Source organism: Dipodomys spectabilis, unplaced genomic scaffold (assembly GCF_019054845.1).
Source record: "Dipodomys spectabilis isolate Male_0828 unplaced genomic scaffold, ASM1905484v1 ptg000002l, whole genome shotgun sequence".
Lineage (NCBI taxonomy): Eukaryota > Metazoa > Chordata > Mammalia > Rodentia > Heteromyidae > Dipodomys > Dipodomys spectabilis.
The window spans coordinates 37,917,844-37,989,932 of record NW_024870679.1 but is presented as its reverse complement, the minus strand read 5'-3'; the positions used below and the strand labels follow the sequence as shown (position 1 = coordinate 37,989,932).

General features: G+C 41.9%; 1 long non-coding RNA gene across 1 annotated transcript; it reads right to left on the bottom strand.

Moving 5' to 3' along the window:
- Positions 1-42,238: 42,238 nt before the first annotated feature.
- Positions 42,239-50,351, bottom strand: LOC122112138. The gene is made up of 3 exons (XR_006148109.1): positions 50,045-50,351; positions 43,443-43,547; positions 42,239-42,483 (listed from the first exon to the last, which is right to left on the bottom strand). It is a non-coding gene; the product is annotated as an uncharacterized LOC122112138 (long non-coding RNA).
- Positions 50,352-72,089: the final 21,738 nt, after the last annotated feature.

Below are 72,089 nucleotides of genomic sequence, written 5' to 3'. Positions count from 1 at the left end.
AGAATCATGACAGCCTATGTGATTATATTTTTTGTCTATTTGAGGAGGAAGGCAATCCTTTAAGGATGACTAGATGCTAGAAGAGGATAATCTATAAGAATATATCAGCCAAAATACCTCCCTTTGGGATTTATTGTCATAGAAAAATTGATTGCATTTGGTGAGCTTTTATATGTTAGAAAATCTCTCACATTGCCATTATTTTATCAGAAATGAATAAACCAAAAGAGAAGTGGCATCAGGCTTATATTTTTTCCTGACAAAATGATCACTGAAAAGACTTTCCAGTCATGAAGTTTGGTGTCTAGTTAGGATTTTCTTAATTGCATAGGCAGAAAGTATTGTTTCTCCCTTACTTTTAATCCACATGCACTTAGATCATCTCCTGATTCTTTCAAATAGTTGATATCTAACTTTTTTTCTAATGCCATCATACCCACCCAGCTAAGGCTCCATTAATGCAGATTGGATGGAAGCAATGAATTCGTAGCTGTTCTTCAGATCTCTTGATACTGTGTACATTCTACATGTAGAGATGGGAAAGCCTGGAGGGAAGGGACTATGATCTGTCACAAGTGGTGACTATATTTCCCGAATCAAAAAGCTAGACTCAAGACCTAACAATTGTATTTATAGAGAATATAGAGAAAAAGAATCAGAAACTTAAAATGGGGATGTTTACTCCATTTGTCTGATTATTGTATCCAACAGATGTGTTCTAACAGAACGAATTCTGCAGGGTATAAATACTGTATTCACACATTGGATGTTGATTGTTTAGCTCATCTAGAACAACAGATTATAAACTGATAGGTTGAAGGCCAAATATGGCCTGTAATTTTTTACTTTAAAAACATGTATTTTGTCAGGTGCCAGTGGCTCACACCTGTAACCCTAGCTACTCAGGAGGCTGTTTTGAGCATCACAGTTCAAAGCCACCCCAGGGAAGAAAAGGCCATGAGACTCTTATCTCTAGTTAACCACCAGAAAACCAGAAGTGGTGCTGTGGCTCAAAGTGGTAGAGCACTAGCCTTGAACAGCAAAAGACCAGAGACAGCACTCAGGCCCCTGGATTTCAAGCTCTAGGACTGCTCTGTTTCTCTCTGTCTCTCTCTGTCTCTGTCTCTCTCTTCACACACACACATACATACATACATACATACACACACACACACACACATACATACACACACACACACACACACACACACACACACACACACACACAATAACTTTGAGCCAAGCTACAGTGGTTCATAATTGTTACACCAGCTACTCAGGAGGAAACTAGAAGGATTAAAGTTCAAGGCTAGCCCAGCAAAATCCCACCTCAACAAATAAACTGGCTGCAGTGGTGTATATTTATAACCCTACCTATGGGGAGAATTGCATCCTGAGGCCAGCCTTTGCAAAGACTACAAGACAATATATATATATATAAAAAGAAAGAAAGAAAGAAAGAAAAAGAAAGGAAGGGAGGGAGAGAAAGAAGGAAGAAAAAAGGAAGGAAGGAAGAAAAGAAAGAAGGAAGGGAGGGAGGGAAGGAAGGAGGGAGGGAGGGAGGGAGGGAGGGAAAGAACGTAGGTTGGTTGAATGGGTATGGTGATGTACGCCTGTAATCCCAGCATTTGGAAGGGAGGCAGGAGAATATAAGTTTAAGGCCAGCTTAGGCTATCAATCAATTAGAATTGTTCCCTGATATTTACAAATCACTGATTTCACATAAATATTGATAAACAAAATTTATCAATCTCGAAATTTTTTAGAAATTAGATCAAGCTAAAGCCCAGAAGAGCTGGAAATGTAAAGATAAATGAGAATACCTTACTGAACAGAAAGGGATAAGAAAATTGGCCTGTCTATACCTTGGTATTTGATCATTTAGTAGTTTATCTAATATTCAGAGTTGATACTCTGATATACAAGTTTTCAGGTCAAGTCACTTACATAGTTTTTAAAAAAAGAAACAAGCAGATATACTACTTTGATCCTGGATAAAAGATTACCCTAGACAACTAATCAAGTAAATACAAGGAGCCAGAGGTTGGCTCACAAGGTAGAGTGCCTGTCGACCAAGCACCAAGGTCCTGCATCCAGTCCCTAGTATCCAAAAGAAAAAGAAAGAAAGACGAAAGATCTTTTCATGCATGAATGCAACTTCATTTTATGTCTCAAAGACTTTCCACAGAAAAAATCCAAGGCATATGAACCCAAGCTCCAAAATCTATAAGCACTCAAATAAACAAGACAAAATTACTTATAAAAGCCATCCACAAGAAGGGCATGGTGGCACAACCTGTAATCCCAGAATTTGGGAGTCTCCAGAGTATGGTGGAGCCTGAGCAACATAGTAAGCCCTCGTCCTCAAAACAATCGATGACAAACATCATAACTGCCATCTTCAAATATGAAATCACAATATATCACAGAATACAAAGAATATTTAGTATTGACTCAATGAATATAACCTTTTATTTGTTAGGTACTGTTCTAAGTTCTGAGAAAAAGAAACCTACAACATAAACACCCTGGCTCTTGAACTATTACATTTTAGGAGAGGGGAGAAAAATAAAATATGTAGCAGCTTCTTTAGGAAGGAAATGTTTTTAAAGTAGAAAAAGAGGAAATGCTTTCCATGACCAAATTTTCTTTCTTTTTTTTTTTTTTTGGTCCGGTCGTGGGGCCTGAACTCTGGGCCTGGGCACTGTCCCTCAGCTCTTCAGCTCAAGGCTAGCACTCTACCACTTGAGTCACAGCACTACTTCCGGCTTTTATTTTCTGCTTATGTGGTGCTGAGGAATCGAACCCAGGGCCTCATGCATGCAAGGCAAGCACTCTATCACTGAGCCACCTTCTAAACCCAAATATTCTAATGTGAACCATACCACACATTCTAAACCTGATGACATCATAGTCATTACCAATGAATCTTGTTTGTTCTCAGCTCTGTTTTCTTTTTTCTGTTTCCTTTTTTTCCGTGTTTCCTTTTTCCCATGTTTTATCTTCGCAGGAATGAAAGGGAGTCCACTGAAGACAATGCTCTTCAGCAGATTAAGTGCTGGGATCTAATTTCATCATGACTTTAAAGGTTCCACAAATCATCTTTTTCCAGTTGCTACATGAATAAAGTTCAAATTGGGGGGGGGGGACTGGTGTGTGTGTGTGTGTGTGTGTGTGTGTGTCAGAGAGAGAGAGAGAGAGAGAGAGAGAGAGAGAGATTGAACCCAGGGGCTTGTGAATGTTAATTTAAAAATGTGCTCTCCCATTGAGCTCTACAAACTTTTTTTTTTCCCAGTTGCGGGTGGGGCTCGAACTCTGGGCATGGGCACTGTCTCTCAGCTCTTCAGCTCAAGGCTAGCACTCTACCACTTGTACCACAGTGCCACTTTCGGTTTTCTGGGTGGTTTATTGGAGATAAGAGTCTCATGGACTTTCCTGCTTGGGCTGTCTTTGAACTGTGATCCTCAGATCTCAGCCTACTGAGTAGCTAGAATTACAGGTGCCCAGCTCACAAAACATTTTATTTATTTTTTTTCCAAATTCTTTATTGTGATCAACTGATTACATAATTTTCCAAATTTCACAGTATTGTGGATAGTGATGCTTAGTTAAAGTCACGAACACATTCTAACTTTCATGGGGCAAATTCACAAACCACTTTAGCAAGACATAATGAGCTATTTCTTTGCCTGCTGCCACTGCCCTCCATCCCAGTAGAGCAACTCACATATTTCCCAAATAAATGAATACAGGCTCTCAGAGAACCATGTTTCTGTACAGGAAATTCCCCTGTGCCTTCCTATCTTCCTAGCCTCTGCTCACCTAAAATCTGAAAGTCTACTGCTGCTTCAGGACCTTCAGTTCTGCACCTGGTTGTCCAAAGTCGTCACTGACATCGATGGAACCTTGAACTACAATGCATTCATTGATTTTTGTGCTGTGGTGCATTCTGAGTCTTGGCAAGTCTGCCATGTGATGGGTATTCAATATATTCTTAGTAAACAAATGGTCAGAAAGTCTGGGAAAATACTGGGGGGAAATCACTATCTTAAAAGGTCAATATAAGGCAATTCTTGTCAACCTATAACCCAGTAATGCAACTTCTAGGAAATTTAGGAAACTTATCTATATAAACAACTGAGAATGTGCTCAAAGGTTTAGCTACAAGGCTGCTCTCTCTCAAGAACTGTTTAAATGGCACAATTGAAGTACACAATTTTACATCCTTTATAGGATACTGGTTAGATGAATGTGCAATAAATAGCCATTTAAAACATGTATATGAGATACTTAGTGACATACCATAGTGTGTATGTACATTTGTGCAAATCCCAAGGCTTGAACTCAGAACCTAGGTGCTGTCCCTGAGTTTCTTTTGCTCAAATCAAGCATTGTAGCACTTGAGCTACTTGACCTTCCTGCTAACACTGGCCTCAAATCATGGATCTCAGATCTCAGCCTCCAGAGAAACTCAGATTACAGGCGTTAGCCACCCGTGTCAAGGAACATGCTATATTTTATGTGAGGAGGGGGGAAAAAAGGCTATACAGCATTCTATTTAGTACAAATACCCAGAATGCTATGCATCAAGTTAACAGAATTTCTGGGTAGCAGTATTTCAGTGGGTTTTTTTCATTGTTTTTTAAAAAAAACAATAACAAAAACAAATATTGCCTTTTCAACAGAGAGTACTAATGATTTTGTGATGAAAAAAAAAAAAACACGATATTTTTGTTCCTATAAGCCCGTTTCCTCTTGGGTTTCCAGGTGCAGTAGAGGATGTCTACGTTCCCAACATTACCCCGAGGGAAAGGCCTGTCCAGATAGTTCAGCCTCCACTCACAAATGAAGTCTTGGGAGTGTGTGTGTGGGGGGGGGGGGGTACAGGCGGGGAACGACAGATGTGCTAGGAAGCAGTGATTATTAAAATCCCAAACCAGTTGAGAAGACAAATTTCCAAGATTTCCTGCTGTTTTAAAACGTCCAAAATCAGCCCATTTTTATTTTCTAAACTCCCCTCCATATTCTGTGCTGATGCTGAACAAATGGCCAATTGAAGGGCTGTGCCTCTCACCCAGGAGAGAATCCCAAGTGCATAGAACCCTCACTTTGCGTTTACCGCCTCCCCCGCCCATACACACGCGGATCGTGTGTGGCTACGGCTATTCCTGGAGTTGCCAAAAGGAGCCGAAGCCCCAGCCCCAGCGGGCCCGGCCGGGAGGCCCCTGCGGCCTGGCTGGCCGCCACCCTGCGACGCGTCCCCCAGCTGCCTGCGAGCAAGCCAGCGAGCTTTGGCCAGCAGCTAGCGCCGCCTCGACTTCCTCCGCTGGCCTTCTCGGAGGTGCCCGCCCACGCCACCGCCATCAGGTCTCCGAGAAAGTCCTGTTCCAGCCACAGCTGGTCACAAGGGCCCGGAAAAGGGAGGGAAGGAGGTGGGGGGTGGCGGCGTTTGGCAAGATCCCCTTCACAGGACCAGGAGAACTCTGTGTCTGTCGCTGATTAGACAGTGATAGCGCTAAGGGATTTTCCTGTTGACTGAATTGAATCTTCCGCCTACCTTCGAGAGTGAGGATCTATCTAGAACGACCATGCTAGTCTCGTGTGTGTGTGTGTGTGTGTGTGTGTGTGTGTGTGTGTGTGTGTGAATAGGAGGTGCCAATATGGCCCTTATTGGTTGAGATAGATAGATAGATAGATAGATAGATAGATAGATAGATAGATAGATAGATCGATCGATCGATCCTGGAGGTGCTAGCACACAGACTGCAAAAGCTTTCTTATCTTCCAACAACTCTTAGTAGGTGTTCCCAATCCCAAATTCGATTTGCAAACTCAGGATGTGAGGAACGCTTCCCAACCCTCTTCTCATGAGATAATGTGTGTATACACACCTACACACATGCATATATACACGCATATACATGCATTTATTTAGACCCCATTGGGCCGAATGAATGAGCTCGAGCTATGCCGAGGCCCCCGTCGCTCACCTGTTACCAGTGGTCCCTTGACTGGATTGCAAGCAGGGGATCGGGAGCGGGATCTACAGTGCTGCTGGGATCCCAACTCGGATTTGCTTGGCAGTTCTGCCTCCAGCCTGACTTCAGGCAAGCCACCTTCCCTGTGAAGCCTGCTCCCTAACTTCGACGTGACGCGAGTAACAGCATGTACCTCACAAGGCTAGGGGCCCCAGGAACGAATCTCCCCAGCCGCCTGCCCCGGGGAGCGCGCGCACACGTGGCGTGCCGGGTCTGCGCCCTTTCCTCCACCCCTGGGGCCCAAGCGCCGGGCGCCCTGCTCACGCCCCGCAGCTGCAGCGCTGGGACCAGGGCTGCGGGGGCGGCGATCCCCCGGGCTCGGGGTTTCCGCGCCGACTCCCGCGTACCCCGCCGGCTGCGTCACTACCCGAGAGGGCGAGCGGGCCGGGCGGGGGCGGAGGCGCGGTGCCGGGGCTCTTCCCGACAGCGCGAACCCACGTTCCCAGCCACGATCGACGTGGCCAGTCCGCGTCTCCCGCGCCGCCTTGGGCCTAGCGCCACCCCCGGGAGTCCCGGGAAGCACCCTGCTGACTGGTGGCCGCTGAGGAGGACGCACCCTCCCCGCCCCCTCCTCTCCGCAGTCCCCCGCTTCTCCATCCCGCGTCCCCTCCGGGAAGCTGCGCTTCCCTGCCTGGGGCTCGGGGACTCCCCCGTGTCCCGCCGTCGGGCTGCGCCACTTTGGGGAGGGGTGGGGAGGCCATCGGTGGGGAACCAGCGAAGCCCCTCCAGCTGTGGTTCGCCCTCCGCGCGCCGGAGAGCCGCGTTGCACAATCCCTGCCGTGGAATTGCCGCGTGACTCGAATGGGGCCCAGAGAAACTTTCCCAGGTTTCCCCAGCCTAGGAAAAGAACTGCCGCGTCCACGCCCTGACCTCAGACGCCCTCTCTGGCGTTTTTCTTTCGGTGACGGCTTGCTGGCCTTTAAAACGCAGAGTTCCCTTCACAAAGAAGGGTGGCCTGCCAACTCTTTGCTTGGTGACTGCGGTTGACAAGCCTCCTTTCTTGGGGTTCATTTTTGGGGCAAAGTGTTTCGATCTGTTTTCGGGGAGAAGGCAGGCGAGCACTGATTTTTTTTATTTTTGTGTATTTATTTTTACGGGGGGGGGGGCTTTTCAAGAAGCAGTGTGAATACGGTGCAGAGAAGGTGCAGAAGAGTGATTGAATGAATCCTTGGAGGAGGGTTTAATGGCTACTTGCATCCCCGGGCTTTCATTGTACAGATAAAGAACAATGAGTTTGGAAAGCAGGAAGCAACCTGTTCAATGTACTTTCAGCTTGGAATGGGTTATAACATTGGGGATATTTCTCCTTCTTGATGAAAATTAAATACCTCCCTCGACAACCTGCAGACCCAGCCTCCACTCCCTCTTCCTAGCCATCCAAAGCCAGCATACAAAACAAAACATTAACTTTCCAAGTAGGCTGGCTTTGGCATTACCATTGGAAGATAGTATCTAAGCAGGTCCATAAATGACCACACAAATCTAAACAAAAAGAGCGGAGTGTTGTACTCAACTATATAATCCCAGAGGCCAAGGCAAGAGGATCAGGAATTCCAGGCCAGCCTAGGCCACATTATGAGACTTTTTCTGAGATGGAGGAGGGAGAGGAGGGGAAGTAGAGGAAACGGGAGGAAGAGAGAGGAGGAAAGTGGGGAGAGAAGAGGGGAGGAGAGGGAGAGGAGGAGGAGGAAAAGAAAGAGGAGAAGGGAAGAGGAAGGAAAGGGGGACCAAAGGGACACAAACCCTGCTTCTCTGAGGTTTTAAAATGGAAGTTATCCGGTAATCTACGGAAGTGCTGCTCTGTTCACAAGCCATTCTCATGTTTGCTCTAAGACTGGTCAGTTCTTTCATTCAGGCTTGAAATAGATTTTTGATCGTTTTTTGGGCATCTGTGAACATATAGGAGAATTTCAGTAATAACTTTGCACATGACTGAACAAATTGTTCTCTTGCGAGTTTTAAAGTTGACCAACTAATAAAATGTCTAATTTAAGGACAGGAATTTCCAGAAAGGAAAAGGCGAATATCAAAAGGAATCTTTTTAAAAAGCATTTAATGAAAAATTGATTTTCGAAGTCAGATTAAAAGAAATAAAAAATTAAGCTGGGCACTGGTGGCTCACGCCTGTAATACTAGCTACTCAGGAGGCTGGAATTGGTGTTGTGGCTCAAATGGTAGAGTGTTATCCTTGAGCTGAAGGGCTGAGGGACAGTTCAAGACCCACAATCGACATAAACAAATAAAAACTTATTTGGATATTATATTTTCTAGAATGTTAGATATTGAACATCATTGCATAATTCATGTCGAAACTTTCTTTTGCAAAGAAAGTATCAGGACAATTTCAGTTTAATTGCTAACAACACTAACATAATTATATGATAATATTTATCAGTATCATCACTAATGTTCCTGGACTGGAGGCAACATTTTTGGGGGGGTAGGTCACCAGGCTTGATTGAGTGCTGTCCCTTAGCTCTTTTTGCAAAAAGCTAGCACTCTACCACTTTTAGCCACAGCACCACTTCTGGTTTTCTTGTGGTTAATTGGAGATGAGAGTTTCACAGACTTTTTCCCGCTCAGGCTGGCTTTGAACCATGATTCTTAAATCTCAGCCTCCTGAGTAGCTAGGATTATAGGCCTGAGCCACAAGTGTCCAGCTCTGGAGGCAATATTTAAAGATATTAATTTCTCCACATTGACCCATTGGTTCAGTTACAATTTCAGTCAAAAGTCCCAACAGCCTTTTCTGGTGGAATTGACAACTTGATTCCTTCCAAAATTCATATAGAAGTTGCATATGGTAGCACGTGCCTATATTTGCAGCCCTGAAGAGGCTGATTAATGATTAATGTTAGAATAGGCTACAAAGTGAGAACTTGTTTCAAAAATAAATAAAATATTTATATAGGGCAAAGGGCCAAAAATAAACAAGATGCTTTTGAAGCAGAATGTTAGGAGACATCCCTTCCTAGATATTAAATTGTATAAAATCATAAGTAAGATAGCGCTTGAATTTCAGTGCATGAATAGAAAAAAAGAAATCAATAACTGAATTTGAATAGCAAGACCAGACTTCGATCCCCACATATGTAAACAGGAACACTGAATAATGAAAAAGAAAGGCAGGACCTTTCCATAAATTATGTTAAGGTGAGAAAAGTTTTTAACAAGACATAAAATAGAAATTGGTAACTGGGTTATACTAAAACTAGAACATTTATTCATGAAAAAACTTCATAAAATACCTGTCATCTGTTGGGAAGAATAGAGATGGATAGATAGATATGGATTAAGATAGATATATACCTTAAGATATATTTTATTTAAGATCTATCTGTCTGTCTGTCTATCTGAATGACACTTCAACAACAAGCACAGGCTAGGACAAATAAGCCAAAGATCAAAATAGGGACTTTCCAAAAGAGGAAACACAAATCATCAAACATATAAAATCTGAAAGGCAAAGTAGAACCACATTGAAAGATTTTTTCCATACCCAACTATTCACTATGGTGCATGCTAGGCAAGAACTCTACCACTGTGCTACATCCTTACCCCAAAAGTTTCCATCTTTAAAGAGCACCATAACCCACTTTCATGGAGGCAGATAAGAAAAAATCAGTTTAAGGAGGCCCAGTATCTGGTAGAATCCAATGCAGGAATGTATCTGGGTGTCAAGTGCTACACCTGGGTAAACACCTAGACTGCCTGGTCTCTTTGTAGGGCTGTCTTATTCCCAAATCTCTGACAGGGGAAAGATGTTGATTGTGATTGGCCTAGCTTGGGTTTGGTGACACCCTTGGAAAAAACAATTGTGATTAGAGGGTGGGTAGCTGAAGAGTCACCATTGTGAGATGAGTAGTCCACCCACAAATGGTCACTATTACAGAAGGGTACGATAGAAAACCCACAACAGGAAAGGTTTCCTTAGCCTGGAAATGGAAATATATATGGGATGTTCTAGGAATATTGTGCAAGATCACTGAATGAGATTTGACTTCAGGCAAAAGAGGCTAACTTGAAGAAAAAAGGTTGCATAGAAATTCCTGAAAAACTGTCAAGCTGCCGGGCGCTGGTGGCTCATGCCTGTAATCCTAGCTACTCAGGAGGCTGAGATCTGAGGATCTCGGTTCAAAGCCAGCCCGGGCAGGAAAGACCGTGAGACTCCTATCTCCAATAAACCACCAGAAAACCGGAAGTGGTGCTGTAGCTCAATTGGTAGAGCGCTCGCCTTGAGCTGAAGAGCTGAGGAACAGCACCCAGGCCCAGAGTTGAAGCCCCACGACCAACCAAAAAAAAAAAAACTGTCAAGCTAAAGGGTTTAAATATTATACAGACTTTCCATTGGATGTGTAGGTTCAATGAGTGGAGCAAGCCAACAAAGACATTTTACTCATAAAACCTTTGGCTGTTAGAAAGTTCATTTAACTGCTTACGTTTCTCACATAATTATTTATAACAAAATTTGGGGAAAAAACATGAATGTCCATCGATAGAATGGTCAAAGCATCTGTGGTACAGGTAGCCTACAGAAGCCAATGTAGTCATTAAGAAGGATTAAGATTATAACCACAACCATTTAAAAAAAAATCTGTCAGCAGGGCACTGGTGGCTTTTGACTGTAATCTTAGCTACTCTGGAGGCTGAGATCTGAGGATCACAATCAAAGCTAACCTAGGCTGAAAAGTCTTTGAGACTCTTATCTACAATTAACCACCCCAAACTGGAAGTAGAGCTGTGGCTCAAAATGACAGAGTGATAGCCTTCAGCATAAAAACTCAGGGACAGGGGCTGGGAAGGTGGCTCAGTGGTAGAGTGCTTGCCTTGCATGCATGAGGCCCTGGGTTCGATTCCTTAGCACCACATAAGCAAAAAGAAAAAAGCCGGAAGTGGCGCTGTGTCTCAAGTGGTAGAGTGCTAGCCTTGAGCTGAAGAGCTGAGGGACAGTGTCCAGGCCCAGAGTTCAGGCCCCACAACTGGATCCAAAATAATAATAATAATAATAATGTGCCATCTTGATGTACCTTAAGTTTACAGTATAACTGAGCCCTAGCTGTGTTCATGTGTTAACTCATATAATCCTCACATGGATAAAATTCACTAAATCCTCACAAGGGTCCTTAAAGAGATAGATACTGCTAATCTCCCACCATCCTGAACTGGAAAAGAATGACCTAGAACCAAAAATAAAATGCAAAACCAAACCAAAATAAGAAGCTAGAAATGAAAATTATGCCATTGGCCAAAGGCTCATGCCTATAATCCTAGCTCCTAGGGAAGCTGAAATCTGAGAATCAAAGCTAGCAAGATCAGGAAAGTCTGTTTGACTCTTACCTGCAATTAGTAAAAAGCAGAAAGTAGAGCTGTGGCTCGAGTGGTAAATGCCAGCCTTGACTCAAAAAACTAAGGAACAGCTACCAGACCCTGAGTTCCAGTCCCAGTACTGGCACAGAAAAGAAGGGAAAAGGAAAAGGAAAACAATTATTGAAAATGAAGAATGGACAAATATGGGTTGAACAAATTGGACAAAAGGAAAATAAAACCCAAGAACCAAAGATAGGCCATAGAATTGATAGGATACAGCGTAAAAATTCAGAGATTTCAGAATGAATGACAGATATTCATGAGAGAGTAAGAAGTCTAATGTGCATGTAATTAGAGTTCTAGAAGTTCAAATCATATTGCAGGCAATTTTTTATTTTTAAAGAAAGAATGATGTCAACTTATATATTTAAGAAATCAAACAAATCCCAGTAGGAAAGAATGCATACTTACATTCATAATAAAATCACTGTTCTACAAAGATGAAGATATTGAGGGTGTGGTGTGGTAGCAACATCCTTGTCAGAAGAATAGCAGCTTGACTGACAGCTTACTTCTCAATAACAGTAATAGGACTGGAGGCACGCTCAGTGGCAGAACACTTGCCTAGCCTGTGAAATCCTGAGTTCAATCCTCAGAACCAGGGAGGAAAATCAATAAGACCAATGGAAATCAAATGACAGTATAATAATATCCTCCTGGTAACCTATTCTCTTCCTGTTGAAAATACCTTTGAAGAGCCATGATAGCCATTTAAAAAACTAATAGAAACAAAGTTTGCTATTATCCAGACCCTTGTGAAAGGGAATTCAGATGGATGCCACTCTGGACCTAAGAACATGATCCCAGACAGAAGTCCAGAGATTCAAGAAAGGAAAGAACATACAAATAATCAGGAATACAAGGGGACTATTATTCCAGATGTTTCATATTTGAAAGATATTAAGAGTATAATAATGAATGTCTTAATGCCTATACATTTGACAATGTGGTCTATGATGGAAAATGACTTAAACTGAAAGCATTCACCTTTCCCCCCTGACAGCTGTATCATCTCCCCTCCCCTTACCCTTGAACAAATATACCCTGTGGTTTTGTAGAAGAGAACCTCAGACCCAGGCCAGGTCTGCAGCTGACACCCCTGGTGAACACAGATGCCATGGAGGCCCTAAAACTCCTTAGTCAAAATAGCATCCGCTCGCCTACTCCAGCTTCCATCTGCCCTTGCCTGACTTCAGTCTTTTTGCCCAATATTTAAAAAGACCCTACTTGTAAGGGGGGGAGGAGGGGCTTGCCATTTCCCCTTCAGCCAGGCTGTAGGGGACTTTGTTGTCCTTCCCAGGACTTCCTCCCAAATAAAGTTTGTTGCTCTGCCAAGTTTTATCCTTTCTGCTCTTTTTTCTTTTCTTACAGTCTATACATCTAATTTCCAGAGTATAAAATAAGAAAATTCTACAATGGTATAAAAATCCTGAAGAATCCTATAATCATTACATAAGTGGAATCACTCAGAAGAAACTATCAAGATCCAAAAGGCTTTAATTTCATTCTATCAATCTTTTAGAGAACAAAATATTCTAAAAGCACATAGCAGCATGAAAAATGAGTAAGTCCAAAGCTCATCATAAAACACTAAAACTTACCGTTATGGACAGTAAGACAAAATATAATTGCAGATGAATTTGAGAAAGTCTGAAACACAATGCTAGCAAACTGAACCCAGACATATAAAAGAATATTATATATCACCAAGTTACACTAGCCTAAAAATACAGAATTAGTTTAATAATTTTAATAGAGTAATTTGTCATATTAATAGTCTAAAGGAAAACCATATGACCACTTCAATATATTTAGAGAAGATAAATGCCCCAAAAGTCAATAAGCATTCTTAATTCTAAAAGTCAGCAAATGACATAAAAGGGAATAGTAATGTACTGGAAATTTTCCAATATTTTTACAGAAGGAAAAATTAAAAGATGTCTACTATGACTGCTTCTACTCAAGAATACAGTAACACCTTTTGAAAGTGTAATGTGGAATCTGAAACCACATCAGTAAAATTTTAATTAAATGCATTAAAATCCATCAATCTCTCTTTGAATAATACTTTACCTGTGTATGATTTTGTAACATTATACATCAGTCATTTGGAAAACACTAGCTCATTATATTATGGAGATTTTTCCAATGTGCATTTATATTTTATACAATATTTACATAATAGTAAAAACTCATTATTAATTTCATTAGAAAAAAAAGAAGTGTACTCACTGACTGGGATTCAATTGTGTTAATTTTGACTGCTCCATTAAAAGTCTTCTTAGGAAGAACTGTTTTATTCACCAATGTTTTTGCTCCATCAACACAGATGTTAATACCAGTGAAAAAGACAAATAACATACATCATTATAAAACTAGTTTCAGGGGCTGGGAAGGTGGCTCAGTGGTAGAGCGCTTGCCTTGCATGCTCGAGGCCCTGGGTTCGATTCCTCAGCACCACATAAGCAAAAAGAAAAAAGCCGGAAGTGGCACTGTGGCTCAAGTGGTAGAGCGCTAGCCTTGAGCTGAAGAGCTGAGGGACAGCGCCCAGGCCCAGAGTTCAGGCCCCACGACCGGACCCAAAAAAAAAAAAAAAAAAAAAAAACTAGTTTCAGTTGGGTTTGGTGATTACATGTATGTAATCCCAGTACTCAGGAGGGCAGAAGGATTCAAAGTTCAAAGATTCAAAGTTCAACCCAAGCCTAGGCTACATAGTGACATGTCACAAATAAACAAAACAAAACAAAAAGACTTTTATCCTCACAGACCCTTAGAAAGATCAGAATATTTTGGGATATAAGGCTTGGAGTGAAATTGTTGTGGCAGTGTCAGAGGTAATATGTGTAGGTTGGTCTTAGTTCCACACTGTTTTGTTAAGTGATGTTTTAATTTATATTCTTGTCAACAGTGATGTGGAATTCTCATCATTCTACATTATTACCAACAGCTGGCCTACATTGGCATTTATTGTGTTTTTCTGTTGAATTTCCTTCATAATTAACAGAGGGAAGGAGGCACAGCAGGTTTTTACACGTTTACTGGTTACTGGAATCGCCCCCCCCCCTCCCTTTTTCCCTAGTCCTCTCTCCCTCTCCCTCTTCTCTCCCCCTCTCTCTTTTTGTTGATTGTGGTGCTTGAACTCAGGGCCTGGGTGCTGTCCCTAAGCTCTTTTTGCTCAAGGATAGTACTCTACAACTTTGAGCCACCGTGCCACTTCCAGTTTTCTGGTGGTTAATTGTACTTAAGAGTCTCACGGATTTTCCTGCCCAGGCTGGCTTTGAACGACGATCCTCAAATCTTAGCCTCCTGAGTAGCTAGGATTACAGGTGTGAGCCACCAGCACCTGGCTTGGAATCTCTCTTTTATGCAGCACTTATTCACTTCACAGCTTCAGCCTTTTGTTTTGTTTTTTTTTTTTCATTTGGATCTATTTTTATCTGGATTTGTATGAGTTTTCAATGTTTCAGATTCAAGTCCTTCATGGTGTTTCATGTGACATTTCCACACATTTATACAAAATATCCCCAATCAAATTAACCCCATCTATTGTTCTCCCTACCCTATCCTCCTACTTCTAAAATAATTTCAGAATGTTTTATTGTCCTATTTTCATATAGGCAAATAAAATACCTTGATGTATTCATCCTGTTCACCTTCACTCCTCTTCCTCTTCCTGCTCATTGCTGTCCCCTCTCAGAGACAGCTTTACTTCCTATCATTCTTTTATTTATTTATTAGTGTGTATAAATTGTACCGTGGGCTTTCACTGTAGCATTTCAGATGTGCATATATTATACTTTAATCAGAATAACCTTCCCTATAGCTTTCTCTTACTCTATCCTCAGCACTTTCAATAGTACAATGTGGTTCTGAAACCAAAAAGCTTGAAGACCACTGACTGTCCCAGAGAAACTCACACTGTACACTAGAGATAAGCATGATACTTTTCTCGGGAGTACTGTTCTGAGTGGCCTGAAACTCGACCCAATCCAAACCCTCCCCAACAGTAGAACAGAAAACAAATATGGTTACAGAGAACAAGGAACAAAACATGTAACAACAGCATGGACACTATCCAGGCTTTGAATTGGGGAACAAAATATCTATAGTATCATTCTATTCATAGAAATTATGTGGCAGGCAAAATGAAACTATACTCAAAGGATGCTTGCATCATGGATAAAATATATACTCACTGGGGAAATTCAGGGAAGCAATACAGTGACTACCATAAAAGTCAGAATAAAGTTGACTTTATGGGAAGGAGAGGGGAGAGGGAAGGGAGTCAGGTGGACTTCTAAGCAGTCAGTAATGTTCTATATTTGAATAATTGCACTGCTGTAGAGCTGTTCACTTAAAAACTATTCTTTAAACTGTGCATAGATATCTCATGTACTTTTCTCTATGAATACCATGTGCTTCATTTGAACTTCAACAAAGTCATATTTTTCAGAGAAAATTCACATGCATTAAAAAAAAATTCATCTGGGCTGGGAGCTGGTGGCTCATGCCTGTAATCCTAGCTACTCTGGAGGCTGAGATCTGAGGATTGAGGTTCAAAGTCAACCTGGGCCAGAACATCCATGAGACTCTTATCTCCAATTAACCACCAGAAAACCGAAGTGGCGCTGTGGCTCAAGTGGTAGAGCTCTTGCTTTGAGCTGAAGAGCTCAGAGACAGCACCCAGGCTCAGAGTTCAAGCACCATGACCAGAAAAAAAAAAAAGTTCATTTGGGATTAGAAGTGTGGATCTGGTCATAGAGAGCCAGCCAAGAAGTAAAAGCAAGTATCACATACCAAGTTCAAGTCCTGGTCTTGGACAAAAAAGAAAAAAAGTTATTTCATCTTTAAAGAAATCTCATTTGATAACTATGACTGTGATTGCTAATAGAGACCTGTCTGAATTAATAAAGGTTTCACCAGGAAAGACATAATTTACTTGTATAAATTTGGTAATTGGAGACAAATTCAGTAAAGAAATTGCTTGCAAAGGTGTGGACAGACTGTAGGGAACTCAAAAGTGGTAGTAAAATACCATAGTGTCAGTAAAATGACTTACCAAGCAGCAAGGAAAGAAAGCCAGTGTGAGAACCAGGCTATTGTAAGAGAAAGCTGCTTGCCAAGGGTTATTTCTAAATGGCAGGAGGAGGAAGCCAGCCCAAACACAGAGATGTCAGAGGAAGAAGAGAACAATCTCAATCTTACCCTTCCTTCCCTCCCTCCCTCCCTCCCTCCCTCCCTCCTTTCCTCCCTCCCTCCTTCCTTCCTTCTTCTAATCTTCTGTCTGTGCTCTCTGCTGCTGAAGCCAGCTGGAAGCCCCAAGACCAGCAATTGATATAGTGCTATAGGTCACCCTCTAAGGGAACCCAGCAGCATGGAACATCTAGAGTGATAGGAAGCTGGTCTTAAGCCCAGCAAAACCTAAAATGTTAACCAACTCCTATGTTCTTTTAAGGTAGGATGCTGCAGAGAGAGAGGAGGAAATGATAGAGCAGCATAAGCCATAGCTGCTTCCAAACTGTTCACAAAGGACCAAGTTGGTAATCAGGCTAACTTCTCTCTCATTTCTTCTCTTACCTTTTGTCAGCAGCAGACAGCCCTTGTCTTTGTGCTAGGCTACAGGAGTAAAGATATTTTGCCCACTCACCTGCAGCAGATTTGAAGGAGCCTAAACTTTATTGCAGGTGGGCAATAGGATATTGATAGTCCCATAGCCTTCCCACAGCCCATTAAACTTGGTAAGTCATTTTACTGACACTATGGTATTTTACTACCACTTTTGAGTTCCCTACAGTCTGTCCACACCTTTGCAAGCACTGTCTTTACTGAATTTGTCTCCAATTACCAAGTTTATACAAGTAAACTATGTCTTTCCTGGTGAAAGAGCTCAGGGATTCAGTGAATGACCTTTTGGTTCAATGGTCTGATCAATGAAGGTCATTCACTAAATCCCGGAGCTCTACACAGAGCCTCCTTGTTCCAACCCCACCATGGATCTACTACCCCACCAAGGGTCTACTACTCTTTATACATTAGTTCTATGATCTAATGAGCCCAGGATGACTAGGGGGATGCTGTAGCTTCCATTTCATTGGAACCATGTCCATACTTCCTATTCTTTTTGTTTTTGTTTTTAGATAGAATCTCAAATGCAGCCTCAAACTCTTGATCTTCCTGCCTTAGCCACCCAAATGCTAGAAGTACAGGCATGAACCACCAAGCCCGGCTTTCTACTTGCTATTTTTCAGATGAGAGCTTTGAAGCTAAGAGACTTTGAGAGATTTATCTAAGACTGCTTATCTATGACTGATGACTAATTTGTTTCCCACACACTGTTATCACTTATAACAGGTGGACCTGGGAAATAGCAATAACATAATAACATAACACAATGTTAGATGGCAATAAAGGTGACTTAGGGGCAGGCAAAACACCTGGTAACAGATGCCTTCTAAATATTAAGGCACCACAGGGAAGAATAAGACATTTGTCATCCTGTTTGACTGTGCCAAGCTACAGAGGGAGATGTTTTTGCCCTGTGTTTTTCCAAAGCAAGGCCTTTTCCAGAACAATTCATCAGTGTGATGACTACTGAAGCAAAGTTTAATGTGTTTGCTAATAAATTTCCTTGGTATTGGAAAATAATATTCTTTTGCTTTTGTGAAATTTCCTGTCCATTTCCGCCCCAAAGAAGTTCAGTGTGGCTTTTATTTTTGGTCACAAGGAAGTCTGTGCTAGTGAAGCAATTAAGGGCTCTTTCTAATCCCCAAAGCCCCATCAAAATGAATATTCCACTGCACCCAGAAGGACTTCAGGAATTGTGCTAAGGAAGCTTATAAGTGACTCTGCATTTCCATGGCCTTCCCACAGCCCATTAACCTGCTGTGAAAGTGGTAAATGATGAGGCACAAGACTTGGAGACTGGATGAGGAAAAGAGACAATGGATGAAGTAAGAATGAGTCAGCCAAAGTGAAAATTTAGTGTGTAAGGGTTAGTAGCTCCTCAACTATCTTAGAGATTTGAAGAGAGTAATCATTGTTATCTTGATTTCATTACGTTTGTCCTTTCTGGACTTTAAGATAGAAGTTACCAGTTCTTTGGGACTATGTTATGTGAAATGAACAACTTTGTCACAAAACTTAATTTAAAAATGATTGGAAAACAACAATACATAAATGTACCCCACAATGACTTGACCATCTTGGTCAGTAATAGGTTTAGGTATCTTTCTAAGAAAGAGAAACTATGCTAAAACAGTCAGTGGAGAAAATAAATATAAATTTTTATTTAGAGCCTTGTACCAGTGGCTCACACCTATAATCCTACCTAATCTCAGGAGGCTCAGATCTGAGGATTGCAGTTTGAGGCTAACCATGAGAGTCTTATTGCCAATAAATTACAAAAAAAAAGTCAGAAGTAGGGCTGTGGCTAAAAGTGCTCAAATGCGAGTTTCGAGCAAAAAAAAGCTCAGGGACAGTGCTTAGGCCCTGAGTTCAGGCCCCAGGACAGGCACACACACACACACACACACACACACACACACACACACACACACACACACACACACACACACAAACTGTTTAGATTTTTCAATACTCTATAACCAGAGGAAGAACTCAGTTCATTTTTCATTGGTAGGGAAAGATTTTTTTTTTTTTTTTGTGGGGAACTCTGGGCCTGAGCACTGTCCCTCAGCTCTTCAGCTCAAGGCTAGCGCTCTACCACTTGAGCCACAGTGCCACTTCTGGCTTTTTCTGTTTATGTGGTGCTGAGGACTTGAACTCAGGGCCTCATGCATGTAAGGCAAGCGCTCTACCACTGAGCCACCTTCCCAGCCCGATAGGGAAAGATTTTTTTTTTGGGGTCCGGTCATGGGGCCTGAACTCTGGGCCTGGGCGCTGTCCCTCAGCTCTTCAGCTCAAGGCTAGAGCTCTACCACTTGAGCCACAGCGCCACTTCCGGCTTTTTTCTTATGTGGTGCTGAGGAATTGAACCCAGGGCCTCAGGCATGCAAGGTAAGCGCTCTACCACTGAGTCACCTTCCCAGCCCCAGATAGGGAAAGATTTTGAGCAAAAGTGTTTTTCACACCAAATAAAATCATATAAATCCACTGGATATTTTTTCCTACTCATCAATAGTAGAAGAAAACGGTAAGTTATTTTTAAATGATGTGCATTTTTTTTTAAAGTCAAGTACACTGATCCTAAGATTCTTTAGGTCAGTTAAGGTCTCACAACAATAACAAATCGATTTAACTTTAGATAAACTAAGGTTTATCTAAAGTTTCAGTAAGTTCATTTACTCTCTTGTCTCTTTCTAGTCAAACCTTCCTTCTCATTTTCTAATCCCAGTTGGCATTGGTTACTATCTTGCTGTTGGGCTTTATATAAATGGAGTCATACTGGATACATTATTTTGCATTTGGCTTCATACACTCTATTCATGTTTTTGTGTATGTCATTAGCTAGTTCCTTTTTAAAATTTTTTTGTCAGTCATGGGCCTTGAATTCAGGGCCTGGGTGCTATCCCTCAGTTCTTCAGCCCAAGGTGAGTGCTCTACCTCTTGAACCACAGTGCCACTTCCATTTTTCTGGCGGTTTATTGGAGATAAGAGTTTCATGGACTTTCCTGCCCCACTGGCTTTGAACCACAATCCTCAGATCTCAGCCCCCTGCATAGCTAGAATTACAGGTGTGAGTCATCAGTGCCTGGCTGCTAGTTCCCTTTTTAATGAGTAATATTTCTGTGTGTATATCCAGTGTGTATATCACAGTGTGTATATCCAGTCTCCTCTTGGGTCAACATTGTTTTTTTTTTCCTTTTTAATTTCCATGAATAAAACACTATGAACATTCCTGTTCTAGGCTTTTGATGGACATACATTTTTATTTTATTGGCATATACTTAGGAATCCAATTTCTAGTCACATGGTAACTCTATGTTTAGTTGTTTGGTGAACTTCCAGGCTGTATTTGTTTTCTTTTGTTTTTTAAACAACTGCACTATTTTATATCCCTACCAACAATGTCTAAGGCTTTCCAATTTCTCCATATTTTTGCCACTACTTGTTATTGTTTATATTTTTATTATATCCAACTAAGGAAGTGAAGTACTCTCACTGCGATTTTTTTCATCATGTTTTTGATTTGCAATTTCCTAATTAGTATTCATACTAAGCACCTTTGGAAGAATTTTGTTGGCTACCTGTACATATTCATTGGAAAAATATCTACTCAATTCTTTGTCCATTTAAATTGAATTATCTTTTTGTTTGTTTGTTTGTTTCTTTTTGGGTCTGGTCGTGAGGCTTAAACTCTTGGCCTGGGCGCTGTGCCTCAGCTCTTCAGCTCAAGGCTAGTGCTCTACCACTTGAGCCACAGCACCACTTCCAGCTTTTTTTTCTGATTATGTGGTGCTGAGGAATCGAACCCAGGGCCTCAGACATGCAAGGCAAGCGCTCTACCACTGAGCTACCTTCCCAGCCTCCGAATTATCTTTTTATAGTTGAGTCCTAGTTAATTTTTTTTAACACTAATTGAAATAAATTGCAACCCCTTTGGTTGAAAGAAGCAGGGAATACATAATAGTAGCTTTTGTATAAATGGAATTTGGTGATCACTGAATATGAGAATGACCTGATCCAGAGAAGAAAAAGGTGACATCAGGACCTGTTTTCTTCTTTATTCTTCTATTGGCTATGTTTTTGCTGTGTGAGCATCATCCTGGGGCAGGTTTGTCCAATCAGAGTAGCAAGCTGGCTCCACCCATCCATTCTTTCAGATTCAGGTCAACTGGAAAAGCGCCCTTGCCTTTCTCCCCGCAGTTGTTGGCAAAGACTTACTGATACTGACTGAATACCTATGAATCCCAACTGCAGTGGGTCAGAGAAGTGGCGATGCTGATTCAGGGGCATTCACAGGCCCCATTGCTGAAGCCAGAGCAGCCTACATATGAAACTCAACTATGGGTAGAGCTCTCCAGAGAAATATTAGCAAAAGAAGACTCAGAGATGTTATAAACTTGTGCATGTTCACACAGGCTTCCCAAGCCTAATTTATTCTACTCTGAAAATGGTTTTGATACGTCATTTAAGAGTGATGAACATAACAGGCAATGGCCATTAGATACAGCCTGGGGTGGAAGACTGTGATTATTATCATATTTGGAGAAAGACCAGCTGTCCCTAGAGATCCTAGATTCCCAAGGTTTGAGTTCTGACAGGCAAGTGAGTACCAAGTTCTTTCCTCAAAACACACAGCTCTCTGCGTTTTAGTTTGATGTCTGGTCCACCATTTCTTAGAACTTGGTTAAGGGTTTGGAACTATTTTACTAGTAGCCCCAGAATTTCATTATAAGAAACATTTACCCCCTTTTGTATAGTATTTGAAGAGGTTACAAAAAACTAAAGGTTACACAAAATAAATACTTAGGGACATCAGTATGGAACTGATTGAAACTGTGAGGTTTTTGTTTTTTTGTGCTAGTCCTGTGGGTTGAACTCAAGGCCTGGGAGCTGTTCCTGAGCTTTTTTGCTCAAGGCTAGCACTCTACCACTTGAGTCACAAATTCACTTCCAGTCTTTTTTTTTTTTTTTTTTTGTGGTAGGTGATTGGAAAAAAGAACCTCATAGGCTTAGGAAAGCAGGGCCTGAGTTAGCTTCAAACAATTATCCTCAGATCTCAGACTCCTGAGTAGCTAGGATGGAACTGTGTTTTTAATAAGCAGGTTTCAAAAGTAGGTTGTCTGCTTTTTTTTTTTTTTTTTTTTTGGTTGGGGGAGGGGAGTCATGGGGCCTGGGTGCTGTTCCTCAGCTCTTCAGCTCATGGTGAATACACTTACCACTTGAGCCACAGCACCATTTCTGGCTTTTTCTCTGTGGTGCTGAGGAACCGAACCCAGGGCCTCATGCACGCAAGTCAAGCACTCTACCAGTGAGCCACCCTCCCAACCCCTAAGATTGACTGCTTTTTGAGATGGCTCAGAGTGGGGTTGTTGCTGATTATCAGGAAAAGTTGATCATTCCTCCACACCACTTGGACTCCCCTTGGCCATCCCCACGACTCTGAATCTGACTTAGAAAAACAGTAGAGGCCAAGAAACATTTCCTCACATATCTTTCTACTCTGTCCCCAGGAGATCTGGGTTCTCTGAGAAGCAACAGACACTAGTAAAAAAGTGCAAATAATTCACTGAGGGTAATACTGGTAAAAGGCAAGAGCAAGATGAGTAGCCAGGAAGCAGGTCTGGTACATGCGAAAAGAAAGAGGTTACGCCTCAGATGGTGGTGCAGCTCTGGAAACAGACTGGTCAGTTTAACAAGGAGCTGTAGCACCAGGATTGCCCTGAAAGGAGTCCTACCCACACTTAATGGTGATTATATCCTCATACCCTGCTATCCTCAGACATCATTGGTTGAGGAGTTTTCAAGAAAAAATGCTTTACCCTGGCTGCTGGGTGATCTCTGTAGCCCTAGCAGCAGATTAATTCTTGAAGGGGATCTACATTGCACACATCTACAGCAACACCCACTGCACCCTTGACAGTTGTTCAACTATGCTGCACTGGCCTGTAATCAGTCCCTCAGCAGAGTAAGACCTGTGTTGTATTCTGTAGATATGCCTTGGCTCTTTTTATGATCCCTTTGCGTGAACATTCAATAAGTCATTCTAAGCCTTGAGTTTCTTCTTTGTTTGGAATGCTTTTTTCCTCAGAAACCCTGACCACTCAATAAATAGCTCCTCTCCTTTAGTCTCAGGGAGAGATAAGCAGCTCCTTCACAATTCTTATTCTCTTTCTTATGTTATTTTTATCTTTCCTGGTTAAAATGTTTGTTCCTGCCAGGTACCAGTGGCACAGGCCTGTAATCCTAGCTACTCAGGAAGCTGAGATTTGAGGACTAGGGTTCAAAGCCAACCTGGTCAGGAAAGCCAAAGAAACTCTTATCTCTACTAATCAAAAAACCCAGAAATGAAGCTATGGCTCAAGTAGTAAATTGCTATCCTTAAGTAGAAAAGCTCAGGGACAGTGTCTAGGCCCTGACTGAGTTCAAACCCCAGGTTGGGCACAAAATAAATAGATAGATAGATAGATAGATAATTTGTTTCTGTATCAATCCTCTATTTCCTCTATTATAATATAATCAATGTCAAGTCAGAAGATTTTTGTCTGAGGATTTACCCCTCCAGACAGTGTCTGGCCCAGAGCAAATGTTATTCAATGTTGTCTTTGAAGGAAGGAAAGAAGGAAGGGAAAGGGGATGGGAAGAAGGGAGAAAAGGATTGGAACTGGTAAAACCAGGTAAATCATATGAAAGTTAACAAATGGAACTAATCTTTTCTCTTTCTGATGAAAACTTTGTTTCTCAGACATCTCACTCCTTAAAGAGGGCTATGAAGGTTGCACAATTCAAAACAGAGAATTTGCTGACTGCTCCCCCCTTTTATAAGATGTCCCATTACATGTTTTCAAGTACATTATCTCATTTAATCCTCCCAACAACTTTTCCCTCACAAATGTTGTTGTCCCTACTTTACCACAAAGACACTGGGGCTGGGAAGGTGGCTCAGTGGTAGAGCGCTTGCCTTGCATGCTCGAGGCCCTGGGTTCAATTCCTCAGCACCACATAAGCAAAAAGAAAAAAGCTGGAAGTGGCGCTGTGGCTGAAGCGGTAGAGCACTAGCCTTGAGCTGAAGAGCTGAGGGACAGCGCCCAGGCCCAGAGTTCAGGCCCCACGACCGGACCCCCCCCCCCCAAAAAAAAAAGACACTGAAACTTAGGGAGGGTGCTTGGAGTCTTCCACAACAGGGAGTGTGGAATTTGAATCCTGATTTGTCTGATAGCACCAAACAAGAAACAGACTAATGTGCCAAATAGAGAACTGGCCATATTCTTTCACCATTCAAGATACAATATGGAAACAATTAAGAGTCGTTTAATAGAGCACAGAGCAAGGAGTTACTTTTACTGTGCTTTGGTTTGAACTCTTACCATCAGCAACCCAATCCAAGGAAGTGGAGAGGCGCGGAGGGGGGAAGGGTGGGCGGGGCGGGGGCCGGAGTGGGGGCTGGATTTTAGAGTCTGCCATTGGAATGAATGTTTATGTTCTGCCAGGATCCGTATGGTGAAGTCCTAACCCCCAATGTTGATGGTATATTAGTAGGTGGGGCCTTTGAGAGATCCTCTGTGAGGTAATGAGGGCGGAGCCTCATAATGGGGTCAGGGTTCTTACAAGAAAGGAGGTAGCCAGCACTGTCTCTCCTTCCTTGTGACATCACAGTTAGCATGTGGCCATCAGCAAGCCAGGAAGACAGCTCCCTTCCAAAGCTGCTAGCTTCGGAGTTCATCATAAACTTCCCAGTGTATAGAACTGTGTGAAATAAATGTCTGCTGTTTAGGCCACCCAGGCTATGATATTTTGTTAGGGCAACCAATGCAGACTAAGACAACATCCCAAAATGTGTAGCCATAGGTATCAGAAACTCTTCTTTATAAAAGAAGGCTGTTCTTACAATAGAAAGAAAGAACAGAAATCAAAATCCTCAGTGGTTATATGGATGCATATTTGAGGAGGAATCAGATATTTACAAGGCCCCCCAACTTCCCCATTGGTTATGTTTTATTACAAACCATGTAACTTTATGGTGGATAAATCTTGGATACCATATTAACTAGCTATTAAAGTCAATATTACTGGCATTAAGACACCTAGCATTGGGTTTGTCCTCATATGAGGCACCAAGAAGGACACAGTAGCATCTTACTATTGTTGCCAGAAATCTACAGCCTATGTATGGCCAGGCATGATGGTGCATACTTGTAATTCCATAATTCAAGATGCGGAGGAAGTAGGAGGAGGAATTTGAAGCTAGCCTGGACTACATAGTGAAACTTTGATGGAGGTGGGGGTGGGGGGTAGAGGGAAAGAAGTAAAGAGAGAGAAACAGCTTGAATGTAACTCTTAGACAAGTCAGAAAAACGAAGCTGAAGAACATTCTACAAAAGAACTGCCCTGAATTTTCAAAATGTCACATAAGAAAAAGTAAATAAAATAAAATAAAATAAAGGTCAAGAAACTGTTTCAGACCAAGGGCAATGTATTGTTATGAGTCTGGATTCTGACCTGGGAAAATAAAATGACTGTAAAGGACATTATTGGAGACATTAACAGATTGTGTATACAGACCATCTTCGATAATAGTATTAGGCAATAGGATTTTATTTATCTTAATTTATTGTTTTGATCATTTTGATTGGTTACATAAACAAGATGCTTTGGGTATATAAGAGAATGTCCTTTATCTACAGTGTGCATGAATTTCCTAATATCTAAGGCCTTCAATTTACTATTAGAAGTTTGAGAAAACAAAAGCATATTTGTAAGAGACAGGCAGAGAAAATGAGAAAACAAATTAACCAAAATGAAATTAATTGATGACTCTGGGTAAAAGAATTTTAAATTAGGGCTGAGAAGGTGGCTCAGTGGTAGAGCGCTTGCCTTGCATGCATGAGGCCCTGGGTTCAATTCCTCAGCACCACATAAGCAAAAAAAAAAAAAAAAAAAAAAGAGCTGGAAGTGGCACTGTGGCTCAAGTGGTAGAGCGCTAGCCATGAGCTAAAGAGCTGAGGGACAGTACCTAGGCCCAGAGTTCAGGCCCCACGACCGGACTCCCCCCCCCCCCAAAAAAAAGAATTTTAAATCATATCTAAAATTTAAATTACAGGTATGTGCTTTTAATTTCAGTGACCTACTCCTTGTTAATCTGGGATCAGGGAAATATTCTAGTTAATTACCATCAATTTTTTTTCTTTCAAACTTTTCAATTATTTTGGAAATCAAAAGAAGAAACTCAGAAAAATTTCAGGAATGCCCTAATGTCTATTGAAAAATGCAATCTACTCTTTCTCTTAGTGCTCTGGAAGTTATTCCCTGAGTACCCAACCTCTGTCACAAGTTGTTTACTTACAATGAGCTCTTTTGCAAAACAAAATATTACATGCTGCCAGTTTTACAAATGGAAATGAAATCTATGCAAAGACAGAAAGAAATACAATACACCTATTGAAGATAATTTCAAATGACTTGGCTTCATGTCCTTTTTTTTTTTTGGCATTGGTCCTGGGTTACCTAGGCAGTAGGCACTGTCCCTAAGCTTCTTTTTGCTTAAGGCTAGTGCCCTACAACTTGAGCCACCACTCCATGTCTGGTGTGTGTGTGTGTGTGTGTGTGTGTGTGTGTGTGTGTGTGTGTGTGTGATAAGACTCAGACTTTCCTGCTCTGGTTGGCTTCAAACTGCAGTCCTCAGATCTCACCTTCCTGACAGGCTAGGATTGCAGGTATGAGTCATCAGCACCCGGCTTGGCCTCTTGTTCCTAATGAGATTGATTTTATAACCATTCAAACCCATGAAGCCCAAGTGACAGCAGGATTTCTTAGGGAGAAGTCAGGGATGTGTGTTTTATTTTCTTATGAAGCACTTGCAAGTCAGAAGCCAAATGTGGCTACTGTTAGCTTCTTTCTTTATCACTTTGCTAATTTTTCCTTTTCTACTCTCCGTAAGGTCTGCACAGGGACACCTCCCTACCTCTCGGCTAAGTTTCTGCCCAGAATTTGTTACCTAGGTAACTGGCAGACTTAGAAGCAGTCACCTTCCCCTCCTGCTAGGTCACATCCTGGGCCATCTCTGGTCACATGCCTCCCATCTGACCTTAGGAGGGTCCCAGACCCTGAGGTCACATCCGGATCCAGTGTGGCCACACCTTTCCCCCACCTGGCCACACCTCTTCCTGTCCTAGATAAGTCCTGTCCCAGGGTTGGGTCTTCTCCCTTTCCTTTTCAGCCATGCCTCTCCACCTTGCATGGCGGGGGGTCAGCAGTTCGATAAATAAACTTCTTTTCCTGACTGGAGCGTGGTGTTCTCTTCATCTGCTACCTAATGAAACCTACCCATTTAGTAGATCTTACACTATCCATTTGTTTTTTTATTGTTATTACATACATTGTTTCATGTGACACAAGTATACAATGTATTCCAATCACTTTCACCCATTCTCCATTTACATTATACTATATAACAAGAATATTGAGCACCTACTAGGGACTGTGAAAAATGTAAGAGGGGCTTTAGGACAGAGATCACTACTCAATATCTCTTTATTAGAAATTAAATATTTTTTTTTATTTTGGGGTTAATCAGTATGGTTGGCCATAAAATATATCCTAGCTTTTCTTACAAATATGATAACCAATGAGAAATTAACAGAAATTGTAGGGTGAAGTTTCTGTATTATTTATCTACTGTTGTACAGCAAGAAAACAGAGAAGCCACATTTTGAGAAGTTGAATTTGGAGCCTTGACTGGGGTGCTGGTGGTCTGCAGATGGATTCCTGTCACAAAGATTTGCAGCCCAGTGAATACACTTAACACTGTTAGAAAACTGAGCCATGAAAGCCAGAGAGGAAAGAAAGAGCAGCAATACAATACCAATAAACCAGATTCGCACCAGCAGGACTCAACTCCCTATCATCCACCATATGGCCAAGATGGCGCCAGCCACATCCAGCTCCCCTACTTCACTACCTTTTCCCTTTAATCTTTTCCTCCTTTCCTGAACACAAATATGATGCTGGACTTCCAGCAGCCATCATGTAACCATGAGAATAAGAGCAATATCCGTGGGATTACAAAATGCAGGGCGAAAACAAGCTAGCCCTGTGACCCTGTATTAGGGCCCACATATTCCATCCTGGTCTGATTTTCTCTGGATTTCTTTTAAATTACAGAAAAAGAAATAACTCCAGTTTTGTTTGTCATTATTACTTTGGATATCTAGAAGTTTCAGCTAAATACAATCCTTAAATGATACAGTTCCTGATTTCAAGAACTAGTTGGGGAGAGATTATAAATACACACAAACCAATTAGAGACATTTCTAGATAAGGTGAAGTTGAAGGATATTTGGTAGAAAGAGGAAGAATTTGGAGTCCATTCCCTGAAACAGTCCTTAGCTAAACAAATGGGTAACATAAGGCAAACCATAGAGCCTTCTTGAACTTGTATAAAAATATGATGAACTGAGTGCCTGCAGCTCATGCCTGTAATCCTAGCTAATCAGGAGGTTAAAATCTGAGAATGGTAGTTCAAAACCAGCCTGGGCAGGAAATTCTCTAAGAATCATTTTCATTTACTCACCTCCCCCCCCCCTCCTCCCTCCCGCCCCAAACAAAACAAAACAAAACAGAAGTGGAGCTATGGCTCAAGTAATAGAGTATACTAGCCTTGAGCAAAAAGTTTCTGGACAGGGGTTGGGAAGGTGGCTCAGTGCTAGACTGCTTGCTTCACGTGCATGAGGCCCTGGGTTTGATTCCTCAGCACCACATAAACAGAAAAAAGCTGGAAGTGGTGCTGTAGCTCAAGTGGTAGAGTGCTAGCCTTGAGCTGAAGAGCTGAGGGACAGTGCCCAGGCCCAGAGTTAAAGCCTCAAGACTGACAAAAAAATAAAAGTTTATGGACAGTATCCAGGCCTTGAGTTCAAGTCCTAAGATTAGTACGTGTGTGCACGTGCATGCACACATACTCAAAGAAAAAAAGAAAAGAGAAAGAAAGAAGATGGTATTCTCTTCTGTAGCCATAAGAATGAGTAGAAATAAGGGAGGCATTTATATGGGTTGAAATTGTCAAAGAAAGTTTAGAAAATCAACTAGATTATTTGGCAATGAAGAACAAAGAAATTGAGGCTGGATGGAGGCAAAAAGTCTTCCACATGGATCAAAGGAAAGGGACATATTACATGGGTAAAGAAAAGGAGTTGATTGAATACAACATATTTGAGATGTGCAAGGTAACAAATAACAGGTGTACCAGACTGGAAGAAAATAGAACACCTGGTTGGGGTGGGATCTGGGTGGTGCAGACAGGGTGTGGTCAGGTTGAAGGTCAAAGAAAAAACATGACTCCACATAGAAGGACATGAGTCAACTCCATAAATTTTGTATAAAAAGAATCATGCGAAGGTCTTCAGCTACTCTAAGTGATTTTATTTTAAAGTAAGTGACAGGAAATGACTCTGTGTGCCAAATGGAAGGGAAGTGTCTAATCTAAAAAAATGTATCCATTAATTTAATGGAGAGATTGTCTAATAGCAGACATTAATCTAGTTGTTAGAAAGGTGTATGGAGTAGCTTGTGTCCATATGAGCTTTCTTCTTGTAGCCTTTTTTTAAAAAAAATAAAATGAAGACTTTCAGCATTTTGCAAAGATGTTTTTCACTTAAAAAAGGTAATCAAGCCAATGAGAGATAGTATATTTCTTCTGTACAAACCATAAAACCTTAGCAGAGCGGCACCTATTTCCTTTCTAATGGTATCTTTTTCTCTACTTAATTAAAAAGAAATTCTCTTAGGAAAGCCATTTGTTCCCAGCAAATATTTTAGAAGTTTCTCAAGGTAAAAGTTTAGAGCTCATTGACTCTCCTTCTACCCTTTGGTTCCACTCTGTTATTTTTTTACAAAATTACCACATTGTACACTAATGCTAAATTATTATTGCATCTCCTACATGTTGAGTTGGTAAACTAAACCAGCTGCTAGATTGGCTGGATGTCTAAACTTAATAGAGCCCACTGAAGAAAACGTCTTTTCCACACCACAGTCCAAACTAGAGTATGAAAACATCAAATAGCACATGAAGTTCAGCCAAGTAGTCACATGTCTGAGATGTCATGGAAGAACCTTTTTTTTGGGGGTGGGGGGGGCTAGTCTTGGGGCTTGAACTCTGGGCCCGGGTGCTGTTCCTAAAGTTTTGTGCTTGAGGCTAATGCTCTAACACTAAAGCTAACCTCTGCTTCCTGCTTGTTGTGGATAATTGAAGATAAAAGTCTCATGGATTTTCCTGCCTGGACTGGCTTTGAACGTTGATCCTCAGATCTTAGCCTCCTGGATGTCTAGGATTATAGACATGTGCTATTGGCACCTATCTGGAAGAGACTTAAGAAGAAGACTTGGCCTTAGGTCCTAAATCTCCAGATAAGGGCTGGGAAGGTGGCTCAGTGGTAGAGAGCTTGCCTTGTATGCATGAGGCCCTGGGTTCAATTTCTCAGCACCACATAAGCAAAAAGAAAAAAAAAAGCCGGAAGTGGCGCTGTGGCTCAAGTGGTAGAGCGCTATCCTTGAGCTGAAGAGCTGAGGGACAGCGCCCAAGCCCAAAGTTCAGGCCCCAAGACCGGGCCTAAATCTCTAGATAAGATGGGCAAAAGACATCAAGCAAGTTATGTATTTTCAAGAATAATAACTTTTGACTTAAATAACTCTTTTAGTCAGAGATATAGCTTAATGGTAGAGCACTTGCCTAGCACCTGCAAATCTTTGGCTCAATCCTCAATACCACAAGAAAAAAAAAATGGTTCATTGGGAAGACAATATAGAACAACATGCATGCATGTTCCGTGCTTTTAAAGACTTGTAAAGTGTGATATTTTCAGTGGACATTCAGCTTGCCCAGCCACCACATTCCTTTCTCTGAGAAGTGCCTCCTTCGTCCCTTCAAAAGGGTACATCAACTGCATATCTGAACTGCTCAGAGCAATGATCATTAAAAGAGAAGAGTCCAGCCCTGTGCCAGTGGCTCTTACCTGTAATCCTAGCTACTCAGGAAGCTGAGATCACAGGATCACAATTTGAAGTCAGCCCAGTCAGTTAGACTGGAAATCGAGCTGTGGCTTAAAGTAGTAGAGTGCTAGCCTTGAGCACAAAAGCTCCAGGACAGTGCCCAGGCCCTGAGTTCAAGCCCCACCACATAAACAAATAAATAAATAATAAGAGCTTAGATTTAGGAATGATGAAAAGTTCTGGACAATTATGTTAATTCTTTAACAATGCATGTTATTAATACTACTAGTATACTTAAAATGATTAAGATAGTAAAGTTTATGTTATATATATGACCATAATTTTTAAAAAAGAGAAGGAAAGAGGGGCCTGGGAAAGTGGCTCAATGGTACAGTGCTTGCCTTGCATGCATGAGGCCCTCAGTTCTATTCCTCACCACCACATAAGCAGAAAAAGTTGGAAGTGGTGCTGGGGCTTAAGTGGTAGAGCACTAGTCTTGAGCTGAAGTGCTGAGGGACAGTGCCTAGGCCCAGGGTTCAGCCTCCAAGATTGACAAAAAGAGAGGGGGTGGTAGTGTGTGTGGGGGAATCAGGGTTTAAAGTTGGCTCAAGCAGGAAAGCTCTGAGACTCTTATCTCCAATAAACTACCAAAAACAAACAAACAAACCAGAGTATAACTGTGAATAAAGTGGTAAAGCACTAGCCTTGAGCTAAACAGCCCAGGGGCAGTGACTAGGCCCTGAGTTCAAGCCCTAAAACTGACTTGCGTGCATGCACATGCACACACACACACGTGCATACACACAAGAAAAAGTAATAAAACAGATTCCTAAGAGCACACATGTGCAAAGAACTTTTTTAAAAAACATAATTTCATTTTGACATGCACTTCCCATACTGCTCACCAAGGACCCTTTTTCCTTCATCATCCTTATACCCTCATTCAGTTGGTCTTGGTGTTAGCCTCATTCCACAGCAATGTAGAGAAGCTGGCTTTTTGGCTATGTGCAAAGTAGTAAGCGGCAGAATTCCATTTGAATCTAGGCTAACCTTAGAGCCCTGACCGCCTCAGCTAAGCTCCTCCCCAACGCTGTTCAAGGGAGGGAACAGGTCCTCCCTGCCTTATCAAACATTTGACCTAGAACTTGATTTTTTTTTTTAAAAAAAAAAGCTAAAGAAATTCTGAGGAGATTGTGATTGGCTCTGAATTTTTTGGAGATAGATCTGATATCTCTGTTTACAAGCAAACCAAGAGGAGGCCAAAATGATAAGGGAGGAGGAATCCGGAGTCCGCAGAGAAGTCAGATTAGGGTTGCAGTGAGCAGGACTAGAGAAGGAACTAGGGAGAGATCCCTAGCTTTCCAGTCCCTTTGTGAGTTGCTTATTGTGTCTTAAATTTTTTTAAATTGTTATTATAAAGGTTACATAAGTCAGGTAAAGAGTACATTTCTTTTTGGACAATGTCATCCCTTCCCTTGCTCTATCCTAGTTTTCCCCTCCCATTCCTGCAAACAAATTGTATAGTTCATTTTCAATATGCTGTTTAGTGAGTACCACGGTTACATTTATTCAATTTTGTCCCTCTATCTCTGTGCCCCATTACTTCCCCAAAAATAGATTAATGAACAAATAAGAAAAAAAAGAAAAGAAGACAAGAACAGCAACAAATAAAAAAACCTCTAGTTTCCATTTCCTGGAGTTCATTTCCATAAGTATTTTATCTTTTTTTTTTTTTTTGGTCCTGGGGCTTTATCTGGGGCTGGGCACCGTTCCTGAGCTCTCCAGCTCAAGGCAAGCGCTCTATCTCTTAAGCTACAGTGCTACTTCCACGATAAGTATTTTATATGATCAGATGCCATAGTTATTGTGACTTTGTGCCTGTTGTATCTTGTAGCTGTTCTACCTGCTCATCAACAAACTTCTTTTACTTAAGCTTTTTCAATGAGCTTTATAATTTTCAACTAAATGAGCCCTAATTATTCTGGCAAAAAAAGGAGCTGTGCATGAAAAAAAAAAATCTAGGGCACTACTCTTTATAATAATGAAATGTGGGAAAAACTGAGTCATCTAGTAACTGGGGAACAATAAATTATACTACATCCATTTAAAGGATTACTAGTAATCTTGAAAATCTATGAACATAAAAACTGTATACTGTTGAAGTACTTATGTTCTTCTTAAAACATACATTTAAATGTTGAGAAATAAAGCGTTGCAAATACAACAAAAGCTCTGTCATGGTGCACACCGGTAATCCAACTGTTCAGGAGGCCTAGGTAGGAAGATCGTGGTCTTTGGCTAGCCTTGGGCAAAAATGAGACTCTACCTGAAAAATAAACTAAAGCAAAATATGGCTTGGGATATGATGCAAGTAGTGGAACATTTGCCTAGCAAGTGTGAGGCTTTGGGTTTAAAACAAAAACAACAGCCGGGCGCTGGTGGCTCACGCCTGTAATCCTAGCTACTCAGGAGGCTGAGATCTGAGGATCACGGTTCAAAGCCAGCCCAGGCAGGAAAGACTGTGAGACTCCTATCTCCAATAAACCACCAGAAAACTGGAAGTGGCGCTGTAGCTCAAGTGGTAGAGTGCTCGCCTTGAGCTGAAGAGCTGAAGGACAGCGCCCAGGCCCAGAGTTCAAGCCCCACGACGGACAAAAACAACAACAACAACAACAAAAGGCACAATGACAGGAAATGAGGTGTGTGTATGTACATTTTTATGAATGGGTATGCTTCAAATTGTTCAAAAGTTTCATTATGTTTGAGGGAAAAGTTGAGGACTCTTTAAGTTTCCTTTTTTAAAAATGTGATAAAACTTTGAAGTCTCAGGGGTGGAGATACATTTTTGGAGATCGTTTTGTGAAACTTTTCATTTGTTTATTTGCTGGACACGATTTCTTCCTTCCATAGTATGACTGCCAAGTGCTCCTCACTCTTGGCTAGAAAACCTGGGCCAGAGGGCTCAGGCTGCTGTTCTCTTTGATTGGCTTGTTACAAAATCCTCCTCTATATCATATCCATAGCTTTCCCTTCAGGTTCTACTTTTTCCTGTTGAGGTTGAGTCACTTTTTTCATAAACAGCATCCTGATATGTTGCCTAGTCTGATCATGAACTTGTATTCTCAGTCCTATCTTAGCCTTCAGAGAAGCAGAAATTACAGGGGTATACCACCATGAATAGCTAAGCCTATCCTTTCTTATAGGAGGCTTTTTAGGGCTGCCTTCTTGAGTGTGCAACCAGTACAACAGGACACTGTGCTTAGAGGAGTCCCAAGCTTGGGTAATGTTGTTTTGTGGTCAATTCTTTTCTTTCTTTTTTTCTTTCCTTCCTTCCTTTCCTTCCTTCCTTCCTTCCCTCCCTCCCTCCCTCCCTCTCTCTCTCTCTTTCTTTCTCTCTTTCTTCCTTCCTTCCTTCCTTCCTTCCTTCCTTTCTTTCTTTCTTTCTTTCTTTCTTTCTTTCTTTCTTTCTTTCTTTCTTTCTTTCTTTCTTTCTTTCTTTCTTTCTTTCTTTCTTTTGTGGTCATGGGGCTTGAACTCTGGACCTGGGCAATGTCTCTCAGCTCTTCAACTCCAAGTTAGCACTTTACCTCTTGAGCCACAGCACTACTTCCAGTTTTTGGAGTTGTTTATTGGAGATAAGAGTCTCATGAACTTTCCTGCCCAGGCTGGCTCTGTACCTGGATCCTCAGATCTCAAACTCCTGAGTAGTTAGGATTACAGGCGCGGTCAACTCTTTTCTAAATGAGGGAATCTACTTTTTCAGTTTTCACTGGGACCCACAAATTATGTAACTGGTCCTGAAAATATTTCACACAGCTTTAGGTCAAACCTATCTTTCATGGCTTTTTTTGTCTATGACTTGATCATTTTTCAAAAGAATTTTAAATTATCATTAAGTAGTTGTACAAAGGAGGTTCTATATAACAACACAGTTTATGAATACAATGCATCTTGATCAATGTCAATCCCTTTAACATTCTCACCCCTTTCAGCCTATTCCTTCCCTTACTTTTCTTAATTTTGTTGTACATGTTATGGCTTCTTGACTGCATTCTCCTCCCATTTCCACCTTCATTCATCTACCCTTCTCCCCTTGGTTCCACCCCATCTGGTGTTGACTTTGTTGGGCTTAGACCTACTCTTTCTAAAATATTATACTATTTGAGTTCTCCATAGAGTCTATTCTACTTCAGCTAATTCATTTGTAATCACTTATCTACTGCCCAAAGTGTTTACTGATGGATTTTAGGTACATTCTATCTATTACAATGAAGGAAACTATGCAAACTTTATTTCTCTGGGTCTGGCTTACTTTTTTTTTTTTTTCTAAGTCTTTCCATTTCCTTACAAATGGTATACTATTTTCTTCCAATAGATGAGTAGAATTCCATGTGTATACATACCACATTTTCTTGATCCATTTCTCCATTGAGGACTATCTGGCTGATTCCATGTCTTGGCTATGGTGAATAGTGCTGCAATGAACATGGTTGTGCTGATGGCTTTACTATAATCTTGTTTGTATTCTATTGGATAGATGGCTTGAAGTGGGACTGCGGGGTTGTAGGGTACATTGTCTTTTATTACATTCTAGTTGCTATTTATTATTTTTATTATTATTACTGTTATTATTATTATTATTGAAATAATGGTTTTCTCACTGAATACACAAACAAATTTATGCACCTAAAGCAGAGGTTAAGGATGATTCATATTTCAAATTGGGTGGTAGGGAAGGAAGTCTGCTCTTATGAAGCTAATTGGTGAATTGGGCTCTTTATCAGAATCAGGCATAATTTAGCATCTTTGTCTGCTCTAGATGTTTTTGAACAGCAACTTCCTTTCTTAATTAAATGGAAGAGATCCTCACCAAGATTGAGAGCAAGGCCCTTGGATTTGAAGACTCTCAACATTCTATTGCCTGCCACAAAACATACTTGTGCTACTGCTGAGTCCTCAAGGACTTGCATGCTTTATGAAGGCTGAGGCCAGAGGATGTTTGTAAAGGCAAAAATGAGGAAGATTACTTAAATTGCTTTAAATATTGCTTTGCTGCCAGAATCAATAACAAATATGGCGTTGGTCCCTGGGTGGACATGGAGATGTTGGGCAGACAACCTTTCAGAAGTATTTTCTATGTGTGTTTATCAGGCTGTGACTGGCACAGTTTTTTTGAGATGGCTCTTGTTATCAGCACCTCCTGCTGCTAGCTCTTCCTCTAGCTTCCATTTGTCAAGATTGGACTCCAGTGACTCCATTTAGAAAATGACAACTTTCATATAAATCACTATCCACTTAATGACTTAAACATTTTTTAATTATAAAGATGCTGTACAGAGGGGTTACATGAGTAAGGTAATAAGTACATTTCTTGTTGAGCATTGTTACCCCTCCTTTGTTTTTCTCCTACTATCCCTTTTCTCCCCCACCTCCTCAACTCCCTCCTCCCCCTCCCCTAAGTTGTAAGGTTCATTTCCAACATAGTGTCTTGTGAGTGTCATTGTTGCAATGGGTCATCCTGTGTCCTTGTTTCAGCATTTTGTTATTCCCCTTCTCCTCCCCAAATTAGATAAATGTATATACAAGATGCAAGGAACCAAAATCAAATGCAGTGACAACAGGGATATATCATAGAACATACAAAAGAAACAAACAAAAGAATCATACAGTACATTAAAAACAACAACAACAAGAAAAACCCCTTGTGTCCATATCTTGGGGTTCATTTCACTTAGCATCATCTTATATGATCATATGTACATAGTTTTTGTGCTTTTTCAGCTTATCTGATAAGATTATCCTAGATGTATACTACTTATTGCAAGTAAGGGAAACCATGGGACCTATATTTCCTTGGGTCTGGCTTACTTATATGATTTTTTCCCAAGTCTCTCCATTTCTTTTTTTTTTTTCAGAAATATGAAACGTTTATTCAGAACTCTTTTAATGATAGACGTGTATTGGTAAACTCAATCATTCAGCTATTTAGCTCAGTAACAAAGTCAGCACAATAAAACAGTGATGGGAAACGTCAGACGGAGTTGTTGGGTTCTTTTGGTTCCTTTATGTGCTTTATCTTCAAAGGCTGCTCCAGCTGCACAGTCAGGTCACAAAGCAGTAACTGAGCATGCTCTTTCATCCGCCTCACCTCCTTAGAGATGGTCTTGAGGTTTTTAATGATGGTCTCCACCTTCTGCTTATGGTCCGCAGCCTCATGACCGCGCTCGTTCTGCAGCTGCTGCCCGCAGCTCCCCAGGTTTCCAAGTCTCTCCATTTCTTAACAATGGGCAGTGTCATTCTTTTTTGGAGGCATAAAATACATATATATGCATATATATATATCACATTTTCTTGATCCATTCATAGAATACATATATATCACATTTTCTTGATCCATTCATAGAATACATATATATGCATATATATATCTATATCTATCTATCTATCTATCTATCTATATATATATATATCACATTTTCTTGATCCATTCATCTACTGAGGGGCATCTGGGTTGGTTCTATATCTTAGCTATGGTAAATAATGCTGCAATAAACATAGTCGTGCTGGTAGCTTTAGTATGGCCTTGTTTGTGACCATTTGGGTAAATCACTCAATGGCTTTAACACAAATGATTATCTTATAGTCTAGAGGTACGAAGTCTGTAAAGGACCTGAAAGGGCAAAAATTAAGGCAGAGGCAGAAGCTATGTCCTCTAGGATGCTCTTTTTTTTTTTTTTTTTTTTAAATTTTATTTTATTTTATTTGAGAACATACTGTACAGAGGGGTTACAATTACATGGGCAGGATAATGCATACATTTCTTACCAAGCATTGCATCCTCCTCCTTTGTTTACCCTTCACCTCCCTTCCCAGCCTCCCCCCTCCCTCCCACCCAATCATACCCCCCCCCCACCGACATTGTAAAGCTGGTTTTGACATGACATTTTGTACTTCTCATTGTTGCAAAAGGTCCACCTGAATCCTTAAACGACTTGTTTGTCCCCGTCTCCTCCACATGTTATACTGACATCAAATATAGTGAAAGCGGGGGTTACACTGTGGGAGAGGGACATACAAAGCAACAAAGAAATAATCTTATAAATGCGTTAGAAACACATGCATGAAAGAAACAAAAACATTAAAATACATATTTGAGGGTTCGTTTTCCTAACATCACATTATCTGACTTTTTCCGCTTGACTCATACCTATACTAGATATTGCAAATAAGGGAAACCATGGGACCTATGTTTCTTTGGGCCTGGCTTACTTCACTTAATATAATTTTTTCCAAGCCTTTCCATTTCCTAACAAATGGGGAAATGTCATTCTTTCTGATGGAGGCATAGAATTCCATTGTGTATATATACCACATCTTCTTGATCCATTCATCTACTGAGGGGCATCTGGGTTGGTTCCATGTCTTAGCTATGGTAAATAATGCTGCAATAAACATAGTTGTGCTGGTAGCTTTAGTGTGGCCTTGTTTGTGATCATTTGGGTAAATCACTCAATGGCTTTAACACAAATGATTATCTTATAGTCTAGAGGTACGAAGTCTGAAAAGGACCTGAAAGGGCAAAAATTAAGGCAGAGGCAGAAGCTATGTCCTCTAGGATGCTCTAAAGGAGGATCCAGTTCCTACCTTTTCCATCTTCCTTTTTTTTTTTTTGGTCCGTCATGGGGCTTGAACTCTGGGCCTGGGCGCTGTCCCTCAGCTCTTCAGCTCAAGGTGAGCGCTCTACCACTTGAGCTACAGCGCCACTTCCGGTTTTCTGGTGGTTTATTGGAGATAAGAGTCTCAAAGTCTTTCCTGCTCAGGCTGGCTTTGAACGGTGATCCTCAGATCTCAGCCTCCTGAGTAGCTAGGATTACAGGCGTGAGCCACCAGCGTCCGGCACGCTCTACCTCTTGAGCCACAGCACCACTTCCGCTTTCCTAGTGGTTTATTGGAGATAAGAATCTAACGGACTTTCCTGCCCAGGCTGGCTTTGAACCTCGATCCTCAGATCTCAGCCTCCCGAGTAGCTAGGATTACAGGCGTGAGTCACCAGCACTCTTCTAAGCTCACTTGGCCTCCTTGGCTTGTGGCTATGTCACTCCAAGCCAGTGTGTGTCACATCTCTTCTGACTGACCTTCCAACCTCCTTACTAGAACCAGTGATTGTATTAGACCATCCAGATAATCACAGTAATCTCCCCATTTTAAGGTCACATGATTAGTAAACCTTAATTCCATCTGCAAACATAGCTACACGTTATTATGTTTCAGAGATAAGGATGTCTTTGGAAATCCATTATTTTGTTTACAGTAGGGCCCATTCTTCATGTGACCTGGCTGTAGAACCTTCCTTATCAACTTGATCACTCACTTGCACGTGAACTCTGGCTAAACATTGATATAGCATCTATTAAGTGCTAGGCATCTCACTTGGGGAAAGAGATATTAAGAAAAAAAACACAGTCCTTGCTCAGAAAGAGCTTCCCTTTAATGGAGCTGACAGAAAAATCACAAGAAATGAGAAAACATGGTAATTACTAGCATGGGTTAAAAGGAAGTCAAGGAGCAGAAAGGGCATTGAGGGCTTGGTGCCTAGAAGTTGCTGGAATATATGAATCTATTGTTCCTATTTCTGTCTTTGATCAAAACATCATCAGAGAGCAAAAAGGACCTCTGATGTAGTCTTAGTCTATTCTAAAGTACCAATGGGCCAAATGCCAGGCAGGGCTGGCCAATTCAGAGACTAAGCAAGCAGTAATGAACACCAGACCTCCCATTGGCTTCACCTTAGCATGGAGTCAGGGCAGTCAGCAGGAGTTCATTGGCAAGGTGTTCAGGGACACCTAGCCCATCCCAGTGGGAGATATTTCTCATTCTCCAATCTGAACCTGACCCTAACCAAGTTTTCTCCTAAAAACATAAAAGGGGAAGAGTTGTAAGGTTAAGTACACAGAGATGCATTTACTTCCTATCTGCATCTTGAACGTAGAGACTGAAGAACAGCCAGAAACTTTTCATGCTTCCAAGCTTTTCATGCTTCGTGTTTGTTTTATAGATGATCATGGCTAAGGACCCTGGATATGCCTGCTGACTGACCTTTGCTCCTATCTGATGACTCTTTGTAACCTGTATCCTAACATGCCCTAAGGGAGTTCTCCAAGTCTGAATGTTTCTGGCCACAGAAATTTCATAGGAACCAGGGGACTTTGGTTTTTAGCTCTGTACTGAACTCTACTGACACCTTTCAGAAACACAAGCAAATGCATGCATACGCATGCATGCACACACACGTGCACACACGTACACATACGCGTTTCATTTTCACATTTAGTCTCCCTACTTTTGCAAAACTAGGCTTCCTTAAAACCTGGCACACATATACACACAACCCCAGAAAAGTCCATTTTTTAACAACATACAGCCAGATACTGAATTCATATTGAGTCAAATGTCTTTTGAGGAGTACTAGTGTTTGATATATGACTTTATGGTTTTCTATAGGATGTTAGATTTGGCCAAAGGTTCTCCTGCGAACAATCTTGTGAATCTGGGTGTGGTAGCAAACATCTGATAATCCAACACTTGGGAAGCTGAGTCAGGAGAACATTATGTTTGAAGTCATCCTGAGCTACATAGCAAGACCTGTCAACAAAACAACGAAACAGAAAAAAACACCTCCTGGAACAGCTGCTTCACAATAGGGGACTTTACATCTTTGCAATAAGCTCCCATTAGTCATGGGCACAGGATATAAAAGTCTAATTATTACACCTATTCTAAAGTTGAGGAAACAGTCTTTGTAATGTTAAGCAATGCTCAAGTTCTCCTGGCTAGGAAGTGGCACAGTTACTCTCTATAATGCTAGTTAGAGACTTTAGTTCATAAAATAAATTACTAAACCTTAAAAAAATGAAATAAAAATGTCTTAATGTGTAAACTTTAGAAATTAACAAACTCAAACCAAAACCTATACACAATGTGGATACTTGGATGTTCCTTTTTATTTTTATTTTTGCCAGTCCTGGGGCTTGGCCTCAAGGTCTGGGTGGTGTGTCCTGAGCTTCTTCTGCTTAAAGCTAGCACTCTACCAGTTGTGCTACAGTGCTCCTTCCAGCCTATTTGGGGTGATTAATTAGGCTTTTCTGCTGAGGCTGGCTTTGAACTGCCACCCTCAGATCTCAGCCTCTTTTTTAAAAAAAATACATATATTTTATTGTAAAGATACTGTACAGAGGGGTTACAGTTACATGAGTAAGGTAATGAGTACATTTCCTATCAAACATTGTTACTCCCTCCTTTGTTTTTCCGCTACCATCCCTTCCTTTCCCACCTCCCCAACTTCTCCCTCCCCTCAACTTGTAAAGTTTGTTTTCAACATAGTGTCTTGAACATCTCAGATCTCAGCTTCTTGAGTAGGTAGGATTAAAGGTGTGAGCCACCAGAGCCTGGCTTTGGATGATTCTTAATAATGCTATATGAAAAAAAAAAACAAAAAAAACAAAAAACACCACAATTTCAAAATGTTACCCACTATATGATTCTGTTTTACAGTACTGGAATTTAACTCAGTGTCTTGTGCTTTCTTTCTTTCTTTCTTTCTTTTTTTTTTGGGTCCGGTCGTGGGGCCTGAACTCTGGGCCTGGGCGCTGTCCCTCAGCTCTTCAGCTCAAGGCTAGTGCTCTACCACTTGAGCCACAGCGCCACTTCCGGCTTTTTTTTTTCTTTTTGCTTATGTGGTGCTGAGGAATCGAACCCAGGGCCTTGAGCATGCAAGGCAAGTGCTCTACCACTGAGCCACCTTCCCAGCCCTGTCTTGTGCTTTCTAAGCAGGTACTTTACCACTTGAACTACACGTCCAGCCCTGTTAACTTTCATTATTTCTCAAACAGGGTCTCACTTTTTGCTTAAACCGGCCTGGATGGTGATCCTCCTGTTTATCCTTCCTGGGTAGCTAGGATAATGGATGTATACACTATCATCTTGCATATCTGGGATTGCAGCACGTGTCTTGTATAGGGGACACAGCAGGCTTATCCTGGAGATAGGGTTACTTTTGCAACAGAGTGAACTTTAGGCCAGATGTTCCTCAGTGACCTGCCCACGGGAACATCTCAGCTTCCAAGGCCATTTTTTAGCTAATGCCCTCCCTAGAGAAAGTGAGCGAAGTTACAAGTTTTCAAATAGGTTAGCATGACATGAGAATTAATGCATTGAATACTTGCCTGGAGACCAGAACGTACATGGCATCCTGTGCTGTAGAGACAACTGAAATTCCAAGTGAAGGTGAAGATTGATGATGGCATCTGTGCTGTGGAAAGTCAGGGCGACAGATGACTGACCAAGTGGAGCCTGTAAAAAGAGCAGCTCCCTCTTGGCTTCACTCTGGGCTCTTCTGATGTGGCGACTGCTCCTCACCAATGGCCACGGCAAGAGCAAAGAGGTACAAGCTGTATTGGGATGGGGCAAGGTAGGGCTAAAGGGAAAGGGATGACAGTGCTAGCACAGGACTCACAGCCCCGTGTACTGTGTCCAGGCTCTGACCCTTATAGATTAAGAACACTTTTGGGCTGAGTCTTATTTTTCCTATTTACAGAACAGGGTAATGAGTCTGGGTCTAGCCTATATTACCAGGCTGTTGAGAGGAGCAAGTGAAATAATGTAAGTAAAAAAGGATTTTATGAGCATTTACATGCTATGCAATGCCAAGATTAGTTATGTGAATTAGCAGGATTCCTAAATGAAGAATTCCTGAGCTGAGTGTCGTGGTGCAATTCTGTGATCGAGGATTTGGGAGGCAGAGTAAGGAGGACCAGTCGTTTGAGGCCAGCCTGAGCTACTTAGTATCTCATGTCTATAATCTTAGCTACTCAGGAGCATGAGATCTGAGGATTATGGATCAAAGCCAGCTTGGTAGGAAAGTCCATGAGAATTTTACCTCCAATTAACCACAAAAAAGCCAGAAGTGGAGCAATGACTCAAGTGTTAGCCTTGAGCAAAAAATTCTCAGACACAGTGCCAAGGCCCCGAGGATCTTCTTTCTTTCTCCCTCTCCCTCTCCCTCTCCCTCCCTCTCCCTCTCTCTCCCTCTCCCTCTCTCTCTCTCCCTCTCTCTTCCTCTCTCTCTCACACACACACACACACACACATTCAAGAGCTGGGTTGTAGCTCAGTGGTAGAGCCTAGGATACACAAAGTTCTGAGGTTGACTCCTCACAGGCTCTGTTGGAGAGGGAGGCACCAGCAGGAAGGGGAGAGGTTGCAATTGTTGCAATTGTTTGTGAAGGAGGTAGGGGGTAAGGGAGAGTGGTAGATACATCATATATATGTATGGAATGTCATAAGGAACTCTTGTATGACTAATGTATGCTAATTAAAAAAGAACTATTAAAAGATCTGTATCTATAAATTAGGACGTAAGATGTACTTAATTACTTGTGAGAACTGGTGGATCCTGGGCTTGAAGTTAGCATCGCAAAGCAAAGTTGAACAGCCGCGGTGTCCATACCACTTTCAGGTATTCAGACATTCTTCATTCCCCTGGGGAGGAAGTACACTTGATGGTCACATCCGACCTGAGCTTGAATAACTTTCGCTGACTCCTTACTCTGCCTCCATGGCTGATCCGTAGCCCAAAGCTAAGTACACAAGATACCTAATGTGCTTAATTGAATGAATAGCCATGTCCTTTGGTGAGGGGTTGTTACACTTTTCCACTTAGGTAATTTAGTAATTTCCTATGGTTAGGAATAGTGGATAGGAGAAGGGAGACTAGGGTTGTGGGTAATAGCCTTCCTGGAGAGCACAGGGGAGGGAGGCTGGTGAGTGTAGGAATAGCATAGAGTGGCTTTGTGATCAAGTGGTTATGGAGTAACCCAGCTTTACTCTCTGAGCCAGGTCATTTTAGTTCCCCTCATATTGATTTTTTAAAATTCGTGTAACTACACAAAACAAGGGGCTCCGTTGTAACATACATGTGTCAGGAGGCGGTGGCAGGAGAATTGTGAGCTTGCGGCTACCCTTTGCATGTTTTACAGGAAGAATGAAAATAGGAACCTTCGATATCAAAGGGTATCCTGTAGAATTCCTGGAAACGCATGTCTTCTGTGTAAAGTATGTAACGTAACTCAGTTGCAAGAGACAGAGAAGCCACATTTTGAGAAGTTGAATCAAGAGGCTTTATTGGAAAGCCGGTGACTGCAGTGGACTCCTGTCACAAAGACCTGCAGCCCCTTGAATACACTCAACACTGTCAGAATACCGAGCCATGAGAGCAGGAGAGGAAAGAAAGAGCAGAAAAATGATACCAACAAATCAGATCAGCTCCAATGGAGAGCTAAAGTGGAACACCATGGTGACTGGAGGGGGGCCTAGAGACAGGAGACGCGGAAACACAAGGCATTGGCGTAATGGCATCTGCACCTAGATAGTGTCAGGGTCAGGGGGCAAGGTCATAGGAAACTTGAGTCTCCCAAGTTTAAGACACAGGACTGACAGGAGCAGTAACCTATGGTCCAAGTCCCTGCCCCTGCCTCTAGGAATTCAGGCATGCCCATCACCTGGGAGGTGGGACTTCATCTTCCTACACCATGAAGACAAGATGGTGCCAGTTAAACCCAATTCCCTATCTACCATAAAATGGTGCCAGTTATACCCAGCATTCCCACCTCATTCCCCACTGGTTTTATGTACATAAATTATTAAATCATTGAGTTTTCAGTGAGAGAACTACATTGGACCCTTAGAACTATGCCTAACTGAGCCACTTTAACTAAAGTTTACAAAGACAGCTCTCCGGGGCTACACCTGTTTCATTTACATGAAAATGCCATAATCAGCAATAATTTCCCAGGTTGGGGTGGGTAAGAATTCAAGCCTGGGATTTGGAGCCAGATATAGCATTTGGCTGTTTAAAAAGTTAAGTAGGTAATTTATGTTAGGAAAATGGAGGAGAAAGGAAGGAAACAGGCTGTACTCGATCGTCCCCAGGTGAGGACTGTTCATTGATATAGAGCAGTGAGGGGCATCGCCTTCCCACAGGTGTGGAGACTGCAAAGAGCTGGGACAGGAGTCATGTTTTTATGAAGCCTGAGCAAGGAGGCAGAGGTTAATGAAAAAGCCATTAGGTCTAGGGACGTGGGGGCTTTTCAGTTGGGCCCACAAGAGAATGTTGATACATTTCCCTGCTGGTGTTAGGTCGTCTGCACACATCTTTGGTGGCTGGCCTGGTATCTGTGTGCACCTGGGAAAGCAGGGTAGGGGTCAATCCTTCAGTTTTGCAGTATCTGGGCTGTGTCTTCACACAAAACTCAGTGAAGCTGATCTTACCACAATGATCTTGGGTGTGACAGGGGTGTGCAGTGATGGAGGACAGTGTTTGTAGACACCACTGTTATTTTTCATAGTCATTAGCCATCTGTGGGTCCATCTGGTCAGTACTTTCTTATCAGAATTAAAAAACAGTTCACAAGGAATTTAGGGATGTGGATAAGCCAATAGGGTGACATAACTGCCAGAAATACTAGATATGATCTCATCCTAGAGTACAGGATGAGGCACATGATCAGGACATGAACAAGCTGAGTAACACACGGAAGGGGCCAGCAGGATGGAAAAACTGTCTAGAAAGATGCCACATGAGGACCCTTGAGGGGCTGGGACAAGAGAAACCCAATTCTCCTGGGTATAGATAAGTAAGTGATTGAAAAACCAACAAGTGAAAGAATGATTTCATTTATTCTGTCACACCCTGAATCACAGAATACAGACCAGTGGGTGGAAGGTACCTGAGGATAAATTTCATCTCAATACAAAGAATTTTCAAATAGTACAGCTAGCCAATGACAATGCAACTCTCCATCAGTGGGACTCACTCTACAAGTTGAAAGAAGAGTTGAGTCTCAGAATCTGGCACCAAGTAGGTAGCTGGAGACTTTGGGGCATATGTAGTAACACATGACTATATTCCCAGCTTTTAGAAGGCTAAGGCTGGAGGATTCTAAGTTCAAGGCCAATCCGGGTCAGATAGTAAGATTCTATATCATGTAAAATACATGAGAGAGAGCCAGACAGAGAGACAGAGACAGAGGGAAGGAGAAAGGGAACGAGAGGAGAGGGAGAGAGGGAGGGAGGCAGTGGGAAGACAGACAGAAAGAGAACAATCCATAAACAACAGAAGCAGTAGCAGTCTTGTGCTGAGTATCGATTTATGTGAATCTTCTATCAGGGCAACAGCATGACAGGGTAGAACATAATGACATTTTATTTACTTTAATAGTGGTATAGTCACTAGAAGAGTATATGCATTCAATAAATACAACTGTTTACCTACTCAGTACTGGACACCTGAAACTTCACATTAATCTCTATTAAAATTTCAACAGTAAATCGTAAATAATATTACAAAACAGAATTTGAAGTTAAAAATAACTACTTCCACATTTAAGCTTATTATTTAATTTCCACAAATCTCAGTTTCCTTATGTATAGATGGGAATAATATTTATCCATTAGTTATACTGGCCTATATGTTTGTGTATTAATTTCAACGAACATTTGGGCACTCACTGTGAGATTCTGGTCTTATATTCTTGAACTAAGAAGTCACAGAGCTGGCTTCCCAGTAGGGCAGGGAAGCAGTAAACACTAAGTGAATTGCAGTGGGTCTGTGTGAACCTAGCACAGGAAATGAGGAAATGGCAGGAAAATAATGCAGGTACAACTGGCAAGGCTCAGTAGCAAGCCCTCAATGTTTGCTACTATTATTATGGGAACTTCTGAGCTTGTAAGACCTATAGGACATAGACATACTGTCTCACTTTTGAATTATTAAATAGGAGATGAATATTCAAAGCCAAAGACCAAAAGGATGTGGAGTCTGACACTAGGTTTGCAGGTACAAGGAAGGAATAAATGAAAATGTTATGACTTTGGGGGTCTATTGTTGCTTTGCTTGTTCACAGATGCACATAAGAATCTGCAGGAAATTTAGAAATGCAGAAACCTAGGGTTGAACCAAGTTATATCAGATAAGTGTCCTAGTTTTTCTAAGCCTTCACTTAGAGTGTCACCTGGCACTTCAATAATAATATATGTTACCAGGCATAGTGATGCATGTCTGTAGTCCCAGCTCCTCAGGAGGCTGAGGCAGGAGGATTGTTTGAGCCTTGGGCAACACAGTGAAGCCTTATCTCTTAAAAAAATAAGTGAGGGAGGGAAGGGGTGACATTCAAAAATGTACTCTTTATCAGACTTATGTAACTGTAACCCATTTTTACATCACCTTTATAAAAACAATTTAAAAAGTAACTATTCAGGAGGCTGAGATCTGAGGCTTGGCTCAGATCTCCAAAAAAGATACCAAAGTATCTGGAAGTGGAATTGTGGCTCAAGTGGTAGAGCTATAGTGTTGAGGAAAGGAAGCTCAAGGACAATGCCCAGGTCCCGAGTTCAAGCCTCAGGACAGGCACAAAAAGGAAAATAAAAGATAGATAAATAATATAGAGGGGGAATGTAGCTCAGTGATAAAATGTTGCCTAGCATGTATGAGGCCCTGGATTATATCCTAACATCCTGAGAACTAAAAAAGGCAAAACAAAACAAAACAGCTGTGTGTGTGCACACGTGTAAGCAAAATACCAGGCACATAGCACATACACCTAGTTTTTACAATTACCATTATCTAAACTCGTATGAATTTGAGTCTGAAAATGCTTTCACATATTTTCCCTGTGTCAGGATGAAAAATCAGGCAGTCATTTCTCAGGAGGGCACATTCCACAATCATGTGTTGCTAGGAGTTGTCCTAAGGTCATTTGTTATGAGAACAAACCAAGAAAACATAAGGAAGCATTCAACTAATCAAATGCTCCAGCCACTTCTCAGCCTTGCTAACTCCCTGGCTGTAGTCTTTGAAAGCCTAAAAGATGAACACAGACCCAGAGACTCACAGACCTGAGGACTGACACAAAGCACCGCAGAAGGATTTATGAGGCGCGTTTCCCTCCACAGAGCCTGCGGGTAAAGGAGATGCCTGGCTACCTTTACCCAGCCCTATGGTCTCACAGACCTCAGTAGCATCAGCCTGCTTCTACTGCTCTGTCTTGTTCTCAGTTGAACTTTCTCATAGGGGCAGTTTTACAAAGCAAGAGCCTTTTCTGTATTCCCAGAGGGGAGGGCAGACATTTCACCCCAAATCCTGATCCTGCAAATTCCAAAATCAATAAAGGCTGCAGGTTTTCAGTGATGCTAGTGCCTGGTCCATTAGCCATGCTTAAGGGGAGTAGGTTTTAGAATCAAGGGTCCTTCTTTTACAGCTGGTAGCACAGTAACCCCTTTCCCACTGTTAATCAGCCACTTCCAGGGGGCAGCTGTGGCTACCTGGCATTTCTAAAGGACAAAAGGGGCATCAAAGGCCAAAAGTGTTCATACTGCTGGGTGTAAATCAGTGTTGCTCATACTACTCATGGAAGAGACAGGCTATTCTTATTTCTAATCCATCATGGGCTGATGTGTGTAAAATAAAATACCATGATACTCTGTAGAGACTATGTGAAAAATGAACTATGCAACTTGTGGGCAAGGATGGGAGGCAGGAAAATGGGGGAAAGTGATTGAAGGGGTAACATTGTCCAGAAAGAAATCTACTCATTACTTAATTTACAAAATGGTAATGCCTCTGTATAACAATAAAAATAAATAACAATAACAATAAAAACTGTCAGGATATTTTAAAAAGACTACAAGCCAATGTTTCTATCATTAGATTCAACAGATATAAAATTATTCTGGTACGTTGCTAGGAAAGTATTTTATGTTTACTCACAACGTCTGCACCTTATCTAGACCATTATGGAGTGAAGCAGAGAGTTCAGGTTTGCCATGAACATTTTAAAACAAATAAAACACAAGGCAAACTTATTCCTTTCTCCATGAAAAAAATCACTCACTAAATATAGCTATTATTACTATTCCTTCAAAATTTGAGATTTTAACCAAAAATCAGTTGGAAAAGTACAGTTGTGCCCTAATATACAAATCCACAAACATATCCACAAGCAGAGAACTAGATTTCATGCAATAGTATCTTTATCACATGCCAAACATTGTTTTTATCTTGTTGGCAGCCCTGGGTTTGAATTAAGGGCCCAAGTGCTATACTAATAGCTGTATTTCCAGATCTACACACTTTGCATGTTAACAAGTCCAAGCCTACTTTATTATTTTTTTTAACATGCTGGGCTAAAGCGTATTTAATTATTTCCCTTTTATAGTGATTTCCCATCTTAGGCCTGAGAAACACAGACCGAGCATATCTGTCAATAGTTCCTGTGCTCATGCCAGAGACCTGGAAGCAAGAATGGCAAATGAGTTTGGGGCTATTACTCACTGCAATGTGCTGTCCCTCTAACTTGCCTCTTAGTCTGGAGAAAGGAGAGTCAGTGGGGGGAGTCTACAGGCTGCTGGAAGTGAGGATTGCATTGCATTGCTAATTATTCCATCCCAACCCAAGGAAGAAGAAGCAAGCCAGGGAACTTTCTAGAGGAAGAAAGACCCATAGGTAAACTTTGCAATCTTTTTATCTTCTTAATAAGTCTAACTTTGGAATGTGAACTTGGTCAATAAAGTGTCAACTGCTTTTTACTTTCAATGACTTCTATGCCTATTGAAACTCCTTTTCCTTTGGGTTATGAGGATTTCTCAAATTGGGCTCTTACCAATATAACTTGCAGAATTTTTTTAAGGCTCTCATTTCAGTCAACAATAGAGCTTGGGGTGCGGGGTGGTGGTGGTGGTGATGGTGGACTGCTCTGTCATCCCTTCCTTTCCTTTCCTTTCCTTCCTTCCTTCCTTTCTTCCCTCCCTCCTTCCTTCCTTCCTGTTTTGAGCTTTGTTTCTTACCTACTTTTCCCCATGACTATCCACAGTAAACCTGAGAGTAGTTCCACTGAGACCACAGCTTTTTAAAAAGCCTTACATGAAAAAGGCTGGCCCACCTCATTGTAACTTCAAAAGAGGTTGGTCCCTCTACCACTCACCTCTTGAGTTGAATGCATAGCACACATTCGTAGCAGAACCCGGAACGTGATAGTTCAGTAGATTCAGCACTCTCCTATGGAGTCCAGGCAAGGCCTTGGAAATCTTCTAGCAAAGTCTTCTCCTTCCTCAGCAACTTGCCCCAAGATATTTGTGGCCTAATGATACATATTTTTCAATATGAGGGGAGAAACATTTCAAGTAAGATGAGTCAAAGTAATTCTTTCAAGCTGGGCACTAGTGGCTCAAGCATTTAAGTTCTACCTATCTGGGAAACAGCTCTGGAGGATTGCAGTTTGAGCTGTCCAGGCACACACCATCTTCTCAATCAATAGCTGGGCATGGTATGTACCTGTCACCCCAGCCCTTATGGAAAACAAAAACAAGCTGGTTACCAGTGGCTCACACCCGTAACCCTACTCAGGAGACTGAGATCTGAAGATCAAAGTTGGAAGCCAGCTCAAGCAGAAAAGTCTGTGCAACTCTTATCTCCAATAAACTACCAAAAAGCTATTGTGATCCTCTGCTAAGAATATCATAGACATATTCTAGCTATTAAAAATAAGGGAAACTGTGCAGACTATGTTTCTTTGGGTCTGGCTTTCTTCACTTAATATAAAAATTTCCAAGTCTTTCCATTTCCTTATGAGGGGGGTAATACCTTTCTTTCTGACGGAAGCACACAATTTCATTGTATCTATACATTTTCTTAATCCATATGTCTACGGACAGGCATCTGGGTTGAGTCAATATCTTAGTTATGGTACATAATGCTGCCATGAATATGGTTGTTCTGGTAGGTTTAGTGTAGTCTTGATTGTGGTCATTTGGGTAAATGCCCAGAAGTGGGAAACACTACCAAAAGGTATGAGGATGTGGAGAAATGGGAACTCTCAATATTGCTGGTAGAAAAGCAAGATGATAAAGCCAGTTTGTTTGTTTGTTTGTTTAGGGTCCGGTCGTGGGGCCTGAACTCTGGGCCTGGGTGCTGTCCCTCAGCTCTTCAGCTCAAGGCTAGCGCTCTACCACTTGAGCCACAGCGCCACTTCTGGCTTTTTTCTTTTTGCTTATGTGGTGCTGAGGAATCAAACCCAGGGCCTCAGGCATGCAAGGCAAGCCCTCTACCACTGAGCCATCTTCCCAGCCCCGATAAAGCCAGTTTGGAAAATAGCCTATCAGTTTCTTATAATAGTATCACCAAATAATCTAGCAATTATACTCCTCAGTATGTATCCAAATATAATGAAATTTTATGTCCACACAAAATTGTCTACCTGTGGGCTCTATCCATAATTGCCCCAAATTGGGAAATGACATTCTTTAGTAAGTGCATGGACAAATAATTATGAAATGTCAAAACACTAAAAAATATAATTAAGTACTTTAACAAATGAGACATCAAGGCAGGAAAGACAGAAATTTTCAACTCATATGCTGATTGAAATAAACTAGTCTGAAAAGGTTAAAAAAAAAAGCTGAAAGTGGAGCTGTGATTCAAATAATAAAAGCAAAAAAAGGAGCAGAGCCTAGGCCCTGGGTTCAAACCCCAGGATTCACGCACACAGATGTAAAGAACAAGAACAGGCAAACCGTGGTCTAGGTGCAAGCCAGAGCCAAAAAAAAAGCCCCCACAAAAACAAAAACAAAAATCCCGCAAGACACTATTACCAATTCATCAGTGCAAAAAAAGGCTGGAGATGTGGCTCACTAGTACAGCACTTGTTAACCAGCTTTAGACCCTGAGTTCAAAATCCAGTAGCACCAAAATAAGTAATTCTCTTGTAATTTCATTTCAAAGATAGGAGAAATTGAATTTTCTGCAAGCTGACTTAGAAGTTGTCTGCATCAGTCTGCTTTTTAATAATCCCATAAATATAAAATACAAATAACAGTCTGAATATAAAAGATATAATAAACTTTTTTTCCATTTCAGTTGCGTGAGTTCTGTTCTATTTAATATGGCTTATGTGTGAGACATATTATTTCATCCCAAAGGAAGCCAGCAGAGAATGTGGCAGGCTAGCATTCTCTTCCAAGGAGAATCCCTATGGTCTTCCTGTATGAAACATGGCAAGTAGAATTTTCTGATATTCCCATAACTTTGCTTATATGAATTAAGAATTTGTGGCAGGGGCTGGGAAGGTGGCTCAGTGGTAGAGTGCTTGCCATGCATACATGAAGCTTTGGGTTTGGTTTCTCAGCACCACATAAGCAGAAAAAGCCGGAAATGGCGCTGTGGCTCAAGTGGTAGAGAGCTAGCCTTGAGCTGAAGAGCTAAGGGACTGCGCCCAGGCCCAGATTTCAGGGCCCATGATTGACAAAAAAAAAAAAAAAAAAGAATTTGTGGCAAAAGAGAAATCTGACTGGTAATGGTTAATATGACTAATGCTTGAGGATATATGTATATATATATAGAGTGTTATATGGCGTTATTTGTTTATATATTTATCTATTAATAGTATACGTCACAGACATATAAACACAAGTTTTAAGGAAGCAATTTTTTCCAGAAAGAAAATCATAGACTATAAGAAGCTTATAGCCTCAAAGAGAAATTGGTCCAGAAGAAATAAAATTTAAGACAATTTGTCACATGCTACATTTACCTAGTTATTCAGAGTTAATTCAGAGGTGGCAAAAATATATCAGGCATTGCAAGACCTTTGAAATCCATGTGGTAGGAACAAGAGTTAGCCATCTTCTCCAACTCATGTTATAACAAGCAAGTCAGGCAGAACACTTCCTGGGATGGAGGAGGAGGTCCAAGGTTTCTACAAGTATGATCTGATTCCAGAGTATCAACCCTAAGCCAGAGCTTGGTAGTGAAATACGCTTGATATGCAAATGACATGCAAAGGACCATCTCTTACCACCTATGTCTAAAGCAGCACATGTAGTCTTTCAGTGTTTTGCTGTCATTTCCAGTCTCTATGGCTTTATTCTTGTTTTTAAAATTAAACATACAAGTCATTCACAATAAAGAGCAAATTATAAAATTCCATTAGTGAATTTGATGGTACTTCAGTTTCAAGTTTAATTAGGATGCTTGATTTACTAAATAACGCTAAGGCAATTGTTTTAGCTCAGATATTACATGATTAGTTACCACATTTGATCGATGCTTTGGTTGTTTCTATACATAGGTGTAGATATAAACACTATGGGTAACATATAATTTCCTCTTTATTACAAGCCCAAAGGGTTGCATAGATGAAGCAAATACATGGAAAGTACTAGTAAGTTAACTGATTTCACGAAAATGGCACAAATACATGAAGAGACGCCTGAAAGGCAGATTTCTTGTCTAGGCCTCTAATTCTGCTTTTTGTACTCTTATATTTGGCTTTCTTTAGATTAAAGTTATCCATGTAAGCACCTCTGGACCTACGTCTATCTACAGGTTAGAAAACTTTAAATATATAAAGATATGGCAATTATATTTTAATTGATTACTTGAAACAGTTATTTCAACTGAAAACTATCTGAAGAAGAGAGCAATCAATGTAATCTTGTTGGACACAGGTGTTATTATTCTCAATTTCTTTTTTTTTTTGTGATAAAATAACTCTAACATAAAACTTACCATTTTTAGTTGTATAGGTCTGCATTAAGAACATTCATTTTACTATCTATCACAGTACATCTCCACATTTTTCATCTTCCCCAAATGAAATTATTTATTAAGCACTAATCCCCAAGCCCTCCTTCCTCTAGGCTACGAGCTCATGAGTCATATGGCGTTTGTCTATCCATATGTGGCTTGTTTCACTTAACATAGCATCTTCAAGGTTCATCCGTAATATAGCCTACCATAATTTATTTCCTTTTAAAGAAAATATTGAACATTCCATGCTATGTGAATACCACATTTTGCTGATCTATCCATGGACATTTGGGTAGATATGATGTTTTGACTACTGTCAATAGTGCTATGAACACATGTGTACGTATACCTCTGAGTCTCTTCACATCTTTTGGATATATACCTAGAGATGGTATTCCTAGATTAACCCTGTAATTACTCATTCCTCCCATTCCCACATACCTACACTGAAGAAAGCAATGAATATACTAAGCCAACGTAAGTTAAAAGGTAGTGGGAAACCTGTCAGTTTTATACCAACCCACTGAACACACATTCCATCTTGCATCTAACAACTCCCTTGCAGGTGTCAATGCTCTCTGGGACTCAGTGAGTGAACAGCTGGAGCTCCCATTCCCAGGAAGTCAAGCCCAGGCTGGCTGAGCTGTAGAAGCACTGGACTGATTTCAAACTACAATCCACATTCAGTTCTGCAACGTTCTCCAGGCGTGGATGTGGATTCTGAGGTCAAGTCTGGTTAAGTACAAAACCTGATGAATTTTTGTCAAACTCACAGGGAAAACAGGAAGATCAGGGAAGGTGTTGAAATCTTCACTTAAGCCAACAATTGCACAATGCATTATTCCTTCAACTACTTCCCCCCCCCACCCACCTGCTACAACATTAAATTTAGGAGTGCTTCAGATTACTTTAGGATTCACCAATCCCAGAACTGCTTCTTCTTCAGAGTTTTTCCAGGGTTTTTGTCAGAAATTCCATTGCTGTTTTAAGAGAAAAAAGCTCCAAGGAATTTCAGGAGTGGCAGTGTTAATATACAGCTGGGCACTATCCTTTTCTAATTCACCAAAAACAGTCTAGTTTACAGTGTAGGGAAAATCTAAATGTGTAGAGACACAGGAAGGTCTTGGGCTATAATGAAGTTGATGTTTGAAAAACAACAGCTTGGATCAAGCTGGCATGGCCTAGGTATGGCTCATTTTTGGAGAAGAGAGAGACTGGCCAGAACAGTGAACATTCACTTCCTGTTCCCTTTCTTTCTCATTCTGGTCTGGTGGAAGACTGAAGAGCAACTGGCCACTTCTAATACACAGAGTGGGCAGTGTGAACTACTAGGTAAAGATCGATGTATTTTAAAAAAACCACACATGCTTAGGAGGCTGAGATCTGAGGATTACAATTCCAAGCCAGACCAGGCAGAAAAGTCCCCATGAAACTAATCTCCAATTAACCACTCAAAAACCAGAAGTGGCACTGTAGCTCAAGTGGTAGAGTGCTAACCTTGAGCACAGAGGCTCAGGGAGGGGGCGAGGAATGTAGTTGTGGAGATGGGAGGGAAGGAAGTGGCAACAATGCTTGATAAGAAATGTACTCATTACCTTGCTCATGTTATTGTAACCCCTCTGTATCGTATTTTCACAATAAAAAACTTATTAAAAAAAAAAAGGCTCAAGGACAGCGCCCAGGTCCTAAGTTCAAGCCCTACAACCCACCTACCTATACTCCCTCCATACACACAAAAAAAAACCAACATGAGCTTGCCCTTATGTGGCCCTATAATAGGTGTAGGTTAAAAATGAGGGTCTGGCTTCAGCAGACCTCTGTCTAGGCATATGGGTCATTGCTTTCTTTACCAGCCATCTGTAGTGAATTGCAGTTCCCAGACAGAGCCTAGGAAGAGGTTAACATGTCCATGTATAGGCCTGTAGTTTAAAATACATACTACTATTTGGGCCTTACAGTGAGCTGTGACCCAGCATAGTCAGGAATTCTGACATTCCTTTGTATCAAAGAGTATCCTCTGTAAGGAAGAGAGATACTGGCAGAGGGGATGTAAAAAATCCTGGCTTCTCTAATAACCCACCAGCCATCCCCATAACACTTTTTAGATTACAATGCAGTTGAAGTTTTACATTCTGTTAAATTTCCTCTCTATCCATACCAATGTGATGCTGGCTTGCTGTTTACAGCTTCAGAACCCTGAACTAAATTTGTACCAGGTAGCAGTGCAGAGGAGTCATTCTTGACTTGCTAGTAATAAAGCAATTTACATTTCACTTTCTTGTAATGATGACAATAAGTAGCAATAATTGTAAGAATTAGCCTAGATTGTAAACATCTTGAATGTGACAGGTCACAATTCCTTACCCCAAAAGACGGAATTTTATTCATGCAATAATACCAATACTCCTTGTCATGTAAGGCTTTTCCTTTTCTGCTTAATTTAATTTTGAACACCCAACACAGTAGTGACAGACTAGCCTAATCAGGTTACTGTTCACATTTATAAAGCAGCACAAGTTTCTCTGAATGCCACTGCAGACTTACTTCTCATACATAATACACTCCTCCTGAAGAGTCAATGGTTCCAAAGATCTCCTACACATTTGCTCAGCAGGATGGTCTTCACAGTACCATGCCAACAACGACCTTATTTTATTAACACATTACAAAACAAGGCAGAGAGAGACAGAATAACCTGGAAGGCCTGGAAGGGATTGTAAACACAGGAATGATGTGAAGGGTGTCTGGGCCTGTTTCCCTCCTCTCCTCTGTCTTTCTTCGTGGGTGATAAGACACTGGTGGAAGGCAAGATGGCTGCCATCCTTCAGTTATCACAGTACTGTACCTTTAGAATGGACAGCATCAGCACTGTGATAACTGAGCCAGGGCAGCCTGTCAGTCACTGTATGGGTCCAACAGCATCCTTTATAGGCAGTTGCATTACTCCCTCTGAGGCTTCTGGTGAAGTGAAGAAGTAAAGGCTCCCCTTCTGGTTGGAGGCATGAGGAGGCAGAAGAAAGGGCCACAGCCCCAGCAATAGTTGAAGCTGAAACATGAAAATACCTAGTTGAGTTATATTAAGAATAAGAGGTGAACACATGATTTATTTATCTTAATGAGGATGAACCATCACACAATAGGGCTTTTTTTTTTTTTCCTGACAATATACCTATCAGGAAGCCTGCTTCTCAGCTGTGTCTTCCAGCCCAAGTTCACAGACTGCATTTATCTTTCTGCTCTCACTCATGCAATAAATATCTACTTGGGACTATTATGTTTGAGAGTTTTTCTAGATGTTCAGGAGGATAAATGAGGTAGAGGTTCCTGTCCTCAAAGTGCTCATCACCAAACATGGCAATAATACATCCCACCTACCTAACATTCATTAATCTTCCATGTGTTCTCATTCGATTTTCACAAGAATACAATAAGGTTAATAATGAATTAACTTCTCCAAAAAGCATTATGAAAATAGGTTAGCTATCATTATCACATATTACCGATAATAAAAACAACAACACTCAAGGGAGATCTGGGGGAGATGATGTGACTAACTTACAGCAAGTTTAGATCCAAATCCAGGTCTAAACACTGAACCCCATTTTCTCTTTGCATTATGCCACTTAGTTTTCCAACCACATCAAATAGGGACCCAGTTTACACAGAAAGATTTCTGAGAAACACGTACTTTTTGCTTAGAGTTACATACAGTTTGCTAGTAACATACATCACAAAACACAAAGCGGTGGAGTTTTAGGTTTTAAGATGAAATGCACAAAAGTAGCAGAAAATGACTTTTTTTGTCTTGCTCTGAGTGTTAAGAATGTACTAAAATTAATGACACTGGTTATTTAGCATAGCATTATGTGGTCCATTGACAACACATTCTTTTTTATTTTTTATTTTTATTTTTACTTTTTTCTGGGTCCAGTCGTGGGGCCTGAACTCTGGGCCTACGTGCTGTCCCTCAGCTCTTCAGCTCAAGGCTAGCGCTCTACCACTTGAGCCACAGCGCCACTTCTGGCTTTTTTCTTTTTGCTTATGTGGTACTGAGGAATCAAATCCAGGGCCTCAGGCATGCAAGGCAAGCGCTCTACCATTGAGCCACCTTCCCAGCCCAACACATTCTTTTTTAAAAAATTCAACATGAGGGCTGGGAAAGTGGCTCAGTGGTAGAGCGCTTGCCTTGCATGCCTAAGGCCCTGGGTTCGATTCCTCAGCACCACATAAGCAAAAAGAAAAAAGCCAGAAGTGGCGCTGTGGCTCAAATGGTAGAGCGCTAGCCTTGAGCTGAAGAGCTGAGGGACAGCGCCCAGGCCCAGAGTTCAGGCCCCACGACCTGACCCAAAAAAAAAAAAAAAAAAAAATTCAACATGAGCTGGGAATTGATGCTCATGCCTGTAATCCTACCTACTCAGGATGCTGAGATCTGAGGATTGTAGTCCTAAGCCAACCAGGCAAGACTTGTATTTCCACTAAACTAAAAAAAAAAGAAAAGAAAAAGAAAGAAAAACAGAAAGCTATAAGGGTAGCTGTGGCTCAAGTGGTAGAGCACTAGCCTTGAGCAAAAGAAGCTCAGGAGAGAACTCAGGCTGTCAGTTCAAGCCCTAGGATTACCACCAAAATAAAAAAAAAAGAAGAAAAACGAAAAAATAACATATCTATAGCATTTTCTTTGAAATTATCTGTACCTGCAAGACATACCCTGAAGTAATTTCAGGAATGAGTACAAAAAGGTACAAAAAGATTGTGAAATTGGAATTCAGGCATCAGAATATCAACTTATTAAAAACTATAATTCACTTTTTTCCATGCCAGTCATGAGATCTCAAGTTATTTCAGCTTGAGTAAAACTTGACAGATATTTGAAAAATAATTACTTTCAATTAAGCTTTCACTCAATTTCAAAGACTCATTATATGCAGATGAGATATCAGCAGATTCAAATAAGTCAGACGAATCAATTCTTAGATTGGCAGCAAGTCAGAAAATCAGAGAATACAGTGAAGATTGCTCAACTATTAATTTTATGCACCATGATACTGAACTTATCTGCAGAAAAGTAATATCCAATGATATAATTCAGCCATACTGAAATTTAAAACAACATTCTCTAAAGTGCAAAAATAATCTTAAAAGTTAATAAGGAGGTCGCTGGCTAGGTCTTAGCCAACTGATGTAATACAAGAGCTAAAACACAAGAGGGCAATAAAGATTAAAAAAAAAATCAAAGTTGGAGCCCACAACTTTGGAAATAGTTGCATATTTTCACCCAAATGACAAACATCTGTTACGTGAACAAAGACACCGTGATTGTTTGAGAATAAAATTTTAGACAGCTGATCCATCAAGAAGGATAAAAGTGTAATCATCCAACATTTCCTGACCACACGGTCAGCCCTTTAAAAGATAGTGTCAGCCAAGCCCTGGTGGCTCATGCCTATAATCCTAGCTCCACAGAAGGCTATGATCTGAGGATTGTGGTTCAAAGCCAGCCTGGACAGGAATGTCAATGTCCATGAAATTCTCATCTCCAGTTAACCACCAGAAAACCGGAAATGGAACTGTGACTCAAACTGGTATAGTACTAGCACCAAGGCTTCAAGCCCCATGACTAACAAAACAATAATAAAAAAAAAAAGTGTTCACTTATACTGAAACCCCAGGTCTTAGGTAAGTATGGGTACAATTAAATAACCTTGAGATCCTTAGTAGTCATGAGATTATTCCTTGACCAGACTATTAGTATAAGTGAATCTTTAATATGAAGGACACAATGTAAACTTATTTAATGCAAAACCATCATCAATAACTACTCAATTATCAAGCACCTTAAAAGAAGGTTATCTGCTTTTCAACTTATTTTTCTTTCTTTCATTTTCTTCTACCTAAATTGATGCAGGTTGGGGGCAGGGAGTATTCATGATAGTAAAGAGCAAATAGTCATTATCCTATGAATACTTGACAGGTCTCATTAATTCTACAGCAGTTTCAAAGGAAGAAAAAAGCATGGGATTTCCAAGTGATACTTTATAAATAATTTTATAAAAGTGAATGTTTTAATGACATTATTTGTTTCTTGTGGAAAGTTGTTAATAACATGTTTATTCTGAAAAGTGAAACCTTCAGAAACAGTTCAGATTTTTTTTTCTTATAAGAATTAAACTGGTCAAGCGATGTTAGCTCATGCCTGTCATCTTAGCTACTCAGGAGACTGAGAGCTGAGAACGGTAACTGGAAGCCAACCAAGCAGGAAAGTCCATGAGACTCTTATCTCCAATGAATCCCCAAAAGCTGGAAGTGGAGCTGGAGCTCAAGTGGTAGAGTACCAACTGGCTGTGGATAAAAAAGCTAAGGTACAACTCCTAGCCCCTGAGTTCAAGTCCTAATACTGGCATCCCCCCCCTCCCCCAAATTAAATTGTTTTAATGAAAAAAAAGAAGTAACCACAGATAATCATGTTATAGTAAGCAAGTGCGCTGCATAGAGTGATTAAAAAACAGAAACAAACAAACAAAAAAAACCCTACCATCCAAAGATCAAATTGATTTTAAACTCAATTCTTCTGTCAGAATTGACAAAGCAGAACAACCTTATGATGGATACACCAGGTACCTGAAAAAGCAAGTAGTTCTGGAGTTCCAAAAGATTTATTTTTAAGTAATGTGGAGCCTAAATGTACTCACTAAAATCATGTCTCATTCCTCTTATCTGGAAACTGACCTTTAAACATAGATTTTATATTAACTAACTGGAGATGCAATAAAATAAGCTTCTGGTAAGTCAAAGTATTTGAAAAATTACTATAGTTTAATTTGTTAGTTTAAATTTATATTTCTTTTAGTCAAGGTGTGATTATTTTTCAAACTTTTGAGAGTATGGAACTGTATTTACATTTGTATAAAATGTACAAAAGTGATGCCATTGGTATTATAAAAGTTTACTATATATAGGCTGGGCACTGGGGGCTCATCCTGTAATCCTAGCTACTCAGGAGGCTCAGAGCTGAAGATAATGGTTCAAAGGCAGCTTGGGGAAGGAAAATCCGTGAGACTCTTATCCCCAATTAATCAGCAAAATGCCAGGGCGCAGAGCTCTGGCTCAAGTGGTACAGTGCCAGCTTACAGAAAAAGAGCCAAGCAACAGCAGAAAGGCCCTGAGTTAAGCCCCAGTACTGGAACACATACATGAAAAAGTAATGTATTATAAGCAAAAGAGGCTCCAATGTCAATTCCTTTTGTCAGAAGTACACAACATGTACACCTATATGTTACTGCAAGCTTTGCTCTGTTGAGATTTTAAAAACAATGTGTACCAAAGATTTGTGGAGAAACTTGGAGAATGTTGCAGATCTATCTCCTGTAAGGAAGGAGAAAGAAACTGGCTAGAAAAGCAAGGAACAGTCAAGAATAACAACATTGTACAAAGTCAGTACTGATACTCACAAGAAGCACTAAGTAGGAGTAACTATGGAGGGTGTCATTATTTTACCCACTTCAAGGGCAGGCCTCTAAACAGTCTCATGCTGTACAATCTCAGCAGGTTATACAAATAAACACCCTCCCATCGAAGGCAAGCATACAGCACAGAAGAGACCTGAGCTTCCTCCCTTATGCTGATTGGGACTGTATTTCACAACAGCTCCAGGAGACTACAAATGAACAAATAGGCTGGCTCACGCATTCTATTCTATGGGTCTTTGCCCTTCATATACATGTTCTACGGTTATCTTCTTTCTTGTTTATTCTGAATTATATATATAATATTATATTATACATGTGTATATATATATGTGTATACATACATACATATATGTATGTATATATATGTATACACACGCACACACACACATAGCAGGGAGGGGTTGGTCATGGGGCTTGAACTCAGGGCTTGAGCTCTTTTTGCTCAAGGCTAGTGCTCTACAACTTGAAGCCACAGTGCCACTTCCAGTTTTCTGGTGGTTAATTGGACGTAAGAGTCTCATGGACTTTCCTACTGGGGCAGGTTTTGAACTACAATCCTCAGATCTCAGCGTCCTAAGTAGCCAGGATTACAGGTGTGAGCCACTAGCACTCGGCTCTGGATTACATTTCATCCAAAGAGTTCCAATTTTACACAGTTTGCTCACAAGTCAGTTTTACTCTGAGTTCCTCTCTATCCTTTTGAATAACTAGTGAAATACGTGCCAGTTAAGGCCAACCTGGGTTACAAAGCAAGTCTGTTTTTTTTTTTAAAGGCCTTCTTTACAAAAGTTACTAATTATAAGTGGAAAAAGTAATTTTAGCTAGGCATGGTGGTACACATCAGTAATCCCAGCACTCAACAGCCAGAGGCAGGAGACTTCCAGTCCGAGGCCATTGTCAGCTATACAGCAAGACCCCATCTTAAAATACCAACTCCTCTTCTGCCCAGATAAAACAGTTAAATTTAAAATGATCACTTCTGACCTCTGGAAACTGACCATCTCCTATAATCCGTGATAGCCTCATTAGTGAAGCACTGCCATTTAAAGACACTGGGCCGGGCTGGGAAGGTGGCTCAGTGGTAGAGCGCTTGCCTTGCATGCATGAGGCGCTGGGTTCGATTCCTCAGCACCACATAAGCAAAAAAAAAGAAAAAAAGCTGGAAGTGGCGCTGTGGCTCAAGTGGTAGAGCGCTAGCCTTGAGCTGAAGAGCTGAGGGACAGTGCCCAGGCCCAGAGTTCAGGCCCCACGACCGGACCCAAAAAATAAATAAATAAAAAATAAAGACACTGGGCCACTGGGGGCTGTAATCCTTGCTATTCAGGAGGTTGAGATCTGAAGCTTAGAGTTCAAAGCCAGGCTGGGAAGGAAAGTCAGGGAGAGTCATCTCCAATTAACCATTCGAAAAACAGAAGGGGCACTGTGGTTCAAAATGGTAGATCACTAGCCTTGAGTGAAAATGCTCAGGGACAGCATCCACATCCCCTTTTCACATTCCCTTACTGGATAGCTAAAGGGGACAATGCCCAAGACTTGCATTGACCTCAGATTCCAGAGCCTTGGCCTGTTCCAGAAACAGAATCCCATCCCACTTTTCTGCACAATCCACATCCTCATAGATTCTATCCCACATCTGCGAAATAAGCACTCTTCCACTGCTCACAGGTGCACAGTGCCACTGCTCCCACCACATGCTGTGCTGCGTACTTAAGCACTGTTTCCCTTTTACAATCAGTTAACACTCTTCCCAAAGTCAAATTGTCTTCTTCTTGTCCCTTCACAGAACATTTATCAGTCATTCCCACCAAAGTGCAAGTCCAACAAATACTCAATTCACTGATAAGCCTTTTCCTTTCTCAGGGACCTTTGAAATCAACAAAAGCATATGTTTAATCTCAATCTCTATACATCTTAATAGGTATTTGACAGTGTCCTATCTATTAAAGGGGGGGGGAGGAATATCACTAAAGGCTTTTAAATGATATCCAGTGCCATAACTGAATCTCATTAGACAAAAGAGAACACCAAAGGTACCACTACTGCTATTCATGTGGCACTGAACCTGTTGGAGGGGAATGGAGTCAGCAGTCAATAAACCCTAATATAGGGGTAGACAGCAAGTGAAGGAAAGACAAAAAGAGACAGCAAACAAAAGTAATAGAGATAAGAAGCATCACTAAAATGCCAAATGGTGTCAAAATCATTACCATACCAACAACTATTTGGGATATATTTTGGTATGCTATGCCCAGGAGCCCTCTATAACAAGAAACTAATAGCTAGGTAGGTGTGTGAGTTTTTCCACAATACCCATGAATGAATCCTTCAAGAACCTATTACATTGACCTTCCTGATACAGTTCCTACATAGAAACTCTGCAAAGCAGTCATGAGGAAGTCTCACATACAATAGCAGTAATATTCTAATACTTCCGGGTGTTTCCAAATATCCACATGCAACACAGCAGGGGAAGGGAGATGGTTGGCACACATGAAATAACAGTGTTTCATGAAGCCCCTGTTTATAAATCAATGCACACACAAAGTGGAGTGATGCTTTAGGCCACAGAAGTCCAAAAGAAGTTCTATGTGGTTGAGAAGGTAGCTTAGTGGTAGAGTGCTTGCCTAGCATACATGAAGCCCTGGGTTCGATTCCTCAGTACCACATACACAGAAAAAGCCTGAAGTGACAACTGTGGCTCAAGTGGTAGAGTGCTAGCCTTGAGCAAAACAGAAGCTCAGGGACAGCGCTCAGGCCCTGAGTTCAAGCCCCAAGACTGGCAAAAAAGAAAAGAAGTTCTATGTAACACATAGCATACAAGTATTGAAATGCCCCATTGTATCCCATAAATGATTACTATAGACCAAATAAAAATATTTCAAAAAATATATTCTAAGTGATTTATTTACATGTGTTTAAGTTCTCTAGTAGCTACACTTTCAAAAACTAAAATAGGTAAAACAGTAGTGCGTTATTTTACTTTTTCTGTTTTCTGGGGAGGTCCTACTAATCTTTTTTTTTGGGAGTGGTGGTTGTGGGGCTTGAACTCTGGACCTGGGCACTGTCTCTGAGTGCTTCAGCTCACGGTGAGTGCTCTACCACTTGAGCCACAGCGCTAATTCCAGTTTTCTGGTAGTTAATTGGAAGGTAAGAGTCTCACAGAATTTCCTGCTTGGCTGGCTATGAACCACAATTCTCAGATCTCAGCCTCCTGAGTAGCTAGGATTACAGGTGTGAGCCACTGGTGCCTGGCTTCCTACTAATCTTTTTTTTTTTTTTGGTCCAGTCGTGGGGCGTGAATTCTGGGCCTGGGTGCTGTCCCTCAGCTCTTCAGCTCAAGGCTAGCGCTCTACCACTTGAGCCACAGCGCCACTTCCGGCTTTTTTTTTCTTTTTGCTTATGTGGTGCTGAGGAATCGAACCCAGGGCCTCATGCATGGAAGGCAAGCGCTCTACCACTGAGCCACCTTCCCAGCCCTCCTACTAATCTTTGAATCTAGAGTACTTTCTACTTTGAAAGCACCCCAATTCCAGTATTAAGTTTCAATATAAATACTTAATCTGTACTTTTCATGAATTTAGTTTGAAAAGTAGGCACGAATGCACAAGTGTGAGTCTAGACACACTAGCATGTTCCAATAATCAAATTGGGCATGAATTTTTAAAATCAGATAAAAAATTTAAAATTCAGCTTATCACCAAGCTATGTTTTAGGTAGATGATGGGCTCATGCAGAGCTGGCGGCTCCCTATCATGGCAGGTACTAACAATGACCCTGTCGCTGGATTCTTCTAAACCTGAACCAGAATCCAAGGTGTCACCCTTCCTGTCCACCATCCCCCTAAGCCCACAATTCTCTCAAAGGCATCTACCAAGGAGTTAAATTATGCTGAGTACATTCTGCACCACTTCTTAAACTATCAATAGTTCAGTGAGGATACTTTACTAAACAGTCTTTGGGAAGGGCTGGGTGGAAAAGAGAGAACAGCACACCTCAACTCAGGAACAGAACTGGAGACAAGGAGATTCACAGATGGGGAAACAAAGTTTCTTAAGGTAAACTGGAAAATCCTGATATTGTTATTTCTTTGTCCAGGATGCTTATTACCCTGCAAAAATTACAATTGTTGTTTATAATGAGTCTCTCAACTTACATACCCACAGAAACTGACCCTGTATCCTCAGATGGAGCACATTTCAGGAGCCCCTCTAACTTGCTCTAAAACATGCCTGTTACTGTGGACATACTGAAACATACGAATGATTCAATAAATGAATCTCAACCCAAGCTATCAATCATATATCAGTCTAGTTACCCATCTATCCTGAGAAAAGCTTTTCTGAAATACTTGTAAAGTATGCCCCCAGTACCTCAATGGAACCAATTACAATCCCTATAGTCTTCTTTTCTCCTCATTCCCCAGGTCAAAGTTCAGTGTTCCTCCAGCAGTGGACTTAAAACATAACTTTTAAAGGAGCTAGATTCCGAAGGTAGTTCTATTTTGAGCCTTCTTCCTGTTCTGAGGCTAAAGTTGGAAGGCTTCGGTGGTGATGTCATGGAAGGGAGACCGGTGGCTTTTCCAGTGGGGTCGTCTCTGACCAGGCTGCTAAACACTCCAGTAACTGTACACTCATCTTCCTTTTTGGGTCCCAGCTATTCATCGGCCAGGAAGAAGATAAGTTGAAATAGTAAGCAGATATATTTACATATTTAATAGGCTAAGCATCTCATAAATGAAATAGAAGAGTAAGAAAATGACTCACTCTAGGGAAGAGAGTTGAGCGTCTTTTTACATTCACCCCTTTCCCCCAAATACCCATCATAAAGTCAGAGGTTAAAAAAAGAGGGAGTGGGGTGGGAGGGCCATGTGTAAGAATATGAAGATTATATACCTTCGAGGTTTGAAGAGGGAAATACTGCTGGGATACTCTGACACGCCAGTCCCTTTCCCTTCCTCTGTGTTTTTGGAACGGTGGACTCCGGCTTGGGTGTGCCGTTTAACTGGGAGGCGTTTGGCATTGGAGGACCAAGAGGGGCCAGGGTGTGGCTCAGGGAATTAAAAAAAAAAACAGCCGTTTAGGCCTGGTTTGGGGTTGTTTAGGGGAAAATAGATTCAAGTGAAATACCCACTGGGGAATAAATGAGAGCACCCAGGACCAAAGCGTGCGTGTGTGTGTGGGCATCTCCCTCTTTCTCCACTAAGTCCAGCAGTTCATTGCTGGTGGTAGGATGCCAGGGATGGGGAGGAGGAGAAAAATCCCAACACAACTGCAGACCATAACTTCCGGTGGCTTGGAAAACAGAGGTGCCAAAGGCAATCAGCAGGTGAAATACGCGCTCTTTGTCAATTCTGGGGGGTCTAGCTCTGCCCTTGGGGGAGCAGGGGATTCCCGGTTTCTCGGCCCCCTTCCCCACCAAATCGTCTAGAATCATAGGTGTGGTCTTCCTTCAGGAAGGTGGCAGCTGGCATGTAGAAAACGGAGCGAGGTAAAGGATTCCTGGCCGGGAAAGCAGGGAGGAACCCTGGGGTTAGCTACAGCAAAGAGTTAGCGGGGGGCCTCTGCCAAGCCCTTCCCCTTTGGAAAACTGTTCGAGATCAGTATACATTACAGCAACATCACCCCCTCGGCCCCCAATAATGTTTCTAATAAAAGAGATAGCTTCTCGTGCCCACATTAACACACACACACACACACACACACACACACACACACACACACACACGAGCTCGGGTTGCTAGAAATAAACAGGTGAGCCCAGAGAGAAGCGGGGAGGGGGGAACAACAACAACAAACAACAACAAACAACAGCAAAACAGGCAATGGGAGGATGAAGGGAGGCGTCCCCGAACGTGCGAGGAAGCCCAGGCTTTCTCGTCCTCCCTCTACACTCTCCCTTCCAGCCTAACAGAAGCTGCGTGGCAGGGTGCACAGCTAAAAATGACTCTCTGACAGCCCCCCGCACCGCCGCTCCGCGCGCGCTTTCTCCCACCTACCCCAGGGTCCAGCGTTCCGGCCTCGTGGTAGCGCCCGATATCCCGGGCGCCGGGCGCGGGGTTCGCCCTCCTCCCGGCCCGCCGCCGCCGCCGCCACCGCGGGGACTCCGATCTTCCTTTCTCCCTCCTCCTCCTCCGCCGCCGCCGCCTCCTCCTCCTCTTCCTCCTCCTCCTCCCAGACTCCTCCCGCCGGATCCTTCATGTAAACAACATCCAGGCTCTATTTACAGTCGCCGCCGGACCGCCAGGGACCCGCGCCAGCACCCTGTAAGAAGGCGGGGGTGGGGGGCCGAGCGAGTGCGCAATGTTCACACACACACCCCGCTCCCCCCCCCCCCGCGCCGCGCCGCTCCCCCTTCCACGGGGCGGGATCGGGGTCGGGGGGGGGCTCCCCGCGCGGTCCCTGACACCCCCTGCCCAGGCCACCCGGGAAACCGCGGCAATGCCCCTGGTCGAGGCTGCTCGCCCACCCTGCAGGAAAATAACCACCCTCACAACAACAAACCCAGCCCCGCAACACCCCGGAGCCCGTCCCGGAGTGCTGAGCCCAGGCCCGCCCCGGCCCGCCCCGGCCCTCCGCCCCCGCGCCCCGACGCCTACCCCGCGGTGCCGAGCTGCGTGCGGTGCCCCCAAGCGGTGGCAGGCAGGCGCCCGGCCGTGGCACTCCCCGGCCCCCGCCACCCCTGCCGGCCCGGCCCGCCTCCATTCCCCCCCCACCCCGTCCCGCGATTGCGCGTGCGGGTGCGCACGCCGCGGCCAGCCCCGCCGGAATCGCCCCGCGCCTTCCCGCGTCCCCGGGGCCGCTGGGGGCGCGCCGCCACATTGGGCCCCGAGCGCAGCGGCCCGCGCTGCCCCGCGCCGCCCGGCGCGCACCCCGACGTCCGAGCGGCCGCCCGAGCCGCCGCCGCCGCCGGGCCCCGCGGACGCCCCGCAGCCCCCACGCCGCGCCGGCCGGGCCCCCCCACACCCACCTGCGCCCCCGAAGGGGTCCTGGCCCCCCCTTCCTTTGTTCTTCCCGCTATTTGCATGAGGATTATCTAATGACGCAGCAAGGCTCGCCACAACGTGACCGTCGCCATTTTTGTGTTTTTATTCTATCTCTGCCATGTGATAGTTGGAGGGGCGGGGGGGGGGGGGGGGACGACGGGGGTGGGAAAAGGGGGAGAGACGGGATTTTTTTTTTTTTTAAAGCACAACAAAAACTTCCGGGTCTCATGACCGGGAAAGGAGAAAAACAAAAGGGAGACGAGACACAACTCCGGGGGAGGACGTGTGTGTGTGTGTGTGTGTGTGTGTGTGTGTGTGTGTGTGTGTGTGCGCGCGCGCGCGCGCGTCCTCCCTCCCCTATGCTGCGAGGAGAGGAGGGCGGGTACGGCCGAGGACCCCGAGCATCCCTTCCGTCCAGGGCGTCCAGATTCCACCCTCCAGCCGCGGCTGCCGCCGGTCCGGGCCCAACACAAAGCCTCTAAAGCTGCGGGAAGCTGTCAGTCGGGGCCGCCCCCACTCACCCCGCAGCCCGCGCTCGGCTCCTTCCCCAGAGCTGGAGCTGTGGCACTCGGACAAGTCCCTATTCTTACCTGGAGAAAGGGAAATGACAGGCGAGGGGCCACGGTCACCCCTAAGTTTTGGAACAGTTTGCTTCGACGCTGTTGTTTACAACCGCCGTGGGGCACCACCAGGCACACTCGCAACCGAGTCCAAGTCCCCTCTTTCTTCTGCGTTTTCCTCCCTCTTTTCAAAGCGGGACACACCCGTACGTGGTGTCCGACAGGGCTGGGCTCTTTGGGGGAGCAGACCCTTTCATCACTCTTGGGTTTCTTTAGGAAGCGATTTTAAGTAGATGGTGGTTCACGCGGGGAGGGGGGAGGTTGGTTTCCGCGGCGGTTACGCAGCACCCGGGGGAATCGTGTTTCACTGATCTTATTCACCTTCAGAGCGAGGGTGTGATAGACTTTATGTTCTATCCCAAGTTGGCCGTTGCTGGGAAAAATAATAATAAAACACCTCCGGAACTCTGCCACGTTTTCCCACTAAGAGGCAGAATAGTGCGCTTTTGTTTGCTATTGAATTTCCTTGGGGTGCTTTCGCTTTTGTTTCTTTTGAATTGCTTTTCTCCCCCTCTACTTCTCTAATTAAGAGCAAAAATGGACAGTAGAGTTGAACAGGCTTTCTCACTTAGCAAGAGGAGGGATGGAGGCCCCCACTAGACTTGGGCTTGAGTCCTGATCACCTGACATTTTAGGGAGGGAGGGAGGAAAGGGAGCATGGGGTGGGCCGGCTAGGGGAAGTTGCTTAGTAATGCATAGGAATGCGTCTGCTGTGTAGCATTCATTCTGGAAGTTAAAGATGGAGAACACTTAGGGCAGTCCCTTCACAGGACTGCTGTGAGACTATTCCTCTCCACCCCCTTTCTTGTGATTTAACTATAATGTGTGTGTTTGTTCAGATACAGCTTCACCTTTCCCTGGGAGAGTTTGTCATTTCCCTTTAGTGTTGATCACTGTGGATTGTTTTACTTATTTATTTTTTTACTAGACTCACAGAATTAACCACTTTTCTCTTGGTGGCACTATGTCCTTTTTCTATGTATTTCACAGTTCAGCACACAGAACACTTGCTGTACCTCTCACTGTTGGGGAGGGGCGGGCTTTGACCAGATTTATCCATATTCATGGTGTCTCTCCCTCACTTAGCACAGTGAATGAACAATGAATGAGCAAAGGAAGGTGGGCAGGGGGGTCTTTTCCACAATTCCACCCAACTGGCCCTTTTCTTGTACTGTTCGCAGTGTAGGTAAAACACTGCACATGTTTCTTGAATCTTACACCTTTGCAGACCAATTTTGGCAGGCAAAAGTGGTTACAGAGCCAGGCAAAACATATTTCGCTCTCCTACTTTTTCTTTAATCCAACCCTCCCCCGCTTAAAACTATATTTGGTTCCTCTTTCTAAAATTATTTCTAATTTATACAAATAAATTAGTTATGCCAACTTTTGTCCCTTTGGAGTTGTTGCTTTTACATTTGTGGTCTGCAAAAAAAAAAAAAAAATTGTGGAATTTAATGTCTGATTTAACCCTGCTCAGCCTGGAAGCAAATCATCACCAGCAGCATGTTTTTGTATTTGGGGGTGGGGGGAGGGGGAGGAGGGATTGGGGAGAATCAACCCAGGGCCTCTTGTACCCTAGGTAAACACTGAGCTGTGCCCGAGCCTACAGAGATTCTGGTTCTTCCTGGAACCCAATGAACTAGCTGCCAAAGCTGGCAGTTGAGCAAGCTAAAGAGAACTGCTGAAAAGATGTTAACTAGGGCTGAAAGTACACATTTACAAGTTGGGGAGAGGGAGAGGAAACCCTGGGGAGTTAACTGCTGTATATAAATATAATTACAGCTCAGAGGAAGGTCTGGAGAGAGACCCAGATGTTATAGATGAATTCATATACATCTGGAGCAGGAAAGTTCTGCTGCATATCTGCACACTCTGAGTGTATGCCTCTTGATGGGGTAGGTAAAGTGGGCATGTCAGGAATAAACAGCTAAAACCCATATTTGCTGACCCAGCTAACAAGAGTGTGATTGTAATTTCTGTGTTACATTTTCACCTTGAACAAGGAAGGTGAAGATGAAATCCAGTCCTATATGTAAAATGTTATGTGCCCTTACATACAAAGCAGACCAGAAGGGAAAAGGATAGTCCACCAGATTTACAGGAATGCCTATGTATTCTGTCTTCTGCACATGTTCGCTCTACATGTAACATTTTGACAATCAAGCTTCAGGCCTCATAGGTACTAACTACATAGCTGCTGATTATATAGAACTCTTATAGAAACCCCAACCAGCCTCCATCACTTGGATATGCCCGGACCAGAAAAAAACCCAAAAAACAAAGAATCCCTAGTGCCATGATGAGGCATGGGTTTTGAAGTTTAGTACTGAAGCTCCACTCTGCCAAGCTGTTAGTAGTGTCAACTTGAGCCAGTTACTTACTAGTCATGATTTTCAGTTTCTTCACGCATGGATGAGATACTAACACCTAGATTACAGGATAATTTTGAGGATTGAAATGTGTGTGTGTGTGCATATATATATATATATATATATATATATATAATTAGTATAAATAATGGCACTTAAAACATAATCTTTCATATATCTCTGATAATTTTTTAAATGGCATTTTATTTACTCTGAGCATTTCCTATAATTCTTCTTTCTCTTTTGGCTTCTTGTTCTTGAAAAATTCATCAAGCCTACTATTGGTGAAAGTCCTGTAGCTAGAAAGATAAATCAAGAAGTACTCACTCTAGCCTTGGAAAGACACATGTATGAATAACTAGACTAACACAGGAAGACTAGAGGAAAAGAACACTGCTCACTCCTGCTTACTACATGACGGTGGTCTGTTTGAAGTTTACTTAGTTAAGATCTATTTTTAGTAATAGTTATAAGATGACGAAGTTTATAGGAGCAGTTTGGAAAATGCCTCTTCTCAAAAAAATCCTTTAACATTTTCATATAAGTTAAGATGATTACTTTTGAAACTCTAATCAGTATAATTCTTCAGTTTTAAAGAGCAATTTTCTGGTCCAGTATAAGAGACAGGCTTCTTTTGCATTCAAGTTTAAAAAAAATGCCAGTATGTATCTTTGAAGTTGAAAAAATGTAGTTAATAGGAAGTACTTCTGGTTGTTAATTAATTCGACCACTTTAATCAAGAACTGTATTCTGAGGAAATTATTCCCAGCCTTGGATTAGGTGCTAAGGAAACAAAGATGAGGGAAATATAGACTTTGCTCTTAAGGAACTATTAATCTAATAGTACTTTATTCAACAAATATTCATTAGTTTCCTATTGGAATGAAAGTATATGTGATATATATATATATATATATATATATGATCTATATAGACATGGATTATCTATTTATCTATCTATCTATATGGGGGGGAGGTGGTAGGATCACAAGTTCAAGGCCAACCTGGA